Genomic DNA, 72,089 nt, shown 5'->3' on the forward strand with positions numbered 1-72,089 from the left:
TTAACAAAACTCAAGAGTTGCAAATTTGTTGAATATTTGTTGCATTGACAATCACATTAAAAAATACTCAAAAATCACTTTAAATGACATCAAAAAAATCAACAATTAAAGAATTGACTGTTATCTTCAAAAATCAAGAATTGAAATCAAGAAATCAAGAATGAAGATGAAATTCAAGAAATCAAGAATCGAAATCATGAAATTGAAATCAATTTAATATTGTAATTCAAGTTGAAGTGAGAAGTAATACACGGAGATGCACCGGTTAACCGTAGCAACGACAAGATGAACTTGATTTAGGAAGATGATGAGCCTGAAATTCAAGACGAACGAAAAACAATCGTAAACAAAAATTGATTGTCTTTCATAAAATAAATCAACTCAAATGTTTTAAGATCTACTGTTACAATGCTTTGAATGAAACTGAAAATTGATGAAGTCATGGGGATATTGGAGAAGACATATCGAAGGGAAAGGAAATTGAAAAATACCGCCATAATCACTGGCATTCTGGAGCTATTTCTGGAAATTGATGGAGGAGTTATTATTTTGGGAAAAATAATGCCATAAATGTGTTTCAATTAATTGATTCAAGTTTCAAACTTTTCAGTTTCCTATTAAGTTTATAATATTAAATTAGACCCCTACATTATTTTTTTGTCTTTAATAGCTCTTTCTCAAGGAGGGTCGTTCCTGACTCGTTCCTGACTATAGGTAAGGTAGACATTTGCCTAAAGCCCCAAGTTAAAAATGCCTTAAAATTAGAAAATGCTAGTTAATAAAGTAGACACTCATAAATTTGCAATTTATGAGTAGTTTTTTATCATTTAAGAATTATATAGCATGTCTACATTTTTAATGCTAATTATAATATTGGGCTTGTTTTTTGTTATTTTTCTATACAACCGTTTAAGTTCAGATTCAACCCTCCATAGAAAGGATCCATTTATTTCATATTGCCTAAAGTCCATATAATCCCAAAAATGGCATTGATTTTTAACCTACCATTTGGACTGGGCTTGAATGTAATGGTGTTGCCCACAAACTGCCTCAGCCAGCTTCATCAAGAATTCTTGATAAAGTGTGATTAGGCTATAGATCATTAGCTAGTCTCTTGAAAGACCGTCTCTTTGAGACACATATTTCAAGCCCAACCCATTAAAAATTATTACCTGCCTACCGTATTCTTAATGCCTACTTAAGTTATCCTTAATGGTTACTTACCGTATCCTTAATGCCTATTTTCAATATCTTAAATGTCTACTTACACCATTTTTAATGCCTATTTATAATATTTTTAAAAATATATATAATGGGTTGAGCCAATTAAAAATGGTCTCTCTCGTCTCACAAAAATTTGTGATAGACCATTTGAATCAAGGACATTGTATTTATAATATTTCTAATTGATTTATGGAGTACACATTTTATTTACTTTCTCTAGTTCAATATAATGTGTAAACTTCTTGTTTTCACCCTATAGACCATTTGAATCAAGGACATTGTATTAATATATTTACCTGCCCATATATTAAAATTTTAAAAAATTGATATTTGTGAAAGCGTACATTAAAACGAATTAAACAAGATTTCTCACTAAACTGTATTTTTTCTTATGTATGATATAAAGATTAAGAAGTTAAATGATATCAATTAATAAATAGTAGATACTATTCAAGTGTAGCAATTATTTTTAGAAGTAATTAAAAAAAATTGGATGATATTAAACTTAATAATATTTATTTTAAATTTGGTGCAACAGTTAGCATCGTGGATACTACTTTTTGTAGAGTATTTGTAGGGATATTAAACTTCAAGAGTATGTTTTAAGTTGATATCATAGTTAACTCTTTAAGTCGCAACCGAATTGTTGAATATGTTACTTTTTTTGTGAAGTGGGATTTATCTAACTTTCGGAGTAAATGTTGTGATCCCTCGTCAATAAAATGGAACCTATTGGCAACTACTACTATTTTATTCATTTCTTTTTTAACATTTTGACTGAATTAATTACTAATTATAAGTAGGGATATGCAAAATAATTTAAATTATATTATTCGATAATTGGGTGATTTAGTTCAAAAATTAGGAATTTTGTGAAATCAAATATCTCTTTTTTAAATAATAATATAGAAAACTCTAAAAAAAAAAAACTTGGCTTATGTATTGCTAGAATTAGGCTTTAAATTTTGTATATTAGACATCCATGTTTACGATTTTCAACTACACATAAATTGCATAACTAATCAATTGCTAATATTTAAGTTTTTGATCATTCAACCAAATTTCCTAAGTAATTTAATTTTCAAACTATATATTAATCTTGAATTGATAAAAGAAAGTGAAGTGGGTTCAAATGCTTTTGTGTTCACAAGAGTGCAAAATAAAAAAAAAAATTAGATATCCGACATTTTATCTGAGGTAAACCAAACATTCTATCTAAATATTTAATTAATCCGAATCGTAAAAGAATAATAATTTTCCTATTCAAAAAATTAGTTATTCAGTTACTCAAGTTAGATTCAATATCGAAATTTAACAATCCTATAATTGATAACACAATTCACATGATCGTCTCTCAAGTTACTATTGGATGACATGTTTGTGCCTTCATTTTGCCAACAACTTAAATTCAGGTCATTAAAGAACATAAGTTAAGTCATTTTTTAGTAATTTTTTTATCTGTATAATTTGTGTAACCAAAATTTTGAATTGTCCTAATAATAATTAAAGGTTTTCTTTCATTTTAATGATAAATGTTCATTACTCACAATGGACTATTAATTAAGCTAGTTAACTAAGATGTTAATTATTTTTTTTAGGTAACCTGGTCAATACGTTTTAAGGTTTGATTTTTTTAAAAAAAAAAATTTTACAAAGTAGACTAATTCAATATCTAAGTAATTTACAGTAAGTCTATACAACTTCTAGTCCAACTAAAAAAAAATATTTTTTCTTAGAGCCAATGTCACTATAATTGACCCTTTAGTAGATCTGTCACTACTAATGAAAAATTAAAATGATAATGTTTATAGAAATAAAAAAAATATGTATTCTAAAATTGTTATTTATTTAATTATGACGTACACTCACCAGCATTATAATGCTTAATATTCTTTTTGTTTCATTTAATATATATGAACCTCTTGATAGAGGTGTGAATTCTAATCGTACTGGTTGAATAAGACGAATAATAAATGAGTAGCAGAAATAAGTAGATGAAATTAAATAAATGAAGTATGGATAATTTAAAAGAAAATCATGGAGAAAATTTTTGAGAAAAAGAAAAGAATACAAAGTAATAAGACAACTTTAAGTCAATTGAATATTTTTTTTGGAGTTTATAATTGAATTGTATTTAAGTGCAAATTAAATAAAACGGCATCCTGTTACTCAGACTCGTTATCAATTATAAAATGAGGTTGTGAATTTACAGAGTAAACAAATGTAGACTTGGTTAAGACGTCCAAATTGGGTTTGACCGGGTCAAATATAGCTTTCCAAAATTAGACTTTTTGGGGTTATCAGAAAAGTATACTCCTAAATGCCATGAACTTTCCAATGTCAACGTAAATTTGAAGATACAACGGTATTTGCTTGATGGACAAGTCCAATGCCGCTTGTTCTACACTCCTCACCGCGCATAGAAATGTCACCACACTTATATTTACCTACCGTGAACCATTCACTTTTTTTAAAAAAATTTACCCATTTCTCTTTGATGCAAAGTTATCCAAACTAGAAAATTAATTTGAACTATTAAATTGTAAAGACATGATTAGCATTAAGAAAAGATGTGTTGGAAAGAATTTAAAAAGTCATTGAAATACAATTCAAAATAAAAATATTACAAATTTAAATGGAAAACTTTGAATGAAAGTAGAAAAAGTTGTGGCAAATTGGTAAGGACAAATGAAGTAATTGATAGGCAAGGTCAATACATTATACATAGGGATGCAAACGGGGCGGGGCGGGGCGGGTATTGAAATTCCCATCCTCATCCCCATTTGTTAATGCGATACCCATTTTCGTCCCCATCCCCACGACGGGTATAATTTTTCCCCGTCCCCTCTCCGATGGGTTTGTACCTAAAACCATCCCCGTCCCACCACCTATCCAAAGTCTCAAACAATTACATATCTAAAGTCTCAAACAAACATACAACCAAAGTCTCAAACAAAAATACATGTCTAAAACAAAAGTATTTCAACATCAACTCAAAATCATCCAAAGCCCAATAGCTCATATACTTAAATAAATACATTTTTAATACTTGTACATCATACTATTCATAGTTTCATACATTTATAAATTTGTATATTTGTACATATCTTGAGGGGGGGCGGGGTAGGGATGGGGCGGGTATCACCTAAAACCCATCCTCATCCCCATCCCCATCCCCGCGGTGGGTATGAATTTTATACTCGTATCCGCCCCATGACCCATCAAACCGGAACCCATTCCTTCCCCAATGGGACGGGGATGAAGCGGGTCTCCTATTAAACCCCCGCCGCCTGCATCCCTAATTATACACCCCTTGCCTTGGTGTACACGGTAAAAGTATGAACAAAGCCCCAAAACCCGATGACACAATAAGAATTATGACTCTTAAACATTGAATACTACACCTAATAAACATTAATATTGATCTTAACATTAAAATTTTGTTACTACTTATATCTGTTTAGTTTAACCGATATGAATTTGTATTGTATCTAATGCATCTAATTGATTATATTCGAATTTATCTAAGCAAATAATGGAGAACCATCCAAAAACTCAAGTTGAACTAATTTTTAAACGCATAATAATATTATAAAATAACCTAAAATCAAATCTTACTTTACTCGACCTTCAATATAGTCGAATTAGACTCTTACCCAACATGTTCATTAAATTAATATGATCTAGATCAACATGTTCTAACCGCAACTAACTTTGACCTATACTGACTTTCATTTAGACCTAATGCAAACTTTTAACGATCTGAAACTTATTAATTAGTCTATTCAAATAGTATATTATCCAAGCCCAAAGATAAGTAAACTTATATTTGATAAAACGTACATTTTCTTAAATTGTATCTAAAATTTAGTCTATTCAAATTGCAAATAATCCAAGCCCAAAGATAAGTAACTTATATTCAGAAAAATATTTCATTAAATTGTATTTATATTGTAGTGAACTCGTATCTAGCATATTAAAAAAATTAATATTATTTTTTACAATATATATTTTTACTCACTTCTTTTCAATTTCTATAGCTCACTTAGCTACATAGATTCTTCCCAACATACTTAATATCCAAAAAACATGAAATTTCCAAACAATTGCCTTCCTAATAAATCCTATCCACTATAAATATTGCCTGAAATCAAAACCTGCTTCATTACGAATAAGCTGATCATAAAACCAACTCTTATCTCCTACACTATTTTTGGCTTAATTAATGATATAACACATAATTAAGCCCATATATATCATCCTACAATTACTAAAAGTATTCCTTTCTTCAAATACCACATATTGTCATATACTCGCCCCTTTCACATTCATTTTGGGCTCTTTCATTCTAGTAATTATTTTAATTTTTACAGACTTATTATCTTTCTCCATCTTAACCATTTATTTTTATCATTTATTTATTTTTGTCTTATTTTCCGACCTAATTTCCATTTCCACTAAATTTATCTCAAGTGCGTTCTCATAGTAAGAGAAAGACTATTAAAAAACCATGGCAGTGAGTTCCAAAAACATGGCAGCAGCAAAATCAGTCCTATCAACCCTAGGCTCAGTAGCAGCCACAGCCGTAGTAGTCCGCACAGTTGTTAACGACTTCCTCCCACACCAAATCAGAGACTACATCTTCTCCTCCCTTCACTCCTTCACTCGCACCTTCTCCTCCGAAATCTCGATGATCATCGAAGAGTTCGACGGCCTCGAAACCAACCAAATCTTCGAGGCCGCCGAACTCTACATCGGCGCTCGCAACAAAACCATCTCCACCTCCTCCACTTCATCCTCAGCCACTCGCCTTAAAGTCCGAAAACCCGAATCAGAAAAACAAATCCAAGTCAGCGTCGATCGAGACGAAGAAATCGCCGACGTATTCGAAGGTGTCAAATTCAGGTGGGTATTACAATGTCGAATCATCGAGTCGAAAAATTATTATAACCCACGAGACATGAATTCCACTTTAAGATCCGAGATCCGATCCTTTTGCTTAACATTTCATAAAAAATTCAAGGAAATTGCATTAGAAAAATACCTTCCACATATATTAAAAGAAGCAGAGTTTCTGAAACAAGAAATGAAAACAATCAAGCTTTTTACAGTGGATCCAAATAACTTATATTCGGGTCCGGCCCATGTATGGACCTCCATTAGTTTAAACCACCCAGCAACATTCGAGACATTGGCGATAGACCCAGAGTTAAAAAAGATGATAATTGAAGATCTTGGAAGGTTCGTGAAGAGGAAGGAATATTATGAACGAGTAGGGAAGGCGTGGAAGAGGGGTTATTTGTTGTATGGGCCTCCAGGGACTGGGAAATCGAGCTTGATAGCGGCAATGGCGAATTACTTGAATTTTGATATATATGATCTTGAGTTGAATGGGTTGAGGTTGGATTCGGAGCTTCGGAAGGCGTTGGTTGGGACGGCGAATAAGTCGATTGTGGTGGTAGAAGATATTGACTGTTCTATTGAGTTGAATGATCGGAATAATGGTGAAGGTGTCGGTGTTGGTCCTCCTTTGGGGTTCCATGAAGAAAAGGTTAGTTCACTCTTTTATTTTTCAGCGCGCCAAAACTGACTTTTAAGAGTTAGTTGTCAACATGATAATTTTATTTTTGTCATGAACTCATAACTATTTACTTATTCCGGTCCTTTCATTAGTCCATTATAAAATACTATCTTTGTTTTCTGTCGTTACTTTAGATTTTTTTCATTTTAGGGAGAGAAATTTAAATTTAATTTTTAAAGTATATATTAAAAACAAAAAATATATATATTTATGTGGAATCTTGTTAGATTCATTCTTAAGCAATGAATTTTAATATATAATTTTTATAGTTTTTTATAATACGTACAAAGAGATATCGAGACTCTAAATTTGATTTAAAATGCATGTAAAAAGTAAATTGGACTAACAAAAAGAAATTGAGGGAGTACTTTTCTGGTTATTATTAATTGCTACAAATAATGATTTTTATCCTTTTTTAAGATATCACTATAGTCTAGATATGCAAGTAATAAAAACAAGAACCGTTATACTTTAGGGAAAAATAAGTTTTTTGAAAGATATATTAAAGATAAAAATATTTGTATAAGATTTTGTTAGTTTAATCTTAAATATAAATTTTTAATTATGCACTTTTTATTATTTTTTATGATGCAAATTTAATGACGCTGATGTTTAAAATTTTCTTTAAAAATTAAAAAAAGTAAAATGGCAAAAAAAAGGAAAAAAAATAATATTTTCAAATGAAGTATTTTCTTTACCTACTTTACTAGATTTTAATAATAATTCAACTAATTTTAATGCCTATGATCGTAAGTCCTCAAATAGTTTTCACAAACTTTTCTTTATCATTTATTCAATAATCCCTACATAGTTCTACCAACTTAATCGTTTATTAAACATTTTTTTAACGCTCTTTGCATCTTTTAATTTCTAATAATTTTACTACATGATTCTTATATTTTTCCACTATCCTACTATCTATATCATTAATATATAAGAATTATATACTTTCTCCTATACACCCGATGTGTCCTATTTAATTTTTTATCATCTTTTGGGTGGTTAAAAGAGATCACATGTGAAAAAAAAGTACACTGTTTTTAAAATTTTAATAGGTGTAAAGGTGTGAAAAAGTTAAGTTTAATAAATATAAATTGGTAAAATTAATATACTCAAAATAAAAATAAGATATTTAGGATGACTTTTTAAATAAAAAAATGAGACACTTAAAGTGAATAAAAAGGAGTATTAATTAACTTGGAGCTACTAAAACGGGAGTTTTCAAATTCTTTTTCCTTTTAGCTAGCCAAAGTGTATTATACTTAATTGAATTTTTAATTTGAAATTACCCAATAATTAATGAGTCAAAGGTTATATTATTTTCATCAAATTTTATACTAGAATTAAATTTATTATTGAATGCAAGTAATTAACTTAAACTTTTCAATTGTGAATAAATTAATCAGGTAACTCTATCTGGTTTACTGAATTTCATCGATGGACTATGGTCAAGTTGTGGGAACGAAAGAATCATAATATTTACAACAAACCATAAAGAGAAATTAGATCCAGCATTACTACGTCCTGGCCGAATGGACGTCCACATTCACATGTCTTATTGCACACCTTCTGCATTCAAAATCCTTGCTATAAACTATCTATGCATAACCCATCACAAACTGTTTGCTCAAATTGACCCACTTATTGACGAAGCTGAAGTCACCCCAGCTGAAGTTGCTGAGCAACTAATGAAGCACGATGATCCTGATTCCGCCCTCGAAGGCCTTATCGAGTTTCTCAAGCTAAAAAAGTTCCAAAATGATGAAGCTAAGGCTAAGAAATTGGAAGAAGCTAAGGCTAAAAAACTTGAAGATGAGACTAAATCTTCATCTAAAGATCAAAATGATGATGAAAATAATGGTAAGGAAGAAGTAAAGGATGGTAATAATGAAATTGATTTGGTTGAAAAAAAAGATGTTGAAAATGAAGCATAATTATTCATTTATAGTTATTTTTTTGTGATTTTTTGCTTTGAATCTTGAAATTAAGTTTAATGTATTATAAATTCATGTGGAGTAATTGTTAGCTTAAACTTGTATTGAACAAAAATTAAAGGCTCTAGTTAATTATAGGAAAGTTTGTTATTATTGATCCAAATTTTTGTCATCGTGTCAAGTTAGCTCAAAATAATTCATACAATTATATTAAATTTCTTTTAATAATAACTAACCCAAACTATATATGGGAGTCATAAAAAATTAAGAGTATTTTTAAAGGAAAAAGAAAAACATGTTTTATTAAGAGAAAGTTATTGTTTTTGTATATAAATGAGTTATTTTGAGTTAATCGATAATAGACTTTATTTCTAAATAATAGCAAAAAATTTAGATTAATAATATCAATTTTCCGTTGTAATATCCATAAAAATAATGAAAATGATGAATGAGATCCTAAATGATCAGGTAAAAATCTTCCCATATGTTGTTGAAAAAAAAAGTCTGGATTTAGGATTGACATTATGAGATCATTTGGAGTTAATTAATTAATAGATGCATTATATATGTAAGCAAGATGATAATTACTTGGAAATTACTTATAATATTAATATTGTGTAATGGCATATCCGCATATATGTTTGGTGGGCAGCAGCAGCAAGGATTCAAATGGCTGAAGCAATGAGGATGAGGGCTTTTAATGCTAGACGATTTCGGCGTGGAAGGAGAGTGCGGTGCATCAGAGCATTCTAGCTAACCATTTAGCTATTTAACGGCGAAATCAATGCCCAATGGGGAACTAAGCTCCAGTAATCCTGGACATGCGGATCGATGACTTAATGGTTTTAGGGAATCAGAAATTATGTGTCAAGTTTTTAAGTTCTATATTGTACGACAAGTGATGTCAATGTAAAAATTAAAATAATATTCTAAACTAAGTTACGAAAAGTTACACTTATGTCTCAAGATTATGAAGTACTCCTATAAAATTTGTTAGAATGTAATTAATTAATTTGAAAATTCTACACTAAGTTACGACAAGTGAAATACAAATGATTTAATATGATTATTTGATCGATGTTTATGTAATACTTTTGTACTCTTGTGTAATTAATTAATTTGAATATTTGAATCCATGCTGAAATAAGACAAGTATAAATTTTGACTTTAATAGTTGATTTTATTTTGTTTTTTATCTTAAGAATTTGTTAGGGTGTGTGACTTAAGTGTACATGGAAAATCAACTTAGCTTAAACTTGTTCTAATTAGAAGCTTTGGAAGCATGTGGGTGATTGGTTGTAAAGTAAAGGCAGGAAAACGGTTGAACATTTAGTATATATTAAATCTTAAGAATATATTACCGAGTATAAAAAAAGTAGTGGGACAAAATGTATTAAAAATAGAAGGTTCAAAAAGGGTTCAAAGGACAGGACAAAAGGCAAATTGGAAAACCGAGTCAGCAAGAAAAGCCAACTCGACTTTCCTGATATTAGGCCTAAAGCTGACTCGGCTTTAGGTACTAGAAAATGTTTTTGTCTAGTAGGAAAAGTCGAGTTGGCTTTCCTGGTAATGGACCTAAAGTCGACTCGGCTTTCCTGATATTAGGCCTAAAGCTGACTCGACTTTAGGTATTGGAAAATGTTTTTGTCCAGTAGGAAAAGTCGAGTCAGCTTTCCTGGGAATGGACCTAAAGCCGACTTGGCTTTAAGGTCTAATCTGACGGTTGTGATTTTTCGTATACTTTGAATTAATTGCATTGGATTTCTTCCTTTATATCATTTAATTCTGATGTTACACATGCTTAATGAGGAGGAATAATGCTCATGAATACAATTGTTATAATAGTATTGATTGATGATCATTATACTTGATCATCAATGGGTGATTGAATGTGACATGACCCTTTGGTATACTTGAACTAGTATAAATAGGGGCTTGCGGAAGGATATTACTCTTTCAAAATTCTCTTGTCCTTGCTTTTCTCTCTTGCTTGTGTTCTTTCAAAATGAGTTATAAAATACTTGTTAGAATTTTCCAAAGATTATAATTCATCAAACACTTTGTTATTAAGTGATATACTCTAAGTACTAAGGGTGTATTGTGTTGTTTGTATCCCGTTGTGAATTTCCAAGTCTAAAACCCAAGTACCTTTATGGGGAAAATATCATAAAACAAAAGTGATTACACGCCTACAACAAGCATCAAGTTTCCGGGTAACGATTTTCGTTACAAAGATCACTTTCAAATTTGTTCTTATTGCTTATTGTGTAAGTTTATTTTAGCCATCAATAAAGAGAAATACAAATTCCTATAATATAATTTGTATTTGCATTATTATTTGTGATAAAAACAACAAAGGGAAAAGGAGTAGCATGCATGGAGAAGTATGCATGACAAAATGGCTAAGAGCGTTCGCTCAAAGGATAATTGTTCGAACAACCTATGTGCTTGAATTAACGAGCACCAAACTTAGAGCACAAATAGAAGTTGTATGCTTACGTGTCCCTAATCAAATTTTAAATTTTTTTTAGATGAACTCTAAGTTTTTCCAATATCAATACAAACCAAAATCCATAAAATTGTAACCCGTAAAACACAAATCCAATGAATAGATAGAATATCTCTTATTCAAACTCGTGTTGTCATTCTCAATTCATACAATTTATCAAAAGAAATTATCTCCTAATTTCTTTTTATGATAAAACTAATGAGAATTTAACTTATATTTATCCTCGATCAACTTTACGCCTAATCTCGCATTTGTAATTTATTGACTAGCTAGGCAATAAGAAACTTTAGTTTAAGATTTAATTGATACATATTTAATCATAGATCCATAATTCTATAAATATTATACATAAATTCAGTTTATATTGGAATTCTAATCATTCCCTCTACCTAGAAATAAGATTGCATAACTAAGAGAATAAGGTAAAGATTAATCATTACTTTTCGGACAACGACACGAAAAGCTTAAAAGGAAATATAATTTTATACGGATAGCTAACGACTCGAACAACGGGAAATTAGACTAATTACATTTACTTTATTCTAATTACCACATGGTAGAAATAAAATATATAAAAATTTAGCCCAAAAATTACTGAAAATGGTTGTAAAGCGATGATGATAAAGGTGTAGGGTATTGAAAATATTTGCGTATAAATATTAGTTATTCTCATTATTTATAGATTATGGATTATAACACATGATCAAATGATATCTCACTAATCACACACTTATTTTTTATTGATTAATTATCATATTAGGATCCTAATAATTCAATTATCATGCTCCCATCTTATTGATCGAATTAATTAATTTTTAATCTAAATTTTTCACGAAACTAAATCGCTAATAATCTCATACTCTCTTTTTATTGATTAGGCCAACGAAAATTTTATTCAAGATTTAACGTACATTTTACTATAGATCCTTCATTTTATAAATAATTTCATGATAACATTAATTTATATTTAAATTTGGATTAATACCTCTACCCTCGATATTAAAATCAGCTCACTACACATGATAATAAACGAGAAAGATAAAATAATAAATAATTAAACATAAAACTAGACATGAATATAAAATTGATGAGCATAAATTAAAATAAAGAACAATTAATAATTAAACATGCTTAAGAAATAATCGATAAAAACCAAATCAAAATAAGTGGAATGAAGATATTATAAATGCAAAAGGAAAAGGAATTGAATTCAAGTAAGAAACATGTTCACAATTGCAAATTAAAGATTTTAAAAATATTCTAGGTCTACAATGGAAAAATATTCAAAACTAAACTAAGAAAATGTTCTCTAATAGAAAACTAGGCCACAGGAATAAAATTGTGAAATAGAAAAGATAACACAAACTTACCTGATAACTTCTTCTCCCTTGATCTCACTGCCTGGTTAACCTCTAATCTCAGTTCTAATACCTCCTTCACCCTCATTCTATGGTCAACCTGGTTCAGCTTTGTGCTCTTAAATTTGTGGATTAAACAAAATAATAATGTCTTCTCTAAACCCAACCCAACAACTAATATCTCCCAACTACATTAGGTTAATGTGTCTCTATCCTGCATGGCTCCCCTTAACAGCTTGTAATCTTTTTTGTAGCCTTATCCAAGTTGATGCCTCAGATTCTTCTTACCTCTAGCCTTTGTGTAATTGGTGTGGCGTGTGGCTTATTCCTCCGTCCTTGGAATTTGGCATTCCTTCTTTTATTCTTTATGCTAGAATTCTAGATGCAAATTTGGCTGAATTTTTGGCAATTATCACTAAGTTTATGATTATTGATCTCATCTCTTGGACTATTTTTTCGATCTATTGTTTCAGAGGCCAAAGTAGCTGTGGAAAGCTTATCAGCGTTTACTTCTATTAGGGATATATATATTTCACTTTATACCTATTGAAAAGAGCTACCAAGCTGGAATCTCAAGAAGGAATTGCGTCATATTTATAGGAGTGATTTTTGGGAACCTACCTAAAAAAATAATTACTTGCATTATTTTACTTTTTTGGGAGATAGATAGAAAAAGTTATAAAAGATAAAATTTATAAACTATGTACCCTAGAGTATGGAGAATCCCCTACAATTGAGCGAAAAGGAAAAATTAACTCACCTACATATAAACGTAAACTTGTTAAAGTTGGATCTAGTTAAAAATTCAATTGAAACCAGACCGAAAATTAGGGGGCCATAGTTCAAAATTTTCGGAAGAAAACTCAATTAAATCGTATAGTAACCATTTTTAGTTAATAGTCAAAACACACAATATTTTAACGTAATTTTTCTAATCAATATACTATTTTTTGTTACGCTTTGTGGTCATATTTTTTTGGGAAATTTTATATGATAGCAACATGTTTTTAAGAAACGCAAGTTGTAGCTTTTCTCAAAAAATTTCCACATAGTAGCAATATGTTTTTGCTAGGGATGACAATTCAGTCCGAATCCGACCCTAGTCCGACTCGATCCGAGGAAAATAATGCGATTCGAGTATGAGGAAAAGGTTATCCGACTCCAACTCCGACTTCACGATCCGAATCCGAGTTAGAGACGGACCAGAGTTGGACCTTATTAAAAATCCGACACTCCGACCCTACTCCGACGCCCCTGAAAGAAATCCGACTTTGAATTTGACTTTTAACCCAATATTTTTTTCCTTTAAAACTCTGGACGTGACTAATTCAAGCTCTCTTTCATACTAATTGTAATTTTCGATTTTGAAAAACTACTTGGTATTTTTATTTAGATCAATCAATCAAAATACGACAAATCAGATCAAGAAAAATAAAATACGCCAAATTAAAATGCGAGAAAATTTTGTTAAATTGTAGTATTAGGAATATTTCTCATGTTAAACTTGAATTCAAAGTACATATTTTTTTTTGTTAAATTGTATTTGAAAAATATATTTTGTTAACTTAATACGCTTTAAATCATTAGTACAATATCACAATGATAAAGTTTGATAATAATCCGACTCCGTTGGAGGTCCGAGAGTCCGAGTCAGGGCAAACTTAGAGTATGCATAATCTGACTCCGAGTGGAGGTGGACTGAAAAAAAAAGTTAGACTAAAATCTGGAGCAAAGTCGAAATATGTATAATCTGAGCCGAGTCTGACCCATTGCCATCCCTAGTTTTTGCATTTATCAATGGACGCAGTTATATTGTTCTAATTTTTACAGAAGTTAAGTATTTAGGGAATTACCTTTTTATCACACTAAGGGTGAGTTCATCTTCTCCAAATTGAAATCCACCATTGTTAGTGCCCTTATTCACCATTGTTGATATTCATCTTAAACCTTAACACCACGGATTCACTTAATCTGTTAATCAAAATCAAATACATAAGCAAATTAAAACTTTAATTTTCGCAATAAGCTAGTAAATAAAAGACACAATCAAAATCAAAAAACATGTAAACATTAAAAATACTACAATTAAACCCTAATTTCAACATAAACTAGTAAATAAAACATATTCAAAGATTCAAATAACAAGCATTTATATAATATTAGGAACAAACCCTAATTTTCACATATTAATAAACTTGAAAAAAATCAAAATTTATGAAAAATTAACTCAAATTGCAGAAAAAAAAAATTTGTGAATCCCAACAACAACCCAAAATTATACTAAATTTAGATTACAATGAAGGGAAAAAGTGTACATAGAAGATAAATGCATGAAAGAGAAGTTCAAGAAGTGAGGAAGACAAGTTACTGAAGTTTGATGTCTTAGTGGAATTAGAAAAAATAAACTTAAATATTACTTTAACGTTTTTAGCTTCATAATGTTACCGAAAATATAAGCAGACAAATTTAATGTTACGATGTAAAAAATATTTAAAAAATTTAATCTTATAAACACGTTGTTGTCATGTAAATTATCCCTATTTTTTATGTTAAAAATAAAAATGTATACACCTAAGTCCTACAGCTATAAAAACGGTCATTTTCTAAAATTGTAATTTTTTTCCATAACCTAATCATAAAAGTTAAGTTGAAAAACAAACATAATAACATCATGCACAACGTAAGTTCAAAGTACATGTTATTGGGCCGGCGTATTTTTTATGGAAAAGGTGTGACCAATATCTTAGGATCCTCTCTTTGTTTATTGGTAACCTGATCCTGCACTACCAAAATTCCCCCAAAAGTTTGTAAATTATAATTGGAGTGTACTAGTAATTCTTGGAGATGTATGGATTATAAAAAAATGGTATATTGAGTGGAAAAATTCCCCCAAAAGTTCTTATATTTATTTTGAAATTGTGCATGATCCCACTCCACTCAAAATAACCAGTATATAAAAAATTTAATCAAATTGTCAATATATTAACATACACATAGGAGTTTATCCAAATTGATCGAGATATTTATCATATGCGAAACTTGCTCAAACACTCGATCGAATTTACACCTTTAGCGATTATCTTTGCATTCGAAATTTGGAAAATTCTTGTCCAGAACAATTTTTCAACTGAAATTAAAATTAATCATGGTTGAAAAAGTTTTCGAAGTAGTAGTTATTTGTTAAATTACATATTTTGTAAATAGAAAAAATTAAATGTTTTGACTTGATACTATCTTAAATTTACCTAACAAAAAAACAAGTTTCAAAGACAAACACTATATTGAAATCAAAAAGCAAATTAATAAACACAAATAAAAAATATTCTAATTTACAAAATCAAAATTAAAACAATACAAAACTTTTGAGCACTAATTTGATGGAGGCCATGATCTCATACGGGCATTGATGAAGATTATACAATATATAAATTAATTTAACAATATATACTTTATTTACATCTTTAAAATAAGCAGCATATACATCATATATTGCTCCCTCTATCCCTTTAAAATAGCACTATTTAATTAAAAATTATGAGAGTTTTTTAAATTAAATAATGTTATACCAAAGAGTGATATTTATTAGATAAAGTAATACTTCAAAGTGAGTTAATTGATATTATTCTTGTTCTTTAATATTTTTCTCATTTAGAATGTTCCACTTTAAGGAGAGAGAAATTTAACGCAAATTTTTGAGTGATATATAGAAGTTAAAATATATCATGTGAGATCTTGGGATATTTAGATTCGAAAATTAATTTGAAAATTGTGCAAAAAGTAACGGGATGAAAAAAGAATAGATGGAGTAATATTTTAAAAGGAAGTGGAAGAATTACGCAGATAAAATAAAAATATAAGTTAAAATGTGAAAGAAATTTTTTAAAAAGTGTGATTTTAGCTAAAAATAAAAATATATGGTAAATATGAATTAAAAAGGAAAATAAGACAAAATTTATATTCCTCCTATTCATCATAAGTGTTCTATTTGCTTTTTAGACACTATTCATTTCTTATTAACATAGTCAAATGAAATTTTGTTAGATTTATGTCAATGCAAGGATTATTCATATTAATTTTTTATAATTTTTAATTATGCACAATTAAAAATATTAAAAATTGAATAAGTGAATCAAATATTGTGCATATAGCAAATGAGACGAACACTTGTAGTGAAGACATACTAAGGGTCTAAGTTTGAAATTACAAAGGAACATTCGCCCTTGCTTTATTGGGGACCTTGGGGTATCTAATGTGTTATGTTATGTGTGTAGAAAAGTCGTTGAAAAAAGAAAAGACCACACCCCAAATTTCCGTATCATAATTATTCATATATATATATATATATATATATATTGTCTTTACATACCTTACATGACATACCATTTCCAAGAAGTCACAAGTAAACCACAATACTTCCTCCTAAACTCCCATCCAAAATATAGTCTTACAAAAATTTCTTTAGAAAAAAATAAATAAATAAAATTTAGCCAACATGTATTCATTCCAATCCCAAATACCAAGCGTAACATCTCTTTTTTCAGCCTACGCCTCATTATCCGCCTTACTTATGCTCCTTCGTTCAATCCTCCATGACTTCATCCCTCCTCCAATCCGCAACTACATCATCAACCTTGTCCACCACCTTTTCAAACGCCGTTCCAACGATCTAACACTCGTTATCGAAGAAACTACCGCCACTGGCATTGGCCATAACGAAATATACACAGCCGCCGAACTCTACCTTTCCAATAAAGTCACTAATCCTTCAACGGATCGCCTCAAAATTAGCAAGTCTCCAAAGGATAAATCACTCACAATCCGTTTCGAAACAGGGGAAATCATCGATGATACCTTCGATAACATCCCCCTTCGATGGCGGTTTCTATGTACGGAACGTGATACCAAACGTCGGTCACCTTCAACAGTCGATGATGATGATGGATTATTATCTTCATCTGGAGAAACCCGATTTTTCGAACTAAAATTCGATAAGAAGTTCAAGGATAAAGTTATTAACTCTTACTTGAAATTTGTAATGGCGACGTCAAAATCGATGAAAGATAAAGAGAGGATGTTAAGATTGTGTACATTAGGGAGTAGGTTTAATGTGTATTGGGATACAACAAATTTGGAGCATCCTTCGACATTCGATACCCTAGCGATGGATCCGGATGCGAAAAGAGCAATAATAGAGGATTTGGATAGGTTTGTGAGGCGAAGAGAGTTTTATAAACGGGTCGGGCGGACTTGGAAGAGAGGATACTTGCTCTATGGGCCTCCAGGGACTGGGAAATCAAGTTTAATAGCAGCAATGGCAAATTATTTAAGCTTTGATATATATGATTTGCAGTTGGGGAGTGTGATTAAGGATTCTGATTTAAGGAGATTGTTGCTTGCTACGGCTAATCGGTCTATATTGGTGATTGAAGATATTGATTGTACTATCGGTATTCAAAATCGCAGTAAGAATTGTAACAAGGAGAATGGACAAAAAAAAGAAGTTCAGGTACGTACGGTTCGTAAATTATCTCCTAATTAATTGCGACTTTCTAATTAAAGCTTTGAATTATTGTTTTTTTTTATCCTTGTTGGCCTTTGATCTTAATCAGTTTTTGGCATAAGACGCCTATAGTAAAAACAGGTTAGAAAAAATAAACTTTTTATAATTTAAATTATCCAGAATAATTTTACTTTTTACTGACTTTTCTAGAATAATCTTAACCTTTAAATAAACATGAATAATCTCAACCTTTAAATAAACATGAATAATCTCAATTGCTAAAAATGCATTAAGGTACTCAACAATCATTTTGCAAAAGAAAAATAAAAAAGTAAATACAAAATCAAATTATAAAAAAATTTAAAATTTTTGGAAAATTCTACGTAGTGATCCTGAATATCTGGTTTTTTCACGTGGTAGACAATAAATCCACATGGTGATTCTGAGCTTTAACATTTTCATATGGTAAAAAGAATGCTAAATTTTTGGTTAATTTAAATATTCGTTTTGAACTGAATATGAATTATGTGTCCTATTAGGGTGATTGTGACTTTTATTTTTTTTTAAAAAAAAGTCATTATGTTAATCAGTAATTGACCCTGAAATTGAAATTGTTCATAATTAATCAATAATTGGGATTACTACAGGAAAATCAATAAAAAAATTGGATTATTCTATATAGTTTTCCTTAAATATATTGGACATGTTTAGCGTTAAAAGGAGTATTATTATCCATATGTGAGTTGTCTCACATCAAAAAAAGGAAGAAATTTACTCAATTTAACTTTCTAAACTTGAGGAGTAAATCCTACAATTCGTAATTGATTTTCGTTGTTAACTTTCTTTGCAGTACATATGTGGGTTACTTTTTCTCCATTTTAACAAGGCATCAGAGCTTAATTTGTTCTTGGGAGTTGGGTCTATATGACTAGGAATTTAATTTTACCATTGGTTTAGAAGCCTTAAATTAGATTTTTATTCCCAATGAAGTTTGTAATTCTTTTAGTAAGCTAGAATTTTAAGGACATTCACATATAAAAGGAATATTAAAGTGTCAATTATTACTCACATGTGAGTTGTTTCACATCGAAAAAAAGAATATATGTCATTTTATAAACTTGAGAGTAATCCGACGACCAACTCATTTCCTACATTCTAACATTTAGTATTGGGCAACAGTGTGGGCAAATTTAGCGGCTTAATAGTTGTAGGCTTGTAGCCGCAAATTGTAGATTTTGGATTAGAGATAGTTTAATTAAGATTTTGTATTTCCTCTGCTTGTTTTTAGTTCGTTTGTAGAGCTGTGAATTGTCACTTCCACTCAAGTGTTTTTGTTCAATTTAATCTGCTCCTAATCTATTTGTGAGAAATAGACATCATATTTAGAATAGTTGACCTCAAGGTAGAAAAGTGCACCTTTAGTGTAACCTATAACTAATATTAGAGGTGTATTTAGAACAAAATAAAATAATATCAATAATATTATTAAAAATATCGATTAATATGCAAATAGGTAAGTATTATTTTTAGATTTTTAAAAAATTATTTAGTGAGACTTGAAATTGAATTAATGTTGTCACATAGCAAATCTCTTATCAACTTAACCAACACATATTACTATATATAACGAGGTATATGGTTTCATAGAAATATAAATTGTTTGCTATCGTTTGACAATATTAATTAACCATAGATCCAAGAATACAACTTATCTGGTAATTAATCATCCATTTATGCATATTTGCTTAATCAACATAAAATTAAATCTGATTCATGCAGTTAGCATAAAAAAAACTTGTGTTGTTCTCTTTCCTATTCACATTATTGTTTTTATTTGCCTTTAATACTATTTATCAATTACTCTTATTATGTATTTTATTTTTAATTTTTAAGGTATAAAAATATCAAATGAGATCTTAATTGATTTCTGTCAATGTAATTTTTATTAATATCAACTTTTGATATTTTTAATCAAGCATAATTAGAGATAATTACAGTTGAAATAATACATAAGATTGAGTGGAAAAAGAAAATGAGACAATAATAGTGATTAGGAAGGAGTAATATATAATATTTATGATATATAGTCACCATGGTCGTCGGTTAGGAAGGGCAAATCGTCTATTGTCTAGGGCCCTAAATTTTTAAGGGCCTAATAAATAAATTTTAATGTACGATTAATAATAATTTAAATTAAATTTAAGTAAAATTTATATTTTTTTCGCTATATATTATGCGTTATTAAGGTTTTTAATACAAAACAATATTATTTATTACGTCTATTTTAAGGACTTTTTTTATTTATTGTTAGACGGCTTTAGTGGTCACTAACATTATCCACTTACCAATGGGTTTTCCTTTCATGGTGATGCTTGGCTACCGTTAATTTTATTAGGTGCCGATGTTATATATACCTTAAAAGGTCTTTCTATACGACAGACAAATTTTTTTTTAAAAAAAAGAAGTAATTTGATGGCAAACCAGAAAAAAATGATGAGTTGGATTACGAATGTTCGTTGGTTATTAATTTTGATGGACAAATAGAAGTAAATAATAGAGCAACAATTTGTCTGTATATGAAGCGTGCTTTACCTTTTGCCTTTTTAGTAATGAAGGTGGTGTAGTTTTAGCCATCATAAATAAATTATATTCTTTTTACGTCCACGAAAACACGAGATAATTGCTTTTGTAATAGCACTTTATTTCACGGTTATTTAGAAAATATAAAAGAATAATTAATTTGTAAGAATAAGATTAAAAATAAGAGAAAATAAAAAAAATCTTAGAAAAAGTAATCAAAACATTATAAAATAGCATTATTATTAATTTATCATACTTGTATTTTGCTTATAGATATTACAATCATGATTTGCGAAAGGATGAAAGACAGAAATCCATACACATAAATAATATGCATCAATAAAAATATATATAGTAAAATAGACGAATTTAAATACAAGTGTTGACTGTTAGAGTATATAACATATCCTGGGGCTTTAACCAAAGCTTTTGGTTAAAGCCCCAGGATATGTTATATACTCTAAGTTGATGGTTAAAGCCCCAGGATATGTTATATACTCTAACACGCCCCCTCACACGAGACCCCATTGAGCTAGAAGTATGGATGCGCATAGGCGCTGAATATTCCACTTTAAATGAGGGGTGGTTGAGATTCGAACCCGTGACCTCTCACGTTGGCTTCTGATACCATGTCAAGAAACCAACTCAACCAGAAGCTTAAACTGATGGTTAAAGCCCAGGATATGTTATATACTCTAACACTGACAAACTCGGACTAAAAAGAGCAACTATTTTATTGATAGTGGGATCTTATTGTCATACTTAGGCATGGCCACGGTCCGGGTTGGTCCGGTTCCGTTCCGGTTCCATCCGGTTCCGGTTCCACCCGGTTCCGGTTCCATTTGGAACCTGTCGCGAACGGTTCCGGTTCCGGTTCCGGTTCCGGGCGGTTCCTTGGCGGTTCATGAGGCGGTTCCAACTCACGGGACGGGCGGGTCGGACCATCGGTTCCATTTTTATTTTTTCTTTAAATATTTATATAATAAAAAAATACTATAATATCGTGGACGTACCTTTGATGATTACTTGATTATTAGCGAATTCATTGCATGTCAAGTTGTCATCGTTATTGAAATATTTACTAAAAAGAATGAAAAAAATAAATTAATAAGAAACGAATCAATGATAATGTCGATAAAGATGATTAATAAAAAAAGAGGGAGAAAATGGACTTGAACCTAGTACCCAAATGAATACTAAGCTGCCTACGTATCCAGAAGGAATCAAAGCCCACGTAGTTCTTTGTCATACCTTTTATTTATAGTTGTTGAATGTTGATTTATCGTTGTTGTTTGTCGGATTGATCCTATTCGTCTTCGTCATCATCATGTGGTTGATTAGATGCTTCCGCTGACTCTCCTCCTGACGATGATGCAGATGTATCCATCATCATCCATGGATCATCATCGTCGTCTTGATCATCATCATTCCTTAGTCCTTGTGTTCGAATCTCCGCTTGATCCCAATCTTTCTTGCAAACACATATTTGAATACTATGTAGAGCAAGACGAGATCGCTTTTCGTCCAAAACTCTTCTACCTGCACTAAAAGCAGACTCCAACACAATTGTTGACGCGGGAATTGCAAGGATATCCTTTGCAATTCTCGATAAAATGGGAAATTTAACAGATTTTTCTTTCCACCACTCCAAAATATCATAGATACTTTGGTCTATTTCAAAGTGGTGTTTAAGATAACTATCTAGTTCTAAATATGAGGTCGAGGAAGAAGAAGATGATCCTACAAAACTATCATCTTGAGTCATTATGTTAACTATTACCGAATTATAGTAAGAGGGACGTGCCGAAACGCTAGCACGCCTAGACATATCGCGTTTCGGGTTATATACACTAGCGTAAAAATCATAGAGTTCTGCTAAATATTTTTTACATGTTCCTACATAATTATGTACATCAGTAGACGGGCGATCTAACGATTGGTAATAAAATCCTATTACTTTAGTAAGGACCTCAGTTTTAAAACGTGGGTCCAAAATGGTTGCGATTCCATAAATATAAGGAAAATCGGTAAAATATGCTTGCCATTTTTCCATCATATCTGCAAGAATCGGCCTCAATTTTGGGTTAGTATCTTCATGTGTATATTTAAGGAGATGATAAAAAATAGTAATACATTCACTTATTACTAAGTGAACGTTCGGTTCATAAACATAAGAAAAAATCTTAGTCGCGTGGTCATACGCTTCTAATATGTTATGTACACCTATAGCTAATTCCCAAGTGTCATCAGCTATGAAACTATCTGTACACTCACTATATAGTTGTGTTATTACTGGGCGATAAGCAATCGCCTTTCTTAATAAATCGTTGGTTGAGCCCCAACGTGTAGGAGTATCTAATGACCAATACACTTTTTTAAGTTGGTATTGGTCACATAATTGTTTATATCGTCTTTTTATCTTTCCGATCCTAAGCCATTTCACTATATCCCTAATTGGTTCTAATAAATCGCTTAATTGTTTTATGCCTGCTTGGCAAGATAAGTTAATTATATGCGCACAACAACGTATGTGTAATAAGCTACCCCCAAGGATTAAACTAAAAGCAGGTTCGTTAAACAAAAGTTCTATACATTTAATGTTCGCGGTTGCATTATCAGTTGAACAACAAAATATTTTATCTAATAAGTTCTATTCTCTACATATCTCTACTAATCTATATTTTATGTTTTTACCGGTATGTCTTTCTGGCATTGTCTCAAAAGCAATTATTCTTTTTTGCATAATCCAATTTCGATCTATCCAGTGTGCTGTTACACACATATAAGGTTCTAAATGTGGGGGAGCAGACCAAATGTCAGTTGTTATGCTAACCCTACCATTAAACGATTTAAACATTTCAACTAATTCATAGCGCATTGATTCGTATAATTTAATTGTACGTCTTTTAAAAGTGCTCCTAGGGATTGCTCTATATTGTGGTTGCAAAGTTTTTCTATTGAGACGCTCGTATGCCCTACTTTCACCGTGGTTGAAAGGCAATTCATCACAAATTACATACCTAGAAAATTCATCAATCATGCCAAATGTTTGTTAAAAGATCCCGTACCACCACCTAACACGTATTCACAAAACACAATAAATAAATGTTTATAAAATATGAATATATAATGTATCAATGTATTATGTATGTCAGTATGTATAAAAAACTTAAAAAGTATTTACCTCTGGCGAAACTGTATGAAACTAAGGGCTTTAGTCCTTGATTTTCACAAATTTGACAAGTGCATAAGAAAATATCTGGATTCTCGGTTGGTTCTTTTGTGAAATACGACCACACATGTGAAACAGCTCTACCACTAGGAGGTGGCATTGCCGGAAAAGGTTGTCTTACTGGTTCATCTTCATCTAAATAAATAATTTAAAATTATAAAACTATAATTAAATAAATAAATAATTTAAAGTTTAATTAATTTGAAGAATAAAATTATAAAACTAACCGATAGTTTGGAAATTGACTCGTTTACCACGAGCTTGTCTTTGTTGTTGTTGTTCTCCTTGTTCTTCATGTGATCTTGTTGATGACTGTCGAGATATATTTATCCCAATTGGGGTCGTTGGTTCCTCTTCTTGTTCTTCTTCTTCATCAATTTGTATTTCTCTTTCCATTTGTTCTGCATAATTATGTAACTCCGGGTCGTACCCTTCCGGATAATTATGTTCATAATTATAATTACTAATGGAAGGTGTTGTTGATACCGACGGAGTAGAAGTGGCCTTTCTTTTGGACGAACTGGAACCTCCCAATGATTTTGCCACTTTAGTAACTTTTTTTGTGGCTTTTTTCAAAAATGAAGACATGATTGATAATATTGAAGTAATAATAGAAATATAGAATTAAGAAATAAATAAATAATTAATTATGTAACTAACTAAATTAAGAAATAATTAAAAGACTAATTATTTAATTAAGAGAATAATTGCGTAATTAAAGAATTAAGTAGAGAGAGTAAGTAGAGAGAGTAGGAGAAGAGATGAGTTGTGAATGAAAATGATAAAAAATTAAAGAATTAAAGAATTAAGAGAATAATGAAAAATGCAACGGCTAGTTCAACGGTCATAAACGGTAACTTTTGGCGAACCGGTTCCATGGAACCGGTGGGCCGGTTCAACCGGACCGGTCCCGGTTCCGGTTCCACAGAACCGTTGAGCCGGTTCAACCGGACCGGTTGCAGAACCGGTTCCATGGAACCGTTGGACCGGTTCTCCCGGACCGGTTCCGGTTCCAAACCGCGGGTTTTTTACCCGGTTCACGATGGTTTTTTCCGGCGGTTTCACGGTTCCGGCAACTTTTTTCCGGCGGTTTCGCGGTTCGGGGCGGTTCGGAACCTGTCGCAAACGGTTCCAGTTCCAAGCGGTTCGGGACCGGTTCGGTTCCGGGTAACCCGCCCCGTGGCCATGCCTAGTCATACTCATACGTGTGTCGTGTTATTCATTTCTTTAATTAATTATGGCGGGTGTTAATTGATGGCCGGTTGTCTCTCCATCTTTTCGGATATTTGTTTGTTTATCTCATATTAATTTAAACAGGTGGAAAATAGGATATTCTTATTACTCTCTGATTTATTGGATTGAGTTAGCTTATGCTTAGAATCTTTGGTGAAGATGATTTATTTTTGGTCTAAACTATTTTTCCTTATTTACTTTTAATATGGAGATTAATTAAAAAATAGAGAATAATGAATTAAATTACTTAGAAATTTTAAAATAAAAGAGAAATTATAAGAAGTAAAAGCGGTAGTGTCACATTTGAAAATATAATTCGGGCCACTCATTGAGAGTTAGAGATAGATAAAAATAATAACTGGGAAGAAATTAAATGGGACATGGGAATTTTATTTATTAGTATTAGAGTATACTAGTATCAATAATTTTTAGTTCATTAGATCTATTTTATTTAGTGCATATATATAAATAAATATTAGTATATCCAATTTTTTATCTAGTATTTTTATAAATCTTGGTTTATCTAACTTTATACCATGTGACATAAGAGATATTAATTATACCTTATTAATTAACTATCTTATTTAAAATGATTTTCATAAATATTTTCATTTCTTATTTACAATTTTTAAGATAATGTATAAGAAAATTCTCTTAAATGGTGTTTATTAGTTAATGTAATAAATTAATCATACCTTATGGTATAGATTAGACAAATCGATATATATTTTAACTATTTTACCTCTACTATTTGTTTCCTTAAAATATAAGCATCATTATATATTATCAAGAAGAGTTAAGATAATCAAATCAACTAGAGAAAAAATTAACTCTTATTTTATTGACAATTTTATTTAGCATAACTCTAGCTGAACATGTTTGTCCTTCCTTTTTTCGGGATTACTTACTAGAGGCGAAAATTATAAGGGCGGTAGGGATGGTGCCCGGCCAACCTCCCTTTAATTTAATTTAGTTGTCTTTTTTAATTTAGACATAAATATTAAGAAAATGAGGAGACCACCTAAAATAGTAGACTCATTTGTAATATTGATTATTTTTAATATTGAAAATGAGGGAACCACTTAAAATAGTAAACTCATGTGTAATATTAGGTATATTTAATATTAAGAAAATGAGGGACCACCTAAAAATACATGTCTTAAATGAAAATGGGACAAGAAAGATAAACTGCCCAAATAAGAAAATAGGACAACTAAAAAGAATAAAGGGAGTATAAGTAATGACATTTATAAATATATTAAAGTCGACTTAGGCCTTGTTTAGTTCAACTAATTTTTAATAATTATATTTAATTTTACCGATTGAAATTGATTTAAACTGATTTACTAATTGATATTCATATTTAATGATTCTAAATTATTTTTAATTATAAATTTTAAATGATTGTAACTGATTTTTACTTATTGCAATTGATTTTTACTTATTATAAGTGATTTTACTTATTGCAATTAATTTTTACTTATAATAAGTGATTTTACTAATTAAAACTAATTTTTACTGATTATATTTTTCTTTATTGATTACTTTTTTTTTATAAAGTGAACTAAACCATGGCGATCAAAACTAAATATTTTCATATTGAAATATATGTTAAATAATAATTTACATGCAATCAAAATTAGTGAGAGAATAACTAATATATCATATAAGCTTTACGAGTTACTCATTCTATTACCAATAAATTTAAAACTAAAACTTTATCAATTTTTGTGTGCAATAAACTCTTCTATTGTGTAAATCACATCTTGTGTACAAGTCCAATAGCAAATTAATTAATATACATGTAATCACACTTTCATATAAGCATATTTTTTTGGCTAGCTCCAATGTTGATCGAACTTTAATAAATGGTTGCAGACGCAATTGACACTATCTGGGCTACTAAACTTCATCGATGGACTATGGTCAAGTTGTGGAGATGAAAGAATCATAATCTTTACAACTAACGATAAAGAAAAACTTGATCCTGCTTTATTACGAGCAGGGAGAATGGACATGCACATTCACATGTCCTATTTAACATTCACAAGTTTTCAAATCTTAGCCTCAAATTACTTAGAAATGAAGGATGATGACAATCATCCACTCTTGGAGGAAATCAAAAGGATGATTGAGATCGAGATGGTGAACGCGACTCCTGCTCAAGTTGCTGAGGAGTTGATGAGATCTGAAGATGTTGATGAAGCACTTGAAGGTGTTTTAAAGCTACTTAGGAAGAAGAAGGAGATTATGGATAATAATGAACAAATTGTTGTGGCTAATGAAGGAGAAGATGATATTGTAGTTGATGATACTCGTCTAAATGAAAATGCATGAACTTCAATATTAATTTGATGAATATTTCCAAATCATTTAGTAATTACTAGTAGATATTTAAGCTAGTACGAGTATTTTAAAGCATATATTTACATTATGTTTGGATAAAGGAATAGAAGCATATATTTACATTATGTTTGGATAAAGAAATAGATGAATTTGGAAGGATATATATCTTTTATTTGGATATAAAACGGGAGAGGAGGGATTTGGAGGAAAAAACATCGACAAAAGGGAGTAAATTTTCCTTCCATATTTGGAGATAAATTATCACCCCACCCCACCCTCCCCCAAGGGAAATATTTAAGGGAATAAAAATCTGTGTATCAGCATCTTAATTTCTACAACGACAACTGCTGCCACCCATTGCCGCCACTGCCCACGTCACCACCACCGCCACCTAATAAAAATCAAAATCTATCAAAAAAAACTCAAATTAAAATTTTAAGATCCGTAAAATCATTACTCATAAGTAATCCCAAATATCTCAAATGAGCAAGAAAACTAAGATTTAAATTCAAAACTACTAAAAAAATCAAGATCTAAAAATTTTTCTTTTTCAAAATAAATCAACAATGCAAAAATATAGAAATACTGTGGTGGTTGTCAAATTTATAACGGTGGTTGTAGTGTGGTTTGAGTGAGGTTGAAGGTTTTCATGGTGGATTGTTTATGATGTGTGATGCTTAAAGATTTTTTGTTGTGAAGAAGAAGGATTGAAATTGAAAACGATGTTATATTAGAGTTCAAACAATGTGTTTCAAACTCCAATATTGCCAAGATCGAAAGTATGAGGTTTTGTGACAAACAAATTAAGCTATCAATAATATCGATGTTTGTAGGAGAAAGCAATGCAATAAAACGACGCAAAGATTTAACGAGGTTCACCCAACTTAGGCTACGTCCTCCGGTGTGTAGTATCTCTTATATTATCAAATGAGTTCAAAGAACTCTCAAATATGGAGAATTACAATAGAGACACTAGTGGAAAAAACCTCATTTGCTGCGGTTTTTTTGCCATTATTTGCTGCGGTTTTGGCCCCCAGCAATTGTGATAGCAGCAAATAGCCTATTTTAAATGCTGCGGTTATAAACCGCAGCAAAAAATTGCATTAATTGCTGCGGTCATGGGCAAAACCGCAGCAAAAAGTGTGTGTTAATTGCTGCGGTCATTGGGAGGAACCGCAGCAAATAAATTGGCCCATTAATTGCTGCGGTCGTGGCGAAACCGCAGCAAATAGCATATTTTTTTTTTTTATTTTCCTTTTTATCCTTTTAATAATGCAATAATAATACAATCACAGATAATCAACATTAATCTCTTTGTAATAATAAACTCTCGCTCGTATATATAATATAATATTATGTACGTACATATATATATATATATATATACATTAAAGTATAAAAAATAATCTATACTATAATTACAATTTATCAAGGACAAATATTAGCAAGATACACGGCAATCTTGTCTTTTAATTCGCGCATCTCTTCACTTCTCAAAGGGCGTGTTTCCCTCGGAATGTCGTTTAAAACCTATATATAATATTAAAATAAAAGATTAATATAGAAATTAAACATTAGATTTTACCAATAATATATTTAATTAAGAAAGTAACAAATACTTACGGCATCTATATTTTCGACTCCAACCTCCTTCACGACATTAATAATATCGTCCATGAACTTCAACCCGTAGTAGCCGCAATCAACGGACCCAGAAGGTTGTTGAAAGCACTAAGAGAAAATAGATGTTAGTGTCAAAAACGGTTAAAAACGCATAAAATCGCAACTTAACACGTAAATTCTAGAATATGACTATGATTTTCAATTCTAACAACTTCTACACAATAATATATACCAAATAGTGTTGTGTGCCGAGTTTCGTGCATAACAAACCAAGTTTGAGTACTTTACGCGCGAAATTGACAAAAACGCTTAAAAACGCATAAAATCGCAACTTAACTTCTAATTTCTAGCATATGACTATTATTATCAATTCTAACCATTTCAACACAATAATATATGCCAAATAGTATTGTGTGCCAAGTTTCGTGCATAACAAACCAAGTTTGAGTACTTTACGCGCGAAATTGACAAAAACGCTTAAAAACGCATAAAATCGCAACTTAACTTCTAATTTCTAGCATATGACTATTATTATCAATTCTAAGCATTTCAACACAATAATATATGCCAAATAGTATTGTCTGCCAAGTTTCGTGCATAACAAACCATGTTTGACCTACTTTACGCGCGAAATTGACAAAAACGCTTAAAAACGCATAAAATCGCAACTTAACTTCTAATTTCTAGCATATGACTATTATTATCAATTCTAACCATTTCAACACAATAATATATGCCAAATAGTATTGTGTGCCAAGTTTCGTGCATAACAAACCAAGTGTGACCTACTTTACGCACGAAATTGACAAAAACGCTTAAAAACGCATAAAATCGCAACTTAACTTCTAATTTCTAGCATATGACTATTATTATCAATTCTAACCATTTCAACACAATAATATATGCCAAATAGTATTGTCTGCCAAGTTTCGTGCATAACAAACCATGTTTGACCTACTTTACGCGCGAAATTGACAAAAACGCTTAAAAACGCATAAAATCGCAACTTAACTTCTAATTTCTAGCATATGACTATTGTTATCAATTCTAAGCATTTCAACACAATAATATATGCCAAATAGTGTTGTGTGCCGAGTTTCGTGCATAACAAACCAAGTTTGAGTACTTTACGCGCGAAATTGACAAAAACGCTTAAAAACGCATAAAATCGCAACTTAACTTCTAATTTCTAGCATATGACTATTATTATCAATTCTAACCATTTCAACACAATAATATATGCCAAATAGTATTGTCTGCCAAGTTTCGTGCATAACAAACCATGTTTGACCTACTTTACGCGCGAAATTGACAAAAACGCTTAAAAACGCATAAAATCGCAACTTAACTTCTAATTTCTAGCATATGACTATTATTATCAATTCTAACCATTTCAACACAATAATATATGCCAAATAGTATTGTCTGCCAAGTTTCGTGCATAACAAACCATGTTTGACCTACTTTACGCGCGAAATTGACAAAAACGCTTAAAAACGCATAAAATCGCAACTTAACTTCTAATTTCTAGCATATGACTATTATTATCAATTCTAAGCATTTCAACACAATAATATATGCCAAATAGTATTGTCTGCCAAGTTTCGTGCATAACAAACCATGTTTGACCTACTTTACGCGCGAAATTGACAAAAACGCTTAAAAACGCATAAAATCGCAACTTAACTTCTAATTTCTAGCATATGACTATTATTATCAATTCTAACCATTTCAACACAATAATATATGCCAAATAGTATTGTGTGCCAAGTTTCGTGCATAACAAACCAAGTTTGACCTACTTTACGCACGAAATTGACAAAAACGCTTAAAAACGCATAAAATCGCAACTTAACTTCTAATTTCTAGCATATGACTATTATTATCAATTCTAACCATTTCAACACAATAATATATGCCAAATAGTATTGTCTGCCAAGTTTCGTGCATAACAAACCATGTTTGACCTACTTTACGCGCGAAATTGACAAAAACGCTTAAAAACGCATAAAATCGCAACTTAACTTCTAATTTCTAGCATATGACTATTGTTATCAATTCTAAGAATTTCAACACAATAATATATGCCAAATAGTGTTGTGTGCCGAGTTTCGTGCATAACAAACCAAGTTTGAGTACTTTACGCGCGAAATTGACAAAAACGCTTAAAAACGCATAAAATCGCAACTTAACTTCTTATTTCTAGCATATGACTATTATTATCAATTCTAACCATTTCAACACAATAATATATGCCAAATAGTATTGTCTGCCAAGTTTCGTGCATAACAAACCATGTTTGACCTACTTTACGCGCGAAATTGACAAAAACGCTTAAAAACGCATAAAATCGCAACTTAACTTCTAATTTCTAGCATATGACTATTATTATCAATTCTAACCATTTCAACACAATAATATATGCCAAATAGTATTGTCTGCCAAGTTTCGTGCATAACAAACCATGTTTGACCTACTTTACGCGCGAAATTGACAAAAACGCTTAAAAACGCATAAAATCGCAACTCAACTTCTAATTTCTAGCATATGACTATTATTATCAATTCTAAGCATTTCAACACAATAATATATGCCAAATAGTGTTGTGTGCCAAGTTTCGTGCATAACAAACCATGTTTGACCTACTTTACGCGCGAAATTGACAAATAAAAACGCGAAATTGACAGCATCAAACTAGTGACCAGACCACCTTGCACGACACGTGGAGACCAAACCTATGCATCCAGGACCTAGGCTAAAGTGGAAATGGAATCTTGGTACTTGGATCTAGCTATCAAGGTCCTAAAACCATTCTAACAATCCCCGTGGACTCCTAGAAGCTGAGCCGAAGGAGGGCTGGTCGACAGTTTGCTAGATCAGAATTTTGTTTAAGTGTTTGTGGTTGTTTCGTGTTCTTTTCATGATCATTTGACCAAACCTATACAAAACCCATAAAATCGAATTTGTGTACCTTTCTTGCTATCCATTTTGGAAATGTGGCTCTGGATGTAGATCCCATTTGTCCACGCACTCTTTTCATTGCGCTGAAACGCATGGGAAAAGTAATACCATTTTTATATATATATATATATATATATATAACACTTAATTAAATCAAATTGGTAAAATAATTAATATTACGTACGCATTCAACAATGCTTTGAATCTTGTGTTGCGAGGTAGGCTGTTAGGTTTTTGTAATGAGTCGAAGACGTGCACGGTGTAGGTTAAAGGACATATGATCAGAAGTATCCAATGCAAACTACAAGCACAAATTTAAAATCAACAAATTAGAGATTAGGTGACTTTAAAAATCAAAAGATAAGTTCAATTTCAAAAATAAAACTTACTCTTCCCAATATGGAGCCAGAATGAATGTGTGTTTACATGCAAGGGAATTAGTCAAAGCAGTTTCAATGTATGCTCTGACGGCATCTGGATCATTTCTACATTTACTACCCGAAATCGTCTCCGGACAAAACCATCCAATTTTTATTGGAGGTTCGCAAGAATTTACCTCCTCGTAAACCGCACTAAACTCACAAATAAGAGAATTTTGTTAGTAATTCGGTCATTAAAACAATTAAACAATAATGCCTAACTTGTAAGATAATGAACATCACCTCATGTAGACATGGAAAAGAGCTACGTTCAGCATCTCTCCTCTCAAAAATTGCCCGATGTCACTAGGACAAATAATTACAAACGGGTCTTCTGAAAAGCAGTATTGCTCCTTCAGCAGGGGCAACATGATTGGGTCCTCCTCACTTATGCGAGATGCACAATAATGCAGCCATTTGCAATCTTGAGAGAGATCTTTTAGCTCCTCATCAGTCAAAATTGGAGTGCTTGGCATCGACTTTGACCCAGTCGACACCTTTGCTGAGGAACCGACCTCTCTACAAGATCCCTTTGGACTCTTTTGCTATTTCAATTTATAAAATTAAATTAGTGTGAGCATGCAATTAAAAAAATAAAAATAAATAAGGTACAAATGATTCTTACCGTGTTAGTGAATCGGACCCAAGCATATGGCCATGTGACGAAACTACCTAGGGCGTCTGATAGTTTCTCAAGGCTCCATGCTGGCATTGGAATTGGGAGTGAGAAATCTTCAAACCCCTTTACAATAGTCTCCACGGCCACACTGATGTGGCCACTTGTAACAGGCACTGAATGCACTGTTTGGCCTTCTTTATTTGGCTGTGCCATACCATATGCAACCTCAGTTAAGTCGCCATCACTAGCAACACCTAACTGAGGCAGCAAAAGAGAACAAGGAGTCGCATCCTGAAAATGGTGTCGTTTAGTATAATAAGCATCATAATAAAATTTTAATTACGCGTTGCAATTTAAATTAATAAGTGCTATTATATTTAAAAACTATGTACCTGTAGCACTGGCACCGGAGTTGGCTCCGGATTTTGAGCAACGGGGGTATTAGTAAAGAGCTGGGGTGCTACGGGGGTACTGGGCTCGGGTGTTGGCTCGACCAAAGCGTTAGAATCCCCATGTTGACTTCCCTGATCATCGACAATCAGGTCTGCCAAGTCCACAATGGGTGCACCCATCTTTTGCAACACGGTGGCCAACTTCGCGAGAACGTCCTTCGTAATCTCCGCTCGGAGGGTTGCTGCTTCTTCCCGCAGTGCCGTTCGGGATTGAGTAGCAACACACTCTTTGCCGAATGCCTTCTGTAACCCCACGCGGACGCCTCCTTTTCCGACTACCCGCCCACTGTGGTCTTTCCCTAAGACCATATGCAATGCGTCAACATTGCCTTTTGGGGTGAACTCCCCCGTAGCTTCTTTTTCCTTCCAGCCCATCTGTTCAAATAAAAAGTGACATATATAGTAATTAGTAAAAGTACATCAAAGCCAAAGAATACAAAACAAATGAAGAATATACTTAATAATTTCAAAACTCACCACAGCATCAGCAACCTTCTTCGTTCCCGGATCATTAATGGTAAATTTACCACTAGCATCTCGGGAATGAAGCCCGCAATACCAATCACGCACTCGATCTCCAGCAAGAGTATGTACGGATGCGGAGGTAGTCGTAGATGAGGGTGTGGATGAACTTTGATTGGGGTATAAACCCGCATCCACCCACTCTTTTCGGACCTCATCGTACGTTTTCTGGCCTAAGCGATGGTAAAACTTCCTTTTGCTTGCAGAATCTGAAGCTTTACCACGCTTTTCCTAATTAATCAATAGAAATCAAATGTCATGTATTAGTTTAATGACTGAATCAAAAGAAGTAAATTCAAATTGGTAAACTATAATATAATATGAAATACTTACAACTTCTATGGGAGTTGTTCTTTTGGCAACAAAGGCCTCCCAATCCCTCTTCGATATGTGACCCCATATTTCGTAGGGCATCTTCGAAGGTGCTTGCTCTCCACCTTCGTTTCCCGTTTTGACCTTTTTGGTCGTACGGGCACGGGTCTTCGTAATCCAGCCAGTTACTAGCTTGCTGAATCTTTCAGCAACAGCTGAAAGAAACACATTCTTCTTGTCCTCATCGCTCTCGATGTGGAAAAGATTCTACAAAAAAAATTTATATTTGTTACTGTCAATTAAATTAATTTTAAAATGAAACTAAATGAGTAAAAATAGTAAAGTTGCTTACCACAGTATCATTCCATAGAGAGTTTTTCAAACCCTCTGGAACCTCATTCCATGCGTGCAATATGGAAATCTTGCGGATACATAGGCCCACTTGTTTTCCATATTGCCTACGCCATTTTCCGCAGGGTTGACCCAATGCATTGTATTCCAAATGCATTGGTTCCGTGACTTTGAGGTTTTTCGTAGGACCTCGCCCTTTTCTTTTCTTACTGGTAGTGGTAGCATCCATTGGTGGGGCGTCTTCAGTCTCAAAATCATTGTCTAGAGGTGGAGCGTCTTCAGCCATACGCTCGAATCTCACAATTTGGTCCTCTTCACTGTCGTAACTACGATGCTCATTATCCGAGGTCTCAATCTCGGGAACAATTTCGTCTCTGAATAGATGCATTATATATCAGTACCTGAAAGAGTATGAATAGAAATATATTAGAACATAAGCTAAGTAATATTAAGAATATGACTATGATTTACAATTCTAATACGTACGTTCAACACAATAATATATAACAAATAAGTGTTCTGTGCAAAGTTTCATGCAAAACAAACCAAGTGCCAAAAAAACTTTTAAAAGCTTTAAATTCATACCTTGTGAATCACTTAATTCAAATGTATTCCTTCCGTGTGATCTACACGCATATAACCAACATCTACATCATCTACATCATCTTGATCCACTGATATTGGATTGATAAAGGGAGGGGAGTCTTCAAAAGCTTCATATTCTTCCTCATCCTCAACATCACCTATACCAAGAATGCTTCTTTTTCCCGGTACAACAATAGACCATTTTTTATCAGACGGGTCTACAATGTAGAATACTTGCTTGGCTTGTGTGGCTAGTATGAATGGCTCCTCACTATCACGCAAACGAGCTAAGTCTACAAGAGTGAATCCACAAGGGTCGTCATTTTTTATGCATCGTCGATTATTATCTACCCACTTACATTTGAAAAGACCAATATTGAAAGTAGAGTAGTCAAGCTCCCATATTTCATGTACCCGCCCGTAGTATACCAATTTAGCATCAACCGGCGCTTGATCCTTCGCACTCGCGTAAAATGTAGATGACGCCAAGATAGAAACCCCACTATTCTGTAGATACGATGACTTCTTGTCTTGACCCTCAGTCCAAAATGTGAAGCCATTGACATCGTAACCCTCATATTTATTGACATCATCACGAGGACCAAAAGCTAACCACTTAACAATTTCGGATACACCCTTGAGTTCTTCGCATATTACTCGATTATGAAACCAATTAATAAACGTCTTGTTATGCAACTGCATCAATGCCCTATCCCCTTTAGAAGGATGTTTTGCGCGCAATATATCAAAATGCTCACTCAAAAAAGGATGAACTTCCGGAATACGATGCAACACATACAAGTGTGCTTGTAGAAGGCTTTCTCGAGGAGGTGTGACCGATTTGGAGCCAATTGTTCCTTTTCCCTCAAGCCTTCCTTCATGTCTAGAGGTGGGAAGTCCAATAGGCTTTGCCATGGCCAAATACTCGGCTATAAAGTTACTAATCTCATCGCTCACAGTGCCTTGAATCATACTCCCCTCGGGTTGTGCTGGATTCCTCACCTTGTTTTGTAAAACACCCATGTGTCTTTCAAAAGGATAACACCACCTTAAAAAAACTGGACCCAAAAGTTTGATCTCACGAACGACATGGACAATAAGATGAACCATTATGTCAAAGAAAGAAGGTGGAAAATACATCTCAAACTTGCATAAAGTTACAATCACGTCGAGTTGAAGTGCATCAAGTTTAAAGGGATCAAGAACTTTACTACAAATTGTGTTGAAGAACGAACATAGTTCGGTAATAGCATATCTCACATGTTTTGGCAGTATTCCACGGATTGCAATTGGTAAGAACACTTGCATCATTACATGGCAATCGTGAGATTTCATGCTTCCCAACTTCAGCTCACCATTTAGGCTAACAAATCTCTTCATGTTGGATGAGTACCCAGACGGAACCTTAATGCCATACAAACACTCACAAAATGTCCGCTTCTCTGCTTTGGACAATGTGTAGCAAGCTGGAGGCAAATAAACTTTGTCATTAAGCATCTTCTTCTTACTGCCACCAACTTCATCATCAGCTCTATTTCTTTTCTTACTCACCTTAACATGTGCCCACAACTCCGGACGAAGACCCTTACATTCAAACCAATCTCGCACGGCCCTAACATCTTTTGTCTTACCCGGAATGTTCATGAGAGTCCCGAGTATGGCATCGCATACATTTTTCTCTATATGCATAACGTCAAGACAATGCCTAACCTGTAGATCTCTCCAATATGGAAGCTTCCAAAAGATTGATTCTTTTTTCCATAATCGGCCTTCACCTCCTTGCACTTGCCCCGTTTTACCAAATACAGTCTCAACTCCCTTAACCTGTTCATAAACCTCATAACCGGTCAACGGTCGACGAGCTACACGGTCCTCAACCTCCCCATTGAACAACTTCTTCTTCTTACGATATTGGTGGTCTCGTGGGAGGAACTTTCGATGGTGCATGAATACGTGTTTGCACTTAGGAATCCACGTGGATTCCATGTCATCGATACATATCGGGCATGCTTTCTTCCCTTTGTTCTTATACCCTGATAAGTTGCCATATGCCGGAAAATCATTAACGGTGCATAAAAGCATTGCACGCAAGGTGAACTCCTCATTAGCATATGCATCAAACACTGAAACGCCTTCATCCCACATCTTTCTCAAATCCTCAACGAGAGGTGCAAGATACACATCTATGTCATTGCCAGGTTGTTTAGGACCCGAGATAAGAAGCGAAAGCATTATGTACTTACGCTTCATACACAACCAAGGTGGCAAATTATAGATCACTAAAAGTACCGGCCAAGTACTATGTTGAGAACTAAGATTGCCGAACGGGTTCATTCCATCCGTACACAGTCCGAGCCTTAAATTACGAACCTCATCCCCAAAAGTCTTATGCAACCTATCAATACTCTTCCACTCCGGAGAATCAGATGGATGTGTGAGCAAGTGACCATTCTTCACCCTATCTGCATGCCACCTCAAATTTAACGCATCTTTCTTTATAGAAAACAAGCGCTTGAATCTAGGTATTATTGGAAGATACCACAATACCTTAGCCGGGGGCCCTTTAGCATCCCGAGCCCCTTTACGCTTGTAGCGCGATAACCCACACCTAGGACACTCTTCTAAGTTCTCGTTTTCATTCCGATACAACACACAATCATTCGGACACGCATGAATCTTTTGGTACTCTAAGCCGAAAGGACACATGAGCTTTTTGGCATAATATGTCGACTTTGGAAGTTCATTTCCCTCAAGAAGCAACTCACCTAACGCTTCTAATAACATTGTGAAACTAGCGTCACTCCAATTGAACTTTGACTTAATGTTAAAAATTGTCAACACTGCTGTTAGTTTGGTGAACTTTGTACATCCAGGGTACAAAGGCTTTTGAGAAGCCTCTGTCAACAAGTCAAAAACACGAGGACGTTTTCCTAACTCATCCTCGACTCCCTCCATCATCTCATCAACACGATCCACATCCTCATCGACATTCTCTTCATCTGTCTCATACCCATCAACATGATCTACTACATCCTCATTGACATCGGCCACATTATTGACGTCCTCAACAACACTTTTCTCTTTGTAAACTCCCTCCTCACCATGCCAAACCCAAACATGATATTGAGGCCTAAACCCACGTCGAAGTATGTGCTCCCTAAGGATATCAACACTATCTACCTTTGATACATTGCCACAACTGACACATGGGCAATAAAAACCAACTCCCCCCGTCCTAACTTGATGTTCAACCGCAATACTACAAAATTCTAATACGCCATCAATAAATTCCGACAATTCAATGCTTCCATACATCCAAGAACGATCGTTTGTCATCCTAATTAGTGTGATTAATTGATTCAAAACAAAATTAATACACAACTTTTAAACATATATACTTATTTATAATAAACATATTTACTAAATATGCTAATAATTAATTAACAAACCACAAACCACAATATAAATAATAAACAACAAACCACATTCCTAAAAACATATTGACTCTAACTTTTCCAAGTGAAAATCAAGATGGTGAGAAGCTCACTAACTTAACCTTAAACAAATCACAATACATTTCATAGTCTACTTATCATTAACAAAGTTCAAGTTGCACTATTAATATATCGTTCATTCCCTCGACCCTTTTAATTCTACGATGATCACAAGTGGGTAGTTCTCTAACACAACTATAACCAATTCACAATACATGCCATAGTCTATCTAGTAAGTAGTATCTATCATCTAAACGTAATTCACAATACATGCCATATATATATATATATATATATATATATATATATATATATATATATATATATATATATATATATATATATATATTTATATATATATATATATATATATTTATATATATATATATATATTTATATATATATATATATATATATATATATATATATATATATATATATATATATATATGTATATATATATATATATATATATATATATATATATATATGTATATATATATATATATATGTATATATATATATATATATATATATGTATATATATATATATATATATATATATATATATATGTATATATTTATATATATGTATATATATATATATATATATATATATATATATATATATATATATATATATATATATATATGTATATATATATATTTTTTTCATCGAGATTGGATAAATGATATTTTATATGCAATCCTATCTCTAAAATAAGATGACCATATCATACAGATCATTTAGCCCATATCATACATATCATACAGACCATACCTATCTCTAAACGATATTTTCATTCTTTGTTTTGATCATGATCTACATTAGAACAAAGCAACAAGAACAGAAGGGTTTTGACATTAAATGCGACCAGCAACAAGAACAAAGCAATGCTAATGCAAGACAATGAATCCAGTCATCAAACCTGAGTAAAGGGAGTAATACTAATGAAAATAGGTTTATAAAAGTTTAATCCCAACAGTACGAGATCAGGTATTCGATGAGAAACATGAGAACTTAAATTCCATCCTCTCGTACCCAAAGTTCAAAGTTGGATGAAACTCCAAATCAAGACCAAAGGAATCAGCACAAACTGAAACCTATCCACTAAAGCCAAGCATTTCAAGTAGTGCAAAAATCACACAGCTACATATTCTTATCTTTTTTTTCACGAATCATCAGAAACATCGTCAAACAGTCCCCCACCAGTTCTCATCTTGGAAGTAGAACAACCCTCACAAGTAAATTACAATATTTAATCGGTCGAAATATCATTAACAACAAATAATCAAGGGCATATGTGAATAAACGCTAAAAAACCAACACCAACCTTTTCATTTCTCATGCCCATTTATATTTTTTTCAACAAGAACAGTAAGCAATTACAATGAGATATTTCAATGCTTATTGAAATTAAAAAGAGAAATAATACCTTAATTTGTGAGTTTTGAAGATGAACAAGCAAATGCCTTTGGTTTCAAACAACGGTTTTGAAGAATGCGCACACAGTAGACCAAGAAGCAAACGTTTGCTCTGGGTTTGTGAATGAAAATGAAGATGAACAAAGCAGCAGAAGTAGTTTGATTGCGAGAACAAAGCAGCAGTACAGTAGCTAACGTATGGGTTTTGAGAGAACAAAGAATGGGTATTCGTTCGTTTGAAAGAACAAAGCAGCAGTAGTTTAATCGTTTTTGAGAGTACGTAAAAGGGTTTTGTGAGGGTTTTTGTGAATATGGCGGGTTTTCTTAAAAAACCAAAGATTATTTGCTGCGGTTAAAAAGAAACCGGAGCAATTTTGTTAATTTTGAAGGATATTTGCTGCGGTTCATGAATAACCGGAGCAATTAACAACAAATAATCAAGGGCATATATATGTGAATAAACGCTAAAAAACCAACACCAACCTTTTCATTTCTAGATGCCCATTTATATTTTTTTCAACAAGAACAGTAAGCAATTACAATGAGATATTTCAATGCTTATTGAAATTAAAAAGAGAAATAATACCTTAATTTGTGAGTTTTGAAGATGAACAAGCAAATGCCTTTGGTTTCAAACAACGGTTTTGAAGAATGCGCACACAGTAGAACAAGAAGCAAACGTTTGCTCTGGGTTTGTGAATGAAAATGAAGATGAACAAAGCAGCAGAAGTAGTTTGATTGCGAGAACAAAGCAGCAGTACAGTAGCTAACGTATGGGCTTTGAGAGAACAAAGAATGGGTATTCGTTCGTTTGAAAGAACAAAGCAGCAGTAGTTTAATCGTTTTTGAGAGTACGTAAAAGGGTTTTGTGAGGGTTTTTGTGAATATGGCGGGTTTTCTTAAAAAACCAAAGATTATTTGCTGCGGTTAAAAAGAAACCGGAGCAATTTTGTTAATTTTGAAGGATATTTGCTGCGGTTCATGAATAACCGGAGCAATTAACAACAAATAATCAAGGGCATATATATGTGAATAAACGCTAAAAAACCAACACCAACCTTTTCATTTCTAGATGCCCATTTATATTTTTTTCAACAAGAACAGTAAGCAATTACAATGAGATATTTCAATGCTTATTGAAATTAAAAAGAGAAATAATACCTTAATTTGTGAGTTTTGAAGAATGCGCACACAGTAGAACAAGAAGCAAACGTTTGCTCTGGGTTTGTGAATGAAAATGAAGATGAACAAAGCAGCAGAAGTAGTTTGATTGCGAGAACAAAGCAGCAGTACAGTAGCTAACGTATGGGTTTTGAGAGAACAAAGAATGGGTATTCGTTCGTTTGAAAGAACAAAGCAGCAGCAGTAGTTTAATCGTTTTTGAGAGTACGTATAAAAGGGTTTTGCATTGTGAGGTTTTTTGTGAATATGGCGGGTTTTCTTAAAAAACCAAAGATTATTTGCTGCGGTTAAAAAGAAACCGGAGCAATTTTGTTAATTTTGAAGGCTCTTTGCTGCGGTTCATGAATAACCGGAGCAATTAACAAAATTCCAAAGGGCTATTTGCTGCGGTTCGGCCTTAACCGCAGCAATTAATGAGTTTTGAAGGCTATTTGCTGCGGTTTTATGGTTAACCGCAGCACTTATAGTTTTTTTTTTTTTTCTTATTAATTTTCCTCTTTATTGCTGCGAATACAAAAAAACCGCAGCAAATGATGAGCAGCAAATACGTTTTTTTCCACTAGTGAGAAGAGATATAGGCTAGTGTTTGGCTTGGGGTTTATTTTTGTGGATGATTTTTTATGTGTGAATGAGAGTTCTCTATTTATAGGAGAGATCTCCTTAAGTAACATTAAGTACATTAAAACTATGAATAAATGATAATGGAACATCCCCAAATACTTGAAGAGTCAAAAACAGCATCCTTGGAGTATCAAAGACTTCGCTTGACCAAAACAGGGGCTTGCTCGGTCGAGCGGTTTGGTCGAGCGAGCTACAGGAAGTTTCTAGTTGCATTCTATATGCTCGCTCAACCCATTCCGAGCTCGCTCGACCGCTGCACTTCAGAAGGCTTCTGAACAGTATTGCTCGACTTGCATAGTAGAGCATCTTGAATTAAACCTTTTCACTTCTTCATTAAGTCCCATAACTCCCATGAATAACACATACTTCATTACCTCATTAATCCATACTCTTAATCACCATCATAAAATCATCAAGACTCAACTTAATACACCTACATTAACATACTCATTGAATTCCAAAACAAAGAGTCACACATGAATGCACACACCAAATATGCACTCAAGTCACACCATTCATAACAGAAATCAAGAGAGAGAGTGAAAGGAGTACAAAAAAAAAGAATTATGCCACTCCTTAATATTTATCCACTTAAATTTTTCCCCAAAAAAATTTATATTGTACAATTGTCCTTGAATTATTTACTCCCTTAGTTTTTATGTGTAATTCAGGCAAGCTCATAAAGTGAAAAATTTAGAAGGAAAACACTTATTTACCTATGTTTTTCTTTCACTTCGTTTCGTTCAAAACAAACAAGGTGCACTCTTTCTCCATACTCCACCCCTTCCTTTCACTTCTCTATTTTGTATCCTAATTATTATTCAAATATATTGTTGGGGTATCGAATTAGCACAACAATCTTTGTATGTACTTTTATTCAAAAATAAGGATTGACGTTATTGTTTGGCCTGTGATGAATTGATGAAATGTTCTTTATAGCTTGCGCCTGTCAAAGCGTTGTTATTAGTTGTGTAGGCTGTATGTTTTATCCTCAGAAAATTTTCCAGTTGTGTTCATGATGTGTTACCCATCTTAAGTGATTAATCAACCATTTCGAAGAGTTGGTCTAAGAATCCTAAATTACCATATACTTTAACTAGATTTGGATTAAATGTAGTTGATTTTGACAAATTAACTTTAAGTAAAGCAGTCACTCGTTTTTAAAAGTACTAACATTTATACGTAATACTAATATGTAACACTGTAAAATTTGTTGACACTAAAATGTAATATATTTTATATGTATTAGTAATATTAATATGTAACACTTTTTATATTAGTAACCCATTTGTAATACTTTTATATTAATTATTATTTTTTTTTTAAAAAAAAAGAAATTTACGAATAAAAGCCTTTAAGTTCAGGGCTTTTGCAATTATAGCGTCAAAGTTCGTTTTTTGTAAATAATTGTCATCAAAGTACCAAAGACTAAACCATTCGAGCCAAATGATATTTGACCAATCCAAATGACCTTTGACCGGCCTAAATGACTATTGACCATTATTAATCATCTTTGACTTTTGTTGACCAACCCTAATTATTTTTGACTTTCCTAATTACCAATAATACCTTTGTGTTTTAGCACTTTAATATCGTTTTTATCCATCATAATATTTTTTTAAAAAAAGACGTCTTGATTATCCTTAAGAGGTAATTCCTTCTTATTCTCTTATTTCTTGAAATCAGACCGAAAAGATATTTAACGTCGTTTTTACCCATCTTTACGATATTTGTTAGAAATGACCTTAAATATCTTTTTCGGTCTACGTGCCGAAAAATCGGCGAATTAGTACTTATTTTGACCGGATTTTCTAAAGAGTTACCCAATAAGGATAATGACGACATTCGTTTTTTAAAAAATATCGACGTGAAGGAAACTAGGCGAATAAGTACTTGTTTCAACTGGATTTCAAAAGAATTAACCCAGCAAGATAATCACGATATTCGTTTTTTGAAAAAATATCGTTGTAATGGATAAAAAAGACGTTAAATATCTTTTTCGATGTACGTGCCGAAAAATAGGCGAAAAAATACTTGTTTCGACCAGATAACCCAAACTATTTTTTTATAGTTCATCCAAGCTAATAAATTTCTTAAAATATTAAGAAGAAGAAAAAATAAATTTAAAGAATTTAGTTCAGCCCCAAAAACTTTAAAAAAGAGAGAAAAGAAAAATTTTTAAAAAAATAAAATAAAATCAAACCAGCAATTTCAATGAAGAATGAAAAAATTTATAATTTTAAAACATAGTTTAATCCAGAAATTTTAACGAAGAGAAGAAATTTATAAATTATAAAATAAAGTTTGAATCGCAATTTTAAAAATGAAGGAAAAGAATAAAAATTATAAAAAAGCAGCTCAACCCAATAATTAACCTTCCTAATCCCTAAATCCCCTAATGAAAATATCGAAAGTATTCTTCCTCTTCTCGTTTCAAACACATATCATATATGTTCACATAATCTAGTCACTCCTCCCTTCTTTTCCCCTTGAAATTTGTGGTAAGTAATTTTTAATGTTCAATATCTCTTAATATGAATTCTTATTGCCTTAATTTCTTAAATTTATTGATATTTATCATTGAGTTGGTTTATTTTAGGCATATTTTCTATAATATGGTATCAACGTGTTTTTAGGAAACGCAAATAGTAGCTTTTTAATAATATTTTTCCATGGTGTCGCATTAAATTTGTATGCTTGTTCACTAACAATGTAACATTAATAAGCAAAAAATCATTAAAGCGACCGTTAAGTTCTTTTTTTCAAATTTCAGGAAGACATCAAACTCCAATAAATTGTCTTCCTCACTCATTGAACTTCTCTTTCATGAACTTTTCTTCCCCTTCATTGTAAGCTAGTTTTGGATTGATGGAATTCACAAACTTGCTTTCCGCAATTTGAGGTAATTAATCTTTATTTTACCATAAAACAAACTTGCTTTACTATAAAACAAATGCCTTTATTTTACCATTGTTGTATTAGTAATTAGTTTTACCATTGTCGTTTTTGTTGGTAAAGATGGAATGTAAGAAGTTTCTAGTACTTTCCACTCTATTTTGCCTAGGTCTTTCTACTATAAAGGTAAACATGCACTTAAAGCTGTTAAATAATTATGTCCACTCTATTTTTTATAGTTACAAATTTCTCGTATTTTTTATGGTTACAAATTTCACATGCTTCTTTTCTAAAACTCACTCCTGCCAAGCTTGTGAAGAAATATATTTACTCTATTTTTGATAGTGAACCTATCTAAGCCAATAGTTACTTTTATGAAAAAATTGGTTGGCAACATTGAGAAGGATGTGTTCATCACAAGGAAATGAATATCATTACACATGTAGGTCTTTCTTGAGTAGAGTAATTATTTATTGGTGAAATAAAAGTCAAACGAAGAAAATAAGTGTAGGATTATAGATATGTAAAGCAGAATTGTAAGAAACTATCAGCGCCGTATTTAATTCGGGACGGGAACGGCAATGGCCCAGGGCCCATATTTCAAAAACTTCGGTAAGTTTAAATTTATATTTAAATATTAAAAGAGTAAAAAAAAATTAAAGAATTAAGAGTAATAGTGGAATATTATTGGCATGTAATGTTCACGATTTATTGAATTAAAGGGATTGCAATTTCAGAGAGCTTGGTACTCAGTAATTTAAGAATCGGGCTATATTGCTCCATCTTAATTTTTACTTATATTATTAATAGTCCGTCTTGTATGAGACCGTCTCACGATGAGACGACCTTAAAACAAGAAGCCCATAAGCTAAAAGTTTCTATTATTGGACTATTTAACCCAAGTATGAGGCATGTCTCACGGTGAGACTATCTCATTTAAGAATTTGTGATTAAAATATTATAATGATGTTGCCACGAAAATATACATCTTGTAAAAAAAGAAAAAAGAAATTGAATTCAATAAATAAAAGAATCACAAAGTAATTTATCTTTTCGTGGATCCGACGAAAAACATTATAAGCATATAATAATGAAAATTTTTTAGCGATCTCGATAAGGGCCCCTACTTCTAATCTCACCCCTGGGACACCGAAAGTTCGGAAACGAGCTTGGAAACTATTTTTTAACATCTAAACAAGGTCACATGCATATCATAATATGAATTATCCAATATAGTAGAATATCATACTTTCGATGCGTGAATTCCACATTATATAATCGAGTATGAAGTATACCAAAATAGAGATAATAGAACTTCAAATGTCGTTCCTCTAATATTGGTCCACAAACATCGGACATATCACCATACTATGCACCTAGGGTGCAAAATAAGAAAATCTCTTTTCTCATTACATTTTAGTGGAGTATTAGTGTAGAGAATATTGGAAATGTTCAATGTATTATTTGATAAACAAATACATACCAATATATATAAATTAATCAAAAACTCTTCGTCATCTCATACATAAGTTATATGAGATGTTTATGGTGACCATTAAGACACACTTATGGTGACCTTTAGTATGTCACATTTATGGTGACCTTTAACATGTCATACTTATAGTAACTAAATATATGTTTTAATTCACTAATTTAAAATATTAAACTTTATATGTTTAATTGATCCAATGAGCATTCTTTGCTATTGGTGTATTTTATCCGATCAGTACCTACATGTATGTCCTTATAGGACTCGATTAATAGTAATATACTAATCCTATTAGATATATTTTATAGTTGGTTTCTAGTAAAACACTATAACCACCTAAATTAATCGAATATATTTTATCTTGATAATTCATCCTATTTATATATAGTAATTACACTTGATCAAATGACACAAATTTCCTTAAATAAGATTATTGGAGTAGAAACTAAGAGAATATTGTTGTTGCTAAAGGTAAATAAATAGTTTTAAAGTGATGGAGAAGATAAAATAGAAGAATTGCTTCCCTTATTTTGAGAGTAAATATTTACCCTAGTGGGATAGAGGAGAAATATTTCCCTCTTCTCCCTCGAAATAAGGTTAATATTCTTCCTTTTCCTTCATCTTTCTATACAATTATATCCTTTATCCTTCATCTTTCCTTTTAAATTCATCCCAAAAATTTAATTACTTTGTGTTTTATGTCTTATTTGGTATGTTTTTTGTTTTAATATTCTAATGTCCAAATGAATTAACTAGAAGACTCCTCGTTGAACTACTGAAGTGCATTGATCTAACATAATGGCTCACTACTCACTCACTGATGAGCTTTCTTTGAATCTTGACGATTTCATGTTTGTCAAAACTTTTGCAATTTTTTATGGATCAGCAGTAATTGCAAAAATATTTGAGATGCATGTTTTTGACATGCTAGATGTTATGGAATTACTTTCTAAGCTTATGAATATGTTTTGAAGGGTTCACTAAGGATATAAAATGAGTAGTTGGACTAACTTCTTATAATCTAGTAATGATATAAGAAAGGTGTTTTAGATTATTTACACTAAGCATTTCCTATGCAAGCCATTGGGAATCACATAATTTTGCCCATGTAAAGTGTGTTATTGCCGTTTTTGGTATCGTACAGATAAAGTGTACAACCATTTGATTGCAAATGGATCATGCTAGGCACCGAAGGATGGCAGTATGATGAGAATGACACGTATTCAACTAAAAATATTAATGTAGACATTTCACCTGACTTTTTAGATGATATGGAACACTTGATATATAATACTCATAGAGATGTGACAACCATGTTTCCATGCGGCCACGGAGAGGTTAGAGAGGAGGCCAATGTAGAGGCTAAAAAGTTTTATAAGTTAGTCGAAAAATGAGATGAAGAGCTATATCCTAGATGGAAAACAATTTCAAAACTTATGTTTCTCATTCGCATGTTTCTTTTGAAGTGTAAACATGAGACACGAATATTGCATTTACAGATTGTTTGAAATTATTTTGAGAAGCAACACCAGATTCTAAATTGCCTAATCATTCAATGAGGCACAGAAAGTGGTAAAAGATTTAGCATTTAGGTCTTCACTATGATAAAATTCATACATGTCATAATGATTGTTGCTTTATTGGAAAGAGCATGAAGCCCCGACATCTTACCTTGTGTGTCACACCTCAAGATGGAAAGATAAAGAAAATGAACATTAAAAAGATATGAATGATGTATCATCTAAGGATGCTTATTTAGTCCCCCACAAAAATTGTTTGGCATTTCACATGTATACAAGAAAGCTCAAATATAACATCAAAAAGGAGTATAAATGCAATGAATAAATGCATATAATTGTACATATGTATTACTTACAACGGGCCATAATAAACTAACTTAATAACGATGCTCTATAGTGGTTCGATGTTATTAACAACGGACTATTAATAAACTAACATAAAAACGTCACCTCGTGTAAATAACAACAGACAATTTTAGAGCTGAGTTTTTAAGTGAACAACAAACAATTCCTTTCCTCGAATTCGGGTGTCAAATTGTTGCCCATTTTGAAAATTAATTTTTAAGGGCGATTTTTTTAATTTCTTATTAAAAAAAAGCTTAATTTTTTAAAAGTTAAACGAAAAATGTCATCCTAAGTTTTGAAGTATACATATCAATAGAGAAGTCCAAATCATAAAGATTGGAATGTCCCTACTTGAGCATAGTCCATTGAATTTTGGTTGGCAAGTTGTATATTTCTTAACTCACCACTATTAGATTACCAAGTTCAGTGAACATGAAATAAGCTGCCATTGTCAAAACTGGCGGCCGTTCACTTAACAATAGGAGTAATACCCAATGCTCGAGTGTTCTGATTCCAAATCACATTCAACTTTCCCTTACTCAGTCCTACTTGCTATGTTCTAATCGATCTTAACACGTCCATCTTTACATGTTCTTTTGTACTTTTTTGCCCATCAGGTCTATTATTTTATTCCAACCCTTGTTTTGGCTATTGTGGTTCTTCTGCAGGTAGTTTTTGATCTTCAAGCAACAGTGTTAATCACATTCCTCCCTATGCTTGGTTCTCACTTTTTAGGAGTAAAATTGACCGCTTTTCTCTAGTACTCCCTCTCTCAGACCCTGTTTTCGAACGGAATATTGAATTAATGATGATGTATGTGCATTAATAAGCTAGATCGAGCGGATATTATTATATTGAACAATAAATTAAAATTAATAAGAAATATATGCAAAACGTGATAAGTATTAATAATTCAATTAGTGAAAATTTTATAATAAGGATGATTAATGTTAATTTGATCTGTTAAATTAGGCTGGACTTATTGTTAATGCCAGCATATTAACGGGGGGCCGGGACACAAGTGCACACACTTCATAAGCCAAGGAGATATATACCATCCCAAAACCATATGGCAATGGGAAGAAGGTCTCTAATAGCTTATAAAGTGTGCACACCATTTTCAATTTATCGATATGGGATAACTCATCCCAACACCCCCCTCACATGCGAACCCCCGTCAAGTTCGCATGTGGGAGTAATCAATTAGGGTAGGAACGCCATTCTTTTCGAACCTACCATTTTTTAAATTATTAATCGAACCATCGGCTCTGATACCATGTAGAATTAGTTTGGGATTTCAATGTGTGTCGTTTATGCTCATTCATCATCAATAAATAGTTACAATATTATCTTCTCCCAATTACAATAATATTTGGCCTAAAATTAAGGAGAAGATATTGCAAATGATATTACCTAAAAATAGGATAAATCAAATAATACCTAAAAATAGGATAAATCAATTAATACCTAAAATAGAATATATCTTAAGAATATTTTCTAACAATATATTCTAACACCCCCCCTCAAGTTGGAGCATGGGAACGTACGATGCCCAACTTGCTTAATAATTTATCGAACTGCGATTTTCCAAGAGCATTGGTGAATATATCAGCAAGTTGCATATGAGTAGGAATATAGGAGGGAGCGATTAGGCCTTCAGTAATAGCATCACGGACAAAGTGACAGTCCACTTCGATATGTTTTGTCCGTTCATGAAATACTGGATTTTTGGCAATATGTAGAGCTGACTGACTGTCACAAAACAAACTGATCGCCTGAGGGTGATGTATCCCCAAACTCAAAAGCAAGCCTTTTAACCATTTCAACTCACAAGTGATTGCAGCCATTGACCGGTACTCTGCTTCTGCGGAGCTACGGGAAACAGTATTCTGTTTCTTCGTTTTCCATGATATAGGGGATTGTCCTAGAAAAACAAGCCAACCAGTCAAGGATCGACGTGTAATAGGACAAGCCGCCCAATCAGAATCGCACCATCCTTGAAGTGTTAATTCACTGTCTGATCGTAACAAAATACCTTGTCCGGGAGTACCTTTCAAGTATCGTACTACCCGCAAAGCTGCTTCCCAATGTTCTGTTCGAGGTTCATGCATGAACTGTGAAAGTATGTGAACAGAATAAGCCAAATCTGGCCTGGTGACTGCAAGATAAATCAACCTGCCAACGAGTCTGCGATAGGATTCAGGATCAACAAGTAATTCACCCGATGCTTGACCGAGTTTGTGATTTTGCTCAATCGGAAAACCAACTGGTTTAGACCCTAAGAGACCTGTTTCAGAGATGATATCAAGTGTGTACTTTCTTTGACAAAGAAATAGACCGGACTCACTACGAGCTACCTCTATGCCAAGAAAATATTTCAGAGTTCCAAGATCTTTCATATCAAAACAGTCACTGAGATATGTTTTGAAAGTACATAAAGCAGCGGAATTATTCCCAGATATGATCAAGTCATCAACATACACTAGAACATTAATTTGCACCGAGTCACGAGTATAAGTAAACAATGAGTAGTCTGAATAGGACTGAAGAAAACCATATTCTTTCAAGGCTGATACAAGCTTTGCAAACCAACATCTAGGAGCCTGTTTTAATCCATAAAGAGATTTGCGTAGGCGACATACCTTATTTGGGTGAGATGAATCAAACCCTGGAGGAAGTTTCATGTACACTTCCTCTTCAAGATCTCCATGTAAAAAGGCATTATGAACATCCATTTGATGCAACTCCCAGTTTTTGGATGCTGCAATTGCTAAGAAAGCCCGAATAGTGACCATTTTAGCCACAGGAGCAAATGTTTCATTATAGTCAATGCCTTCCTTTTGATGATTGCCAAGCACAACAAGCCGAGATTTAAGTCGCTCCATACTTCCATCAGACTTATATTTGATACGATAAACCCATTGACTCCCAAGAGCACGCTTTCCAGGAGGAAGATCTTCCAAGGTCCATGTACCATTATTTTCCAGGCTCGAATTTCTTCTTGCATAGAGTTTCTCCATTTTTCATCTGTTATGGCTTCCTTAAACGAACGTGGCTCTTTGCCCGAAATTATGGCTGCAATAAAAGTTTGATATCGCAAAGAAAAACTATTACAATTAATATAATGTGCTATAGGATAAGGAGTACCTGAGGGATGCTTAGGAGACGAAGTGTTAGAAGATGTAGGAGATGGACTTTTCGTAAAAATGGTGTGAGTCACATAGTCGCGATGACGAACATTAGGAAATTTTTCCCTAAAACCACGTCCCAAATTATTATTTTGGGTCTCACTAGGCTGCTGGGCTTGATGTTGCTGCAAAGGAGTTTGATGAGTAGGAATAGTGGGAGGGCTTTGCTGGGCCTGATCCAGCCCATCTGTTGCTGGTAAATTGGATAAAAAATCAGTGGACTCATGCTGCCCAGCTGGTGCTGGCACTTCGCTGATCTGGGCGTGACATCCAGCGGGCAGCCCACTTGATTGGGCTTCTCTTTGGGGAATGATATCATTATTGTCATTGGGCAGCTCTGATACCATGTTAAATTAGGTTGGACTTATTGTTAATGCCAGCATATTAACGGGGGGACACAAGTGCACACACTTCATAAGCCAAGGAGATATATACTATCCCAAGGCCATATGGTTTTGGGATGGTATATATCTCCTTGGCTTATGAAGTGTGTGCACTTAAGTCTTCCCGTTAATATGCTGACATTCACAATAAGTCCAGCCTAATTTAACATGATCTAACTAATATATTATATTTAAGTAAAGATTTTAATTGGAAAGAACTTCTAGAACTGCTTGTTATAGTATGTAGTACAATCATCTGAAAATGGAGGAAGTAGATTAGTTTCATCGATCGATTGAATGATCAATTTTGGTAGGATTGTGTTTGATAATAAGATAATAATTTATGTAAATTTAATTCATAATTAAGCAATAATAAGCCAAAGGAGTATATATAAAACAACTAAATTAAAAATTAAAAAAAAGAAGAAAAAAAGCACTTTGTGAATCGTAAATATAATCAAAATGCATTGAACATAAGTATTCATATGTCGATTTTTTATACACATTTTGGGGTAAGCTTAAATGACATTCATAAATGTGGAAATATGCAATATGAAGTCCATTATAATTAACATACGTACAAACTTTAAAAAGTTTTCATAACTACAATTCTCAAAAAAGTGTGGTAGGGTATCTCTACAAAGAAAATATTTTAATTCACTTTTATATAAGATATATACTAAATAGTGCTCGTGCGATGCACGGTTTTATTAAATTTTTTGACATATTCATATAAACTGAGAAATTAAATTTTAAGAAATAAATTGTTCATTATAGTTATATTTCGTTTCACTTTGAACAGTTGTATACATTACGTACATTATATCATATTTTGCATTTTACGCAATATAATTATATTTATGCTTTTATTTTTTTATTTTGAATAAAAGAGCAAATGGTTAATTCGTACTCTGAGTAGAATACGAAATTATGAGTTTTTTAATAAAAAATAACATACTAATTTTTGCTAACAAAAATAACTATTACATGAATTTATAGAAGTAATAATATTATTAACACACTTTAAAATCAAAATATAAATACATAGAAATATGTATAATTATTTTATTAGTTTAAACGACAAAGATTATTTTTTCTCATGAAAAATATAAGTGACTTATATAAAAATAGTCACAACCTAAATCATATTAGAATTAAATATTGCATTTAAGTAACCAAGAGTATAAATAACAAAAAAAAATCCTAATATAAGTATATTATATATAGTTTTCTAATATTCATTCATTAAATAAAACTGAATATCCAATACACTAAATAATACTTCATTGATTTAAATCATTTAATAAATAAAATTGAAAACATTTTATAAATAATTAAAATAAATGAAATATAATATTTAATTTTCTAATACATTAAATGCGATTTAACCTAAAAAATAAAAAAAAAATTAATAAGAATGATAATATAAACAAAATAAGAAAGTAGTAAGTCACAGATAATCATAATAACAATGACATCATCATTAAATTTTAAAGGGAAAATTTTTAATGAGAAAACGACACGTATGCAATTTAAAAGGTGATGATGTCAGTTGTATTTTGCTTTAGTATTAGTTATATAAAATAGATTATAGATTTGGTTTTCCAGTTTTCATATTTTCCCTCCAATTCACTGAAAAATAGATATTTACTTTTTGACACTATTTACTTATTACTTTTAATTTGTTTATTATTCTTAATCTATAAATCAAAACATAGTCAAGTAAAATCTTATTTGATTCATCTCAATGCAAAAATTATTAATATCTATTTTTTATAATATTTTGTTATGTATAATAAGAAATATTAAGTATTGAAAAAGTATTCTGAAAAGCGTGAAAGAGCAAATATTACATTTTCGATAAATGGAATGAATAATTTACATCATTAAAGGAATCCAAAGAGTTTTTTTTTTTTAATGAACTTTACGGTTAATGTTTTAGTTGTATAAATATTTTGATTACTACTCCCTCTAAATCACTACTAATGTCTCATTTACTTTTTGGACATTATTCATCTCTTAGTTTTAAGTTGTATTTTATTATTAATTTATAAGTTAAAACATAGTCAAGTGGGATTTGTTGATTCATCTTAATGCAAGGATTATTTTATATCAATGTTCTATAAATTTTGATTATACATAATTTAAAAATACTTAAAATTGATTAAATATATTAAATTGCATAAAGCAAACAGAACATTAATAGTAAATTGGAGAAAGTATTTTTTTAATACAAACTCTGATGGTGCCTCATGAGTCATAAGTACAAACATTCTTTCATCACACTAAAAAATTTATTGATTATTATTTATTAACCAAATTCTGAGGTGACCGACAAATTCTTTTTTAATTTATTATTCTTTCTTTTATTTATTTTTATCGTTTGTGTGGCATACGGCCGCGTACCTTTGTTTAGTTTGTGATGACGACAGGTAATTTTATTAAGAAAATTACAATAAATTACTTGATATATAACTTTTTTGCAAAAAAAACTATTTAACTTGTTAATTTTTTTTTCTAAACAACTGTATATGATCCAAAGGCTATAACTCTATAATTTGACAGAAATTTTTAGTTGACCGTTAAGCAAAAGTTTGACTAAATATATGTTAATTTTTATTGTCTTTTGACTTTTTAATCCACTTTTCTTTAAAAATTATCAAATATCTTCATAATGATTTTAGTTTAAATAGCTAAATTAACCCAAAACTAACCAACAAGTACACTAATGGTCCATTTGGTTAGTGGTACAAAATAATACTAATTTGAATGATTTATAGTGTAAAATTTCATCATAATTTCCATGTCATTCCCATGGTAATGAAACGTTAATCACAATTTGTTCATAAATTTTTATTACCACATAATACCACATATCCTAATGGTAATGCATCATCATCATCATCATCTTACCTAATGTATCCTACTCATAGAAAAACTATGGACAGAGTCTGAGGAGGGAAGGATGGCAGCAATTCATACCCATAAAAAAGAGCACGGCTAAATGAGTCCCTCGGCTCGAGAAAGGTAAAGAGACGTAACTATACAGGAAAGATAAATCAAAAGCCTATAAATAAAATAAATATGAGATGATTGAAGTTGGATAAACAATAAATTTTTCGACAAAAATTACACAAATTTTCATTTTTATTACCACCGTTTAATACCACCTACCAAAAATAACTCATCCATCTTTAGATATTATTACCCTGAAACTTTTTACAAAGCATCTTATTTCAAAAGTTTGATAGAGAATATAAAGTTTATACTCTATTTGTCCCATAATAATTGTTATTCCTTTTAGAAGTCCTTCCTATTAAATTAACCGTATTCAATTTATGTAGTATTTCTTTTACTTTTTTTTAATAAAATATCAATCTATTACTTTTTTTATTCTCATAAGTGTCCCATTTGTTTTCTGGGCATTGTTAATCTCTTATTCTTAATTTGTATTTTATTATTAATCTATAAGTTAAAATATACTTAAGTGAAATCTTGTTTAATTCGTCTCAATGCAAGGATTATTTATATTAATTTTTCATAATTTTTATTTATGCATGATTAAAGATATCATAGATTAAATAAGTATATTTGCATAAAAGAGATAAAACACATAATAAATAAGATAAAGTATTATTTTTTAAAAATTCCTGTATAGTGGGCAAATTTATCTGTTCAAACGACACCCATCACGCTCATAAGAGATAAGCAGTAAAAAGCGTACTTATATAAAATGTGACAGTCCAGGCGTTAGAATAAGGAAGTTGCAACCAAATGAAATCAATATCATGCAAGGTCATTGGTTGACACGTTAATATTAAAAACAACTTTATTAATTACTCGCTCTTAATAGATATTTGTTTGAGTCATCATATTAAATATTTTTAGTTAGTTTAAAATTAAGTTTTATCCATATTGATTTTTCTATATAATTCTTAATTATTTGTATGTCAGGTCAAATTGAATTTAATTATTAGGTCGGATAAATATTGAAGTATCAATCTCATACTTCCACTTATTTACTACTTCCGTTTCTTAAAGAAGTTTTCACTTTTTATTTTGCGGTGTTTTATTTGTTGTTCACATATGGAGTTTTTTCATTTATATCACAAATTTTGTAAAAAATAACCTTACTCATCTTCATTTTAATACTTTAATAATGCTTATGGTTCCTACATATCTTCCACTAACTTAATTTTAATATTTTTATATTCTTTATGGTTCCCACATGTTTTCAACTAACTTTATAAAAACATATTTTTATTTGTTATGGTCCCCATATTTTTTCCACTTTCTTTTAATATTTTTTAATATTTGTGGTTCTTAATTTTCCTCCATCAAATTTATTATTCAATAAAATAATATCTCCACTATCTAAAAAATTCTATTTTTTTTATTCCCGTGAACATTCTTTATGGGAATATTATTGAAGAATGAAGGGAGTAGTATTTAGTCCGTCCCATTTATTTTATATCATTTCTATTTTTAAACTATAATCCACAACTTTCTTAAATCTCGATCCCTATATTTTACAATAACTCTTTTAATTTCATTAACGCACATTCATATGTTTCTTATAAATCTCATGATCTCTTTGATCAAAGAGAGAGTAGTGCTCTAGGCCTTTATCATCAACTATTTGTCCTGTTGTCTATTATGCTTACTGTTTAGAATCTGACACTACACTTCACAATCTTCTACCTAATTAAACAGAGCTCTTTTTACTTAATACTTGTCACCCTTTTATTTGATGTTTTACATCCAAAAGCAACCATCCAAACTCTAAACTTCCAAAACGCCTAAAATAGGTCCCCAATACACCAACCCTTTTTTTCCTACTTGACCGTTCAGCCCCTTATTCATGTATAATTTTAAACCCCTTTTCTTTTTCCATAAAACTATTAAATTATACTTATATTTTTCAACTCATTCACATATAAACCATTATATTTTATGCTGTGATTTAGTCTTTCATACTTTCAGTTATATAAAAAGATAAGTTAAATTAAATGCATATGTAAAATCTTTTTAAAATGGAGTATTATATAAATCACAATAAAATAAAAAATATAACAAAATTTATAAAAATTATAAATCTTTCATAATAATGTTATGATTTGGACACACCTAACATGTACTTGTTGGGTCTTCTTATTTTTCATTATGTCCTTAAATGGAAACCAAATCGTCCTTCTCCTGATTTTTTTCATTTGATATGATTTGATTTTAGTCATTTACATTGATTTTCTATGGTGTGTAATGATTAAGTAGCTTTGATTTGTGTTAAGGTTTGGTTTACATTTTTTTTATACTAGTAGTCTCTATCAAGGATATTTACACTCATCTTCTCTAAAGTTTTATTTGTAAAATTTTCAAGTATAGAGTTTTTTTTTTTAATGAAAATATTATTTTTTTGGTAATTTAATAGTAATTGGCTTTACTATATTATATTATAATACATTTAATAAAATAAGAGTTTTTAATATATTTACACTAAATTTTGAGATTATTTATGGTTACTTAAAAATATTTATTAATCATTTGCTATTTTAGTTAAAATAATTTATTGTTACTCCCTCATTTTCTAATTAAATATCAAATTTTATTTTGTATACTTGTTGATGCACTAGTTAAATCCTAAATAGTATTTCTAATTGTACTTGGTCAAAAATTATATTAATAAAATTTGCATTAAAACGAACCAAACAACATTCCACTTGATTATATTTTAACATATAATTTGTGAATAAAATACTAATTAAGAGTGATTAATAAATACCGTCAAAAACAAATTGAACACCTGATCAAAATATGAGATAGTATTTTAGTCAGAACAATAAATGAGTCAATTTGCGTGCACGCATTTTTCCTTGCCCTCTACTTGAAGGGGTACAAGGGTATGAATTGTTTGCTATTCCTCCTCTCATCCGGACCTTAACTTGTGTGGGATACTGGGTTGATGACTCTGACTCTGGCTCTGAATAAATAACTCAAATCTTATACTCCCCCGTCGCTTAAATTCAGAGCAATTGTCCCATTTGATTTCTAAACATTATTTATTGATCATTCTTAATTTGTATTTTATTCTTAATCTAGATTATGTCAAAATATAGCCAAGTGCTATCATATTTGATTCATCTCCTTGTAAATTTTATCAAAATCATTTTTTTATAATTTATAAAATTATACATAATTAGAGATATTTAGGATTAAATTAATGCATTGTACAGAGCGTTTTAAAAACTAATTGAATCAATTGGTGTGAATCAGAAAAAAGTTAAAATTCAATATTTAAAGAGATGGTTCTGAATGTTGGCTTTTACATTGCCTTGGTCAAACAGTTAAAAAAAATATTTGGTAAATGGCTCCTAAACTAGCTGAAAGCTGGCTTTAAGCCAAAATAAAAAAGCTACTCTAATTAGTTTTTTTAATTAGTTTTTGGCTTGTTAATTAACTTTTTCTCTAGTTTACAACCAACAACTTATACTAAAATTTACCAAACATCTCCTTAAATACCTGACTTTTTCTAGCTGTTTATTGAGATGTTTGGTAAAACAACCAATATTTCCGGTTAATTAAACAAGCCAACAGACGACAACCAACAATTAATTGCCAAACACCTAAACATTAAATAATCACGGTGATTGCGCCGCGCTAATCCTAACCATCTACCCTAACCATATATCTATCCTTTTCTAGCACAACCCTTTTAAATAGAAGTACTATCGTTTAGACCAAGCCGCCATGTACTCCTAAAAAAAAGAAGTAGCATATTTGTAACCCTTAAAACGAAGTCATGAAGCTTTTAACACAAGGAATAGCTCAAGGAACAATCCCAATGTTTTGAGCATCATCATTATTCTCTGTTTATGCATCATTAACAGCATTAGTCACATTAATCCAACAATTCTACCATCAATTCATACCAACCCAAGTAAGACAATACATCACCCTAAAAATCCAAGAATGGCTCACAAAATCAAACTCTTCCACCAAATCATTCACTCTTGTAATCGAGCAATTCGATGATGCTGATTACGACTCTTACAATCAAGTATTTTACGCTAGTGAAGCTTATCTAACCAGTAAACTCAGATCTTGTTCGACTCGTCTCAAAGTAAGTAGACCCACACAAAAGGATCAAGTCCTATTTAAGCTAGCACAAGGTGAAAAATACAATGAAGTATACGAGAATGTTGAGCTAGAGTGGAATTTCATTTGTAGCAAATCAACAAAAAACTCCCAATACGATCATATCGAAGATGGTCAGTCGTCATTCAAACCTCATAATAAGGTATACTTTGAACTTGTATTTGATCAACAATACAAAGAAAAAGTGTTTGATTCATACATACCCCACATTATGAAATTATATGATGAAAAATCAGAAAAAGAAAAGGAATTAAAATTATATAGTTTGGATAATGTAAAACAAGGGGGTAATTGGAGATCAGTAAAATTTAAACACCCATTTACATTTGAGGCACTAGCAATGGAACCGGGGGTAAAGAAGGAAATAATGGACGATTTAGAGAGGTTTATAGGGAGAAAAGAGTTTTATAAGAAAGTAGGAAGAGCTTGGAAAAGAGGGTATTTATTGTATGGTCCTCCTGGAACTGGGAAATCTAGCTTGATTGCGGCCATGGCTAATCATCTAAAGTTTGATATTTATGATCTTCAGCTTTCTTCAGTGATTAATGACTCTGCTCTGAGGAGGTTATTGCTTTTTACGACGAATAAATCGATTCTTGTTATTGAAGATATTGATTGTAGTTTGAGATTGGCAGATCGTCAACTTAATGTTAGTAATGATCATGAGGCTGACATTAATTCACAGGTAAGTAGTATTTCTATTTCCTTTGTTCTTTAATGAATTTTTTTAAGAACCATCATTAAAAAAAAGTATAAAAAGAAAGTTATTTGAAAAAATATGAGGACCAAAACTAATAATATTATTAAACAATAAATGACAAATGGAAATTTCTTTAAAAAATGGGAGAAATTATTTTTATGCACTTTCATTTCAAGTCATCAAGTGTTTTGTTTTGTTTCCCCTGTTTTCACAATTAACAATCTGTTTTAGTTTGCACTCTATTTTTTTTTTTTCCAAAATTAAAGTCAATTTTAATGAATAATAGAAGTTTTAAGTTTTAAGGGTGGTTTGGTAGTTTAATTTGATAAGTTTTATGGTAGTATTAATACTCCTTTAATCATAATATTATCTTCTCAAATTCTATATATTCCAATCACGATATGCATTGAGAGAGGCCATCATGCAAATTTTTCCGGATTAAAATTTTATCATCATACATGACAACTTTCATGAAAACTTACTTTACATATTCCATTTAGTAAGAATAATCAAACAAGCTTAAGTGTTATAGAGTATAATTCTGCAATTGTTTGGGAAAAATGTTTGCTTTTTTCAAATCTTTGGGGAAATACAATTGTTCATATTATTCCAAGATTTGATATCAATGGATATAAATAATATTTATTTTTCATACTTTTTATTTTACTTTAGATATCCGTGTTAGAAATATTTTATATATACTAGATATAAATAAAAAAATTACTAATTTTGTATAATTAATTAAGCTATTATATGACTCCTAAATCATATTGAAATTATAAACTAATTTGTTTTAAAAGATTTAAAAGTATTACTATTAGATTGAAATATATATTACTAATATATATATATATATAAAACATAATCATAAAATCATGCGCTAAACAATATAAATGATAAATAATTACATAAAAATAATTGAAAATTTCAATACATAAAAAAATAATATAAATAATAATTTAAATGTTTTATGTCTTTGTAAAATCTTAAGTTTTCAACCTAAAGAATATGCTTCCTCCAGTTCTTAAAAGAAGTTCTCATTTGTCATTTTGGGTGTTTTATTTATTGTTCCCATGAAAATTTTTTTTGTTAAAGTCATAAATTTTGTACAAAAAATAACCTTATTCATTCTGATTTAATATTTTAATAATACTTATGGTCCCCATATATCTTCCATTAACTTCACTTTAACACATTTATATTCATTATGGTCCCTATATATTTTTAACTAACTTTATAAAAATATTTTTTTATTGGTTATGGTCCCCATATTTTTTTTTAACTTTTATTTATTGTTTGTTAATGTTAATGTTTATGGTCTCCACTTTTTCTCCATTAAATTTATTATTTAATATAATAATATGTATATTATTTAAAACATTCAATTTTTCTTAATTCTCCTAAACTTTCCTTGTGGAAACTTTATTAAGGAACAAAGAGAATATTATTTTATTATAATAATCAACTGATAACCTAATTTATATATTTATCTGTTATAACTTTGTCAAGCATAGGTGATAGAATTATCGTTTGAAATTTATTTCACCAACATCTTTTTCTTATTATTTACTTGAATAATTAATGTATAATCTATTTAATTTGTGTAGTTTTTTAAATATAGCCATGTAAGTAGTGTAAATGATTATCTATAAAAAAAAACCTATTTCAAAATTATTTTTTTTCTTAATTTATTACAAAAATATTTTTATAAAAATAAATTTTTTACATAAATAATTAATATGTTATCCGATAATTATCCATTGTAATCAAAACCTACTACATATCTTAATTGATTGCATATGGTAAACATTAGTAAATAAGAAATAGTTTTAAATCTTTTGTTACTAATCTATTGAACAAATCTAATCAAAGAGATATTACATGACATTCTAAAAAAAATATTTGCCTAATAAAAACATAAAAAGAGCGGAAAATTTTTTATTGTGAAGTCGACATTTGTCCTAATTATTTCTTCATTAGTATATTGTAGAAATAAATAGATTGCATGAGTATGTATAACACACTTAAACACTTTACTTTAAATTAATAATAAAATATTTCTTACTTTTTCAAATTGCAATCGGACTCGAACATTAAACACGTATCCATGTCAAACTTAAGTAATCTAGTCCAACGCCAGTAACAAAGTAATAAATAAAAGTATTATTTCTCCGATTTCCTTAATAAAGTTTTGATAAGAAATATTGATGGTAATTAAGAAAAATAAAATCTTTTAGATAGTAAAGATATTATTTTATTACATAATAAATTTAATGGAGGAAAGTGAGGACTATAAATACTAAAAAAATATTAGTGGAAAAAATATGAGAACCACAACTAATTAAAAAATATTTTTATAAAATTAGTGGAAAACATGTGGGGACCATAAGGAACATAAAAATGTTAAAATGAAGTTAATGGAAGATATATAAGGACTATAATCATTATCAAAGTATTAAAATGAGAATGAATAAGATATTTTTGTCCAAAATTTATGATATAAATAGAAATTTTTTTATGAAAATAATAATTAAAACACCTCAGAATAGAAAACTTCTTTAAAAATAAGAGGCAATATTAGGAGTAGTATGTTTGTTTATAGAATCCTTTTCTCACATGTATTATGTATAGTAGTATTAAATTTGGTGGACCATGATCATAACATCTCCCAGTTGATTAATTTAATTAGTGTTTTTAATTTAATTAGTGTTTTTATCGGTTTCAATTTAGCTAGTTGTTGATTTAAACAATATTTTTTTGCTTTATTAGTAAAGTTGGGTTTTTTTGTCTGTTCACGTTTTGTTCTTACACGTGTCTAATCAAATTTATGTAATTATGTTAATTAACAAATTGTTTTCCTTGATAGACCCAAAAGTTGGCCCCATATGATGAGTATGACAAATGCGGTTGAAATAACATTACCGTATCTCTCGCTCTTTTACAATGATGCTTATATTGGAAGAAAGAAGCTACTGAAAAATTATAAGTCAGATTAAAATAATAACGTTAATAAAGTAGAAAATAAAAAAATATTATTATTATATATTTTAATTTTTATTTCTCCTTTAAATATTTTTAGAAAAATTAATATTAATAGACTAAACTTTTACCTATTTGTAATAAATAATTTCACCTTTAAATTATATTTTAATAATCTAATCTTTGTCATATGTTTGCGCACAAAATATAAATTACTAATAATAGGTAATAATAAGGTATGTAGCTAGCAAATTAAAACTAAAATTGAATTATTCATAGTAAACTAAAATTAAATATTAAATTAAAAAATAATTTAAAGATAAAATTATTTACAGCGAAGGTGGAAAACATTGAATTATTAATGTCAATATTTATCCTTTTAAATTTACCTCTACTCACTTTCATTTATATACTTTTAACTTTTATTTCGGCTTTAAATATTTACTGGGCTTGTGAATGCAGATATCATTATCCGGTTTGCTGAACTTCATCGATGGTTTATGGTCAAGTTGCGGGGACGAAAGAATATTCATATTCACAACAAACCATAAAGACAAGCTTGATCCAGCATTATTAAGGCCAGGAAGAATGGATATGCATATTCACATGTCATACTTAACCATGCCGGCTTTCAGAGTCTTAGCTCACAATTACCTCAACATTTTAGATGAACATCATCTTTTCAACGAGATCGAACATCTTATTCAAACTACAAAAGTAAGCCCTGCTCAAGTTGCCGAGGTACTTATAAGGAGTGATGATCCTGAAATCTCGCTTTCTAGTGTTATTACGATGCTGAAACAACATAAACTTAGGCAAGTTGAGGAGAAGATAGATTTTCCAAATTTGATGAATGGAGGTTTTAGTAATGGGATTGGCCATGATCATTTGTCGTCTGCAGATGAATTTTCTGATGATTAATTAGGATTTAATTAAATTAAGTACTCTTAAACACCAACAAAAACTGATGTTATTTTTAGATTAAGTAGTACTTTTGTGTTAGATCCATTCTCAAAATACGGGCGCATATTTTCGGTATATGATGCTGAACCTTTTGTCTTGCCCATGGATGAACTGAAATCGACAAATTTAATTAATTGTTGTTAGTTTTAGATCTAAGTGGTTATTTGTCACTACATTTGGGAATCCGTATAGTCTCCCTATATTGTCTATACTCTATAATATTGCTGCTATTTGTCCTATTTATGATTTCACCTTTATTAATAAACTAATTGTATTCTTTAATATTTATAGTAGTGTATAATTAAAAATTATAAAAATTGATTAAATATTTTATATTGATTTAAATCAAATAAGATTCATCTTACTTACATTTTAACGAATACAAAATAAATTAAAAGTTATTGATTAGAAATGTCAATTTTAAATGAGACAGATAGTAAACCAGAGGAATAGTTTAAGCACATAATATAAATTTTTCTTTCAAACAAGGTTAGTGTGAATTATATAAGGTGATTGAGATTTTTATTTTAACCAAGCGCGCGGTGTATGTGTTGAATTGTTCATTATTATTCACATGTGAATTATCCTAATCAGAGAAAGAGAAGAGGATATGTCATTTTGTAACTTGAGGAGTAAGACCTACTACAACAAACTGGTTTATAGTAGTGAACCTCCATTGAGTTTGAATGCATGTTACCTCTTTCCTTCTTGTTTGGATTGCCGGCCTAGGCTCATTTTCTAAATTCTAACATGGTATCAGAGTCTGATTTGTTGTTAGGCCTTTAAGACAAAACATTTAATCTTACCACTGGTTGGTTTGTAACCCTTCTATTAAAGTGTTTATTATTACCCACATGTGATTTGTGAGCATCAATGAAAAAGAAGAGGATATGCCACTTTATATAACTTGAGGAGTAACTCTTACTATTAACAATTAGTTTTAATAGTGAATCTCTTTTGCATTTTTATGTGTATTACCTAGAGCTATCTAATGTGACCCTCTGATACACGGACACGCCAATTGGCAGACGTGTCCCGTGTCGGACACGGACACGCCAATTGGCAGACGTGTCCCGTGTCGGACACGGACACGCGAAAATCCGTGTCCGACACGCCAAATGAAGTGTCCAATATTTTAATATTTTTTCGGACACGGCTAGGACACGCAAGGGACACGGCAAGGGACATGGCAAGAGTGAAGGACACGTATTAAAAAAAAAAAAATTTAATGAGATTTTTTCTTAAGAGTTCAATTCTTAATTGTGGTTTTTTAATGTGTTTGTAATTTGATTTTTAAATTTTTAAATTTTTTTTGAATTTGTATGACTTATTTTAAATACTCATGTTGTTTATTTGGTACTTATTTGCATTTTATATGATTTTTATGTTTTTAAAGTGTTTATTTACAAATATCAAATGAAAGATTGTAAAATTATCTTTGATTGATATATTTATTATATTACCATTTTCGTGTCCCCGTGTCCGCCATTTTTAAGTTGGCGTTTTCCCGTACCCGTGTCGTGTCCGTGTCCGTGTCCGTGTCCGTTTTAGTGCAACCTAGATGTGACCCCGAACCGAAAACCCGAACCGAAACTGAAAGTAAACCGACTCGATAGTGTGTTCCTTTTTCAGGTTTATCGAACGGACATTACCCGAACCGAAGTTGTACCCGAAAATGGGAAAATTGAACCCGAGCTGCGACCGATTTTTGTAATCGACATATAACCGTTAACCGAGGTTACCCGAACCTAATAGTGACCGACCCAAGTCATATCCAAACCGGATCATGCTCAAAACTGAACTCAATTTGGCTAAAACCGACTTAACATGAACGAATTTTTAATTGAACTACTGTAAAACTGAACCAATTTTTAACATAGAAGTATGATTAACTCATATTCAATCATATTATTAGTTAATCTAATAAAATGAGATATTAAATAAATTAAATTTTATAAACACATGGTTTCATATATCTAGATTAATAATTAATGGTCAATGTTTATTTAACTACTTTTAATCAAATTAGATGAAAATTAATAGTGATTTAATTTTAATTTCAGTCAAACAAGTAAAAGTAATAAAGTCATAATCACTAATTAATTTGCATTTTAACTATATTGCTTTAAGTAAAGGGAATCTTACCATCAATTAAAAAATGACTAACAATTTAATCTGATATTGACTCGATCGATATTAATTAGTAATTCGTAGCCGAATTCTACTAGAAAAATACTCGAATCCGGTCTGTACCCAGTAAAACCGAACCAAAGATTAACCGATGAAAACCCGAGATCGATTGACACTGGACTCGAACTTCAACTGACACCGGACTCGAACTTCCACTGACACCGAACCTATGCTAGCCCGATAGCTTGAAAACCGATCTTCAACCGAACTATGACTAACCGACCTGACCATAGTGTGACTCTCGTAACACGTATCCGAAAAATAGCCGATCTGAAATACAATCGAACCGAATGACACCCATCTAAAACCGACCTGATTACCCGAATGAACACCTTTAGTATTACCCCTTTTCCTCCTTCTTTGGATTGCCGATGCGAGCCCATTTTCTAAATTCTATTAGTATATATGTAGATCTGATCTCAAGAAAGCTAGTTTAATTGTTTGGTCTAATCCTAATTACCCCGTAATATAAAACAAGATGTATGATGGATTTTAAGTTTAACACTACCACTATTAGAGAAATAAGCTAATAAAAATGCTACTAAAATTGACTAAGCAAGAAATTTTGGGACCAAATAATAAGAACAATCTAGGATGTCGAAAATCACCTAATTTTAATATAGAAATAAATTATTTTCAGACTTACATAAAAAAGAATTTTAATATGACTAAAAGCGATCCAATTTATCTCAAACTTCCAATATATTGATTAATTTCTTCTCTGGTCCTATTTAACTAATCCTCAAACTTTCATACTTTGGTCTAAACTAATATGAGTTTAACCTAAACGTACCTCAATTTAATATTATTTCTAATCTCAAACTTTCATTATATTAAAAAAATTAATAAAGTTAATTTAATTCGAGGTTCGTTAAGCAAGGATTCAATTATAAATTCAATTTCCTAAATTTAATCTAATAAATATATCCATATACCGAAATTGTATGGGATCAGTCAACTATCCTAGATTATAAATCCACTACTCATTAGACATACTAATTGGCATAAAACAAGAATTAAAGCACTAGGCATCATTTCAGTTGTTGGCTCTCCTAGGTTTTGATGATGACTACATTTTATATAAACAAATATATTTTTAGAGATTGTATGCAGGTCGATATTCGATCATGATTAACATCGTTAAAAATTCCTACGACTTAGTCTATGAACGTGCACTAGTTAAAAGAAACCAATGAAGTTAGATAAGGTATATCGCTTAGGATGTCAAATGTAGACATGAGGTCTACTTTTTCTAAGTTTGATGATCTAACGTTACCGGAAAATGGAAACAGTGCATTGTTCTCAGACTGGAGTATAAAGAAGTTAAGTCTGCTGGAAAATTATGATTAATATATTTTCTGATTTTTTAGTTGATGTATTAGTTAAAATTAATTTGTTGCATTATTTATTAATTAAGTTAATTGGCAAAATATTTTTTAAACCACCTTAAAATAACCGTGTGATTTTAAAATAGTGGAATATTTCTCTCCTTATTTTTCTCCTTAAAAATAGGCTTTTATTTTGGATCTAATTAATGAAAAACTAACTTGTCTATTATTAGAAAAAAGGGGAACCGTAGCTTTTTGCTTAAGCATCAAGCTTCCATTTATTTCTCCTTTGTTATGGGAATAATTACAAGTGTTTAACCGTGAGTTTTCCTTGTAATTCAAGATCCATATTATTCTCCTTAATTTTAGGATAAGGAAATAGTGGGTAGTTGTTTCCTTATTACTAGCTAAATAAACACTATAAATAGGTGACTTGTTTATTTCTCAAATTGCGTTCGTATGAGCCTTATAATCCATACGAGAGAGATTGAAAAATTAACAAAAAATATTTTGTTCAAAAATTGCCAATTAACTTATAATATCTTCTTGTGCAACTCTTTAATTTTATCTTTAGAGAATTTAAACTTGTAAAGGGTTTTTGAGAGAATTGTTGTAACTAGATTTGGATAAGTCTAGGGGAGAATTAGAAAGCTTCTAGTGAAGCCATAGAAGAGAATAGCTTTGAGTAAAGCTAAGAGAGAAGCTTCGATTGAAGCAAGAGAAAGAGAAAGAGAAAGAGAAGTTGGACTACTAAGAGAAGCTTTAAGTGAAGCAAGTTGTTTTACGTAATTGTAACGAATTGCCTAAAACATATTAGAGAGTTTTGAAATCCCGAGGGGTCGTGGTTTTCCTTCTATTTAGGCCTAGAAGGTTTCCACGTAAAATTGTGTTGTCTCTTTTACTTTTTCGCATTAAGTTTAAGTTTTAATTCTTCAATCTAATCCCGCAAAAACAGGGCTAAAATACTTAAACTTATTAAAACAACAATTCACCCCCTCTTGTTGTCGTTACCATCTCTAACACTGTCTACATCAGTCATAAATTATACTAATATATAGGAACGATAAAATAAACTAGAGCAATAAAAATTGCAAAAAAGAAACTAAGAAAATGAAATTTGAGAACAATTTAATAACATGAATCTAAAAATTAAACTACTAAAAATAACCAAATATTAATTGAAGAACAATAAGTAAAAGTTACAATAATTTAATGGCAATTAAATTTTATTAATTGAAGAAACAAAAATGTCTACAATGTTCTTGAAATGGAAAAGGGAACCGAAGAAACTAGCTAGGAAAACAAGTTTTTACATGAAAACTAATCTATCTGAAAAACAAAATAAGGGGAAAAAACTAATTCTAAAATTTCCCTATTTATATTAAGAGGTTATTGGAAAATAATGTTCCCAAAAATCTAAAATCAACCTTAAAAGCTAAATAATATAATACTCCTATAATAATTAATTAGCTAACTATCAAACATAGGAAAAAATGGTGAAGAACGTTTCAGAAAACCAACGACAAGTCATCAATTGAAAAGCGGCGACGAGTGGCATAGCTGCTACTCGTCGCCGCTACCTCAAATTAAAATTTCTAAAAACCAGGCAATGACTCGTTGCTCATGCACTCATGAATTTTTTTTCCTTTTCACAAACGATGAGTTGTTGCTTTTGCCATATGGCCGTAGTGATTACTCTGGCCTACTTGATGTCTTCCTTGTTCGTCCTTTCTTTACCTGTTAGTAGGCTTGATAAAAGCTATTCCGACCTAAACCTAATTTGAAATATGTAGATTTAAGTTGAGATTTTTGATCCAATTAATTAAATGAGTCGATCCGACATCATCTGTTTGTTAAATGAGTTAGGTTAAGGTAATTCCTATACCTCCCTTCCTAGTCTATATGTGTCTCCTAACTCTAATCCCCTAGTGTAGCCAAAAGTCCAAATACTCAAATCACTTATCCCCTAAAGCTAACACTAACAAAAAAAGAGGTACAACACAAAAATTACCTCAATTTTTCAATGCTTCAACTCCTAGAGAATATGAAAAAATAATGAATCAACACTTATCCCTTCAATTATGACCTATCCAAATTCCTACATTTTGATTCCGACTTCTTATGTTGCCTACACTATGTACAAATGAGATGTAAATAATCAAAATTTCTCTTTATGTCACATTTTTCTCGGAACTCATTTTTGGATTTTCGTCCTAGCCATTCATTAAACTTTTTATTTTTCACTTGCTCACTCACTCATGTCACTCTTTTGTCTAGATTGCTCTTCTGGGTTTTCAATCTAGATGGACTTTTCTCTTTTTTAATTTTATTATTCTTGTTTTTCCTTTTTCTATTGAAAACTAGTTTCCTCCCTTCCTTGAAGAAATTCGCATTTGTCATTTTGGGTGTTCTATTTGTTGTTCCCATAAGGAATTTTTGGATTTATATCATAAATTTTGGACAAAAAATAACCTTAGGAAAAAGTGTCAAAAAGTACCTAATAAAAAAAGTTTTGTAAAAAAAATACCTACCAAATTTTTTTTTTTCAGAGTACCAATTAACGTTTTTCTTTAGTTACCGTCAAATATAACGGTTGACTAGTCAAAATCGAAAATTCTTTTTCCTCATCTTTATTTTTTTTTCAATTCAATATCTTCATTGTCTTCTTCCTCTACTTTTTTACTCAAAATCGAAGTTAAATTGGAAAAGAAATTGAAGATGACGAAAAAGAATTTTCGATTTTGACCAGTCAACCGTTATATTTAACGGTCAACTGAAGGAAAACATCACTTGGTATTCTATGGGAAAAAAAAATTTTGTTAGGTACTTTTTGACAAAACTTCTTTTATTAGGTACTTTTTGGAAAAAAAAATTTTATTAAGTACTTTTTGACAATTTTCCCATAACCTTATTTATCCTTATTTTAATATTTTAATAATGTTTATAGTTACCACATATCTTTCACTAACCTCATTTTAACATTTATATATTCATCATGATCTTCATATGTTTCCTACTAAATTTATAAAAATATTTTTTATTAATTGTAGTCCGTATTTTTTCTCTACTAATTTTCTTTTAATACAAGTATTTTTTAATGTTTATGATCTCTACTTTTCCTCCATCAAATTTATTATTCAATGAAATAATATATCTATTATCTAAAAAGTTCTATTTTTTTTAATTCTCGTGGGAACTTTATTAAGGAACAAAGGATAATGTAGAAACTCAATTATCACAAAATTAAAGATATACACTACACAAGCTAAGTTCATTCAAATAATCAGATTCAAAAATGATAAAGCAAGCAACATATTCATCCATGATTGCATTTCATAGTAGGTATTTAGGTAATAACGGGATCTTCAGTAACCCTAGATAAGAAATCAAGCTCAGAAAAAGTAAAGGTTTTCAGCAACCTTAGATAACATTAGTAATTCAAAATAAATGACCTAGTCCTTATCTAGCAATGAACAACAATGTTGAACTGGGGTAATAGTATCAATTGTAATGCTACCTCAACGAAAACTCTAAGGGACTGTTTGGCATGGGACATAAAAATGTAATGGAAAGGGAAATGATAAAGAAGAGTAAGGGTAAAGGTAAGGATTATACTTATATGCTGTTTGGTATAACAATATAAAGGAAACACTTAAGTCAACAATTACCTAAAGAAAGAGAATTTGTTACTTGACATAAATGAGTGGTAACAAAATAAGGGTATCCATTACCCTTAAGAAAGGGATTGGGTTACCCTAATGTTATACCAAACAAAAAATGTGAAGTAATAGTAATTGAATCTCTTACTTGATATTAAAATGTTCATACCAAACACCCCCTAAGTCTTCTTATGACTCCCTAAAACAAGAGGCTTTCTATCTTAGTCTTATTTTCTCTCATATGAGTTCTTACTATGAAAATCCTATAAAACTTAACCTCTTGTGGACTTCATACCAAACTCAAGTATACTACTACACACAATCTATTAACACCATAATGTAACCAAATAAATCTCAAACTCCAATATGTAAGGGTCAAATAATGGGAGCTTAGATGGTTTTAATTTTTTTTGCTCACATAAAAGTTAATTGATTGACACTTGATATAAGATGATTTGCTAGAATCTAGTATAGATGGCTAGGAGGATATAGGACAGGGGAGGTGTGACAAATAAATGAAGCTAGAATTATACTTCAGAAAGAAAAATAGAGATGAAAAAATATATCCGAAGATGTCGCAATAAAGGATCAAAATACAATAGCTAATGACTCTCAACTCTCTTTTTTCCTAGACCGCCTTTATAGGTGTTTGGACTATCCCTTCGTTTTGTTAATTTTTTTGTAAGTATATAAACTAGGTAAGCATAAAATATCATAAACTAGGAAAGTATAAAATATGTAACATATATACAAACAAACAAGGAAACCTACCTCCATTCTTAGCTGAGTATAGTCCTCAATACTTTGACCCTCAGTAAATATTACAAAAGCCAAGGCAAAACAATAAATTTATTGACTAGAGTTTACAAGTCTTCGATTGTGTTCACTAATTAAAATTATCTATGATATTAAGCCAAACGTCATATTTAAATCGTATCAAAACTTATCCATAATTAAAATTCAATCAGATTAAATAGAGTTTATAAGTTATGACTTATGACAAAGCTAACTTGCAAGATGGGCTTAAATTAGAGTGAAAGTGGACCTTCAATACTTTGTTCTATAAGTCACATTACATACATCCACTTAGGGGTGAAAGTTTGACTTTTGGTTTAGATTCGATATAAATCCAAATTAAATCGAATAAAATTCGGTTTTGATAATGTCAGTTCAAATTCAAATTATAATATTTATAATCCAAATTGAACTGAACCCAATTTTAAAATACCAATCCA

At 31.1% G+C, this 72,089-nt stretch overlaps 4 protein-coding genes across 5 annotated transcripts; 3 read left to right on the forward strand and 1 right to left on the reverse strand.

Moving 5' to 3' along the window:
• The first annotated feature begins 5,388 nt into the window (after positions 1 to 5,388).
• Positions 5,389 to 9,815, forward strand: LOC130808743 (AAA-ATPase At3g50940-like). 2 transcript variants are annotated; one of them, XM_057674221.1, is made up of 3 exons: positions 5,389 to 6,775; positions 8,212 to 8,665; positions 9,392 to 9,815. In XM_057674221.1, exons 1-3 carry the CDS (start codon positions 5,735 to 5,737, stop codon positions 9,490 to 9,492), a joined length of 1,596 nt encoding a protein of 531 aa, XP_057530204.1. In that variant the 5' UTR covers positions 5,389 to 5,734; the 3' UTR covers positions 9,493 to 9,815. The 2 variants fall into 2 exon arrangements, with proteins under 2 accessions (XP_057530204.1, XP_057530205.1); XM_057674222.1 differs by having other exon boundaries at positions 5,399 to 6,775; positions 9,395 to 9,815.
• A 7,162-nt stretch (positions 9,816 to 16,977) lies between these two features.
• LOC130808692 (AAA-ATPase At5g17760-like) lies at positions 16,978 to 27,654 on the forward strand. The gene is made up of 2 exons (XM_057674147.1): positions 16,978 to 18,112; positions 27,030 to 27,654. Exons 1-2 carry the CDS (start codon positions 17,099 to 17,101, stop codon positions 27,486 to 27,488), a joined length of 1,473 nt encoding a protein of 490 aa, XP_057530130.1. The 5' UTR covers positions 16,978 to 17,098; the 3' UTR covers positions 27,489 to 27,654.
• Positions 27,655 to 27,829: 175 nt separating this feature from the next.
• On the reverse strand, positions 27,830 to 34,082 carry LOC130808477 (uncharacterized). The gene is made up of 4 exons (XM_057673949.1): positions 34,049 to 34,082; positions 33,597 to 33,946; positions 27,955 to 27,992; positions 27,830 to 27,888 (listed from the first exon to the last, which is right to left on the reverse strand). Exons 2-4 carry the CDS (start codon positions 33,944 to 33,946, stop codon positions 27,830 to 27,832), a joined length of 447 nt encoding a protein of 148 aa, XP_057529932.1. The 5' UTR covers positions 34,049 to 34,082.
• A 24,523-nt stretch (positions 34,083 to 58,605) lies between these two features.
• On the forward strand, positions 58,606 to 63,947 carry LOC130808913 (AAA-ATPase At5g17760-like). The gene is made up of 2 exons (XM_057674472.1): positions 58,606 to 59,720; positions 63,177 to 63,947. The coding sequence occupies exons 1-2, from the start codon at positions 59,247 to 59,249 to the stop codon at positions 63,633 to 63,635; spliced, it is 933 nt and encodes a 310-aa protein (XP_057530455.1). The 5' UTR covers positions 58,606 to 59,246; the 3' UTR covers positions 63,636 to 63,947.
• Positions 63,948 to 72,089: the final 8,142 nt, after the last annotated feature.

Source organism: Amaranthus tricolor, chromosome 3, assembly GCF_026212465.1.
Source record: "Amaranthus tricolor cultivar Red isolate AtriRed21 chromosome 3, ASM2621246v1, whole genome shotgun sequence".
In the NCBI taxonomy this organism is placed as follows: Eukaryota; Viridiplantae; Streptophyta; class Magnoliopsida; order Caryophyllales; family Amaranthaceae; genus Amaranthus; species Amaranthus tricolor.

Excerpts from the sequence above, each read along its gene's own strand:
- LOC130808743 (XM_057674221.1), top strand. The coding sequence starts at position 5,735 with ATGGCAGTGAGTTCCAAAAACATGGCAGCAGCAAAATCAGTCCTATCA. Across the intron at positions 6,776-8,211 it reads TGGGGTTCCATGAAGAAAAG|GTAACTCTATCTGGTTTACT; the intron begins GTTAGTTCACTC and ends TAAATTAATCAG. Across the intron at positions 8,666-9,391 it reads AAATGATGATGAAAATAATG|CAGCAGCAAGGATTCAAATG; the intron begins GTAAGGAAGAAG and ends TTTGGTGGGCAG.
- LOC130808692 (XM_057674147.1), top strand. The coding sequence starts at position 17,099 with ATGTATTCATTCCAATCCCAAATACCAAGCGTAACATCTCTTTTTTCA. Across the intron at positions 18,113-27,029 it reads GACAAAAAAAAGAAGTTCAG|ACGCAATTGACACTATCTGG; the intron begins GTACGTACGGTT and ends AAATGGTTGCAG.
- LOC130808477 (XM_057673949.1), bottom strand. The coding sequence starts at position 33,946 with ATGGGCTGGAAGGAAAAAGAAGCTACGGGGGAGTTCACCCCAAAAGGC. Across the intron at positions 27,993-33,596 it reads TTGGTCGAGCCAACACCCGA|TTTTCTTGCTCATTTGAGAT; the intron begins GCCCAGTACCCC and ends TTTAAATCTTAG. Across the intron at positions 27,889-27,954 it reads ATATTTGGGATTACTTATGA|GTGGCGGTGGTGGTGACGTG; the intron begins GTAATGATTTTA and ends GATTTTTATTAG.
- LOC130808913 (XM_057674472.1), top strand. The coding sequence starts at position 59,247 with ATGAAATTATATGATGAAAAATCAGAAAAAGAAAAGGAATTAAAATTA. Across the intron at positions 59,721-63,176 it reads AGGCTGACATTAATTCACAG|ATATCATTATCCGGTTTGCT; the intron begins GTAAGTAGTATT and ends TTGTGAATGCAG.